Genomic DNA, 72,089 nt, shown 5'->3' on the forward strand with positions numbered 1-72,089 from the left:
TCCTATCTCAAGGAACTTAAGCGTGGTCTTAAAACCCACCTTTTTAGCAGAGCTTTTAATTGACTTGTTATTTCTTAATTTTTCTGTTTTATTTATTTTATTTTATTCAGTTACTTACTTATTTATTTATTGTTGTTGATTGTTTTTAATTCTGTAGCACTTTGAGATTTTATTAAATATAAAGTGCATTATAAATAAATATATGTATTATTATTATATGCGCGAGTCGGCGCAGACAACAAACATATCGGACCCATTTGAATTTTGCACAGAATGCTGTATTTCAAAGTGATATGGAGGAGATTGTGATGATAAACGATTAGAGGAAACTTGCTTTACCAAACAAAAAGGCTCTAGTCAAACTGACACGATGTATTAACAAAATGCTATTGGCTGTTTCAAAAAAGGGGAGGAGCTGCTAACAGCTGGAGCCATTTCAGGGGAAATCACATCAACACATTGAAATGCTGGAGTCTTTAGCATCCTTGTTACCATGCCCACTACCCACATCGGAAATGCTGGTTTGAATCCCGTTTGGAGCGGTTTGAGTAGAAATGGAGGGGTTACAAAGACGTCAAAATGAATGCATTCAACTCTCTTGTGCAAACGATTGATTCTTATCTCTCTCAAGAGAATCAAGCAAGAACAGAGCTTTCTAAAGCAAATGCATCGCCATAATTGCTTCTAACTCCCTCGAGAGCGGAACGCACTTCATCCAAATGCTAGATCCTATCCCTCAAGAGAGAATCAAAATCAAACAAGAACATTCTTTACAATGACCGCATCTAGTGTCTGGTGGCTCTGTTCCATACAGGACTTACAAAGTCCCTTTTTAAGTCAAGTCATTTCAGTTGGTGGCCATCTTTGAATCCATCTTTGGCCATCATCTTCTATCTTTTTAAAGGGATAGTTCACTTTAAAATGAAAATTCTGTCATCCTTTACTCACTCTCAAGTTGTTTCAAACCTGTATGAGTTTCTTTCTTCAGCTGAACACGAGGGAATATATTTTGAAGAATGTCAGTAACCAAACAGTTGACTGGAGCCATTGACTTCCATAGCAGGAAAAATAAATACTAATGAAGTCAATGGCTCCGGTTAACTGTTTGGTTACTGACATTCTTCAAAATATATTCCCTCGTGTTCAGCTGAAGAAAGAAATTCATACAGGTTTGAAACAACTTGAGGGTGAGTAAAGGATGACAGAATTGTCATTTTAAAGTGAACTATCCCTTTAAAAAGGGAAGCATCACATTCTCCAAAGCTATTCACCAAGCTTACGATTTAATGTTTGAAATCACCAATGAAAAATGACAACAAATGTCTCATTTTTTGTTTCTAAATGCGCAAATCATGACAAAAAAAATCTAAAGCCAGCTACAGTGACAAAATGACTTTACCAATCGGCGACTTGCTCTTCTTCTTCTTTTTTTACCAGGACTTATTCCACCATATTGGCCATTACATGTTCTCCCATTCATAGTAATATGAGTGCAGTGTGTTTGTATATCTAAAGTTGTTGCTACCTATACAGTATATTGGCTGATTCCTACGTCAGTTCTCATATTTTGCTCACTGGGGGAAGTCATCTTGGCAAATAAAACAACTTAGTAAACCGACAGATGATAACAAAATATAACATTTGGCCAGTGAGCAACACTGGGTTAGGCTTTTGTTTCAGCTGAAAGGACAGCTTTTTGTGCTCTACAAATGTATCAATGTAATCAGCATAAGATGTACCCTGTTGTTATATTTTCAAGGACTGAAACTGTCATTATTTAATCATCATTCCTGGTCAAGCACACTGTCAGATAATGAAATGTGCTTTTGCAAAAAAGTGTCAGCAAAGTGATAAATGCTTTTTTTTTGTCTGTGTTTGTGAGTTAGTTAAGTGTCATAAGTTAATTTACAGATGTGTGATCTATTTGGCACGCTCATGTTTATGGGACGGCTGTGGGTGTGGTGTGGGATGGATCCGTGAAGACTCTGATAAGGACCCAACAACTCTTTCCATATGCACATTTCTGGTTTGGACATACTGTGTGTAACTGCACACTGAAATTCCTCACAAATCCTCTGGTTGCTCCTATAGATGAATTATTCACCTGTCTGTCTTCACTCCATGGAAACCTATAAATGGACTCATTATTCTCAGTGAAAAGAAGGATCTTCATAGATATTCTCAGGAAGCAAAAGAAGAAAAAAACATCCCAATCCATACTTTTCCCCCTGGGAGGGGTTTGAGGTGAGTTTCCGAGACCCCTAAACTTAGGCAGAAAGGAGCATACAATGAACATGAATAGGACAGACATGGGTGTCTCTGAAAATGCTGGAGCAAAATTCTGCGTGGAGAGGATCATCCTGGATGAACTCAAACTAGATGAAGTAGCCAAACGGCAGACTGAAATCCATGGGCCCTCTATAAAGGAGAAGATCAGGGACTCTATAAGGTAAGGTATTCAAAGACACCATGTGTGTTATGCAAGGAAAATTATGCAGCAACCTTTATGACTAATATGTGACTAGCTACATTTGCACTATCCATAGGGTTTTCTTTTTTTTATTTTTTTTACTTTTTTTTAAAACATTTATTTCACTTTGGTACTATTTTTACATGGTGTCCATTTTCAAAACTCTTAGTACAAAACTGATTACATTTGTAACAGCTAGTCATTCTTTCAAAACCTGATGTAATGCTTTCATTCAGTTGCACATATTTTCAGCCCACATAATCAATGTGTCAAACACAAGATTCTTGTTATGTAAAATGAGAAAATATGAGAAATATGAGAACATTTCGTTTAATCCCCGAAACACAACAGCATGATGATCTTTCAATTGAGTAGTTTTACAGTTTCTCAATCGCTTTGGCACATTTTTCTTAAAGGGTTAGTTCACCCAAAAATGAAAATTCTGTCAATAATTACTTACCCTAATGTTGTTCGACACCCGTAAGACCGTTCATCTTTGGAACGCAAATGAAGATATTAGTGTTGAAATCTGATGGCTCAGAAAGGCCTTCATTGACACTATAAGACCCATAAAGGCACTAAAGACGTCGTTACAAAGCCCATCTCACTACAGTGGCTCTACAATCATTTTATGAAGCCACGAGAATAGTTTTTGTACGCAAAAAAACTAAATAACGACTTATATAGTGATGGCCCATTTCAAAACAATGATTATGCTATGAATCAGCGTATTGATTCATTATTCGGATTATTTCATTATTTCAGCGTTTTGGCAGTTTGACACGGGATCCGAATCATGAATCGATACACTGATACATAACGGTTCGAACTTTATTTTGAAATAGGCCCATAACTATATAAGTCGTTATTTCGATATTTTGCGCACAAAAAATATTCTCGTCATTTCATAAAATGATTGTAGAGCGCTGTAGTGAGATGGGCTTTGTAAAGACGTCTTTAGTGCCTTTATGGGTCTTGAGAGAGGAAATGACATTGGTGTCAATGAAGGCCTTTCCGAGCCGTCAGATTTCAACAAAAATATCTTCATTTGTGTCTGAAGATGAACAGAGGTCTTACGGGTGTCAAATGGCATGAGGGTGAGGAATTAATGACAGAAATTTCATTTTTGGGTGAACTAACCCTTTAAGATTCTCGAATCTCTATGTTCAATTGTCACAAGTGTTAAAATATCATTCAAAACATTTAATTCATGCTTCAAAACTTAGTTATTGTGTTTGTAAATGGGCCAATGCCACCAAAATAAAAAAAGTCCTGTGAGTACTGGTCAAAATGTTTAGATGTTTTTTTTTTCTCATTTGACACTAACTGCTTTCTATTCTATACGATCATGTCAGTTTTGTCTAGCTAAATGATCTTGATCACACTGAGCTTTCTACTGTAAATGCAGATTTATACAGTAGTACAGTAAATTGTTCGGGAAAAGTTTGTTTAGTTTTACACTGTCTTTCTCTAACACATACATCTCTCTCTCACACACACACACACACACACACACACACACACACACACACAGACACACACACACACACAGACACACACACACACACACACACACACACAGACACACACACACACAGACACACACACACACACACACACACACACACACACACACACACACACACACACACACACACACACACACACACACACACACACACACACAGACACACACGCTTTAAACATGCTGGTTATCATCAACGATAAATCACCTTATGTAAAAAGAATTCACTACATTTGGTAATCCAACGGACATTGCAAACAAGTTCTACCAGAATGACTCAGGAGCAAGAGCTCATTTGAATAAGATTTATTTAACAGTTAGTATGCAAATTAGTATCAAATAGAAGAAATGAGGTTCTTTGGTGTAGGCTCCGTCCAAAAACCGAATCCAGAGGGTAGCAGATACTAGCAGTATGCCTGAAGATGAAGACAGGGGCGGAGCCTACCCCCAAATAACTTGTAGAGAAATAGACACAGTTGGATTATTCCTTGGATGAAGTTCCTAAAATATTAGGCGAAGAAAATAGATGATATTATTGAAAATACAGACATTGACATAGGAGTTAAAATCATTAAACAAGGAAATCCTTTGGCCATTGCATAAAGGAATGCCACGTAGGCCATGAAAGACTGCCATGTTAGTCCGAGGTATGCAGTTTAAACTACCACGATAGGCCGAGGTACGAAAAAGGCCACATAGGTCATGAAAGTGGCCACGTTAGGCCATAAAGTGGAGAAGGCATGGGTGCGCAAGTTAACCTAGATAGACCAAATTGAAAAGCCGCATAAGCTGTGAAGTATCACTGCGACCAGGAGTTTGTATAGATAGTATACTTACCATAGGATATTTAAGCATAAGGAGTTTATGATGCTGTAAACACTTTCCTGATGCATGTTATGGAATAGTTATCTTAGTGAAAGAGGATGTGAGTAATGTGATTTAGGTCAAATTTAGTCATGTTATACTGGGATGCATTTAGGCCACAAGTGAGAACCCTTAAGCCCCGGGTATACTTCGGCCGTCCGCGTTCGTGTACCATCCACGACAGTCGACAGTCTGTGCGCCAGCAGTACAGAAAAGTCCACTAAGTGGCAATCCGCAAAGTATTGAGCCGTTGAAGAAGAGTGTGAAAAGACCGGTTTAAAAACAACACGCTTGAAAAAAATGAAAAAACACGACATTGGACGGCAAACTCAGTTTGCGTTTGTGCGTAGAGATTAGAAAGGACCCACATTTTCTGCCAGACTATAGCTGTGTCTCATTTCAGAAGGCTGCGTCCTCCGGATTTTGCATTTGAAGGATGCATACGTCATAAGGCCGTCTCATTTCAAAAAATTGAGTAGGACACTTCAAATGAGACCTTTGAATGCGTCCTTCTTTCACAGGATTTCGGAGTATGCATGAGGTGTAGCCTTCACGGCTGGAGATAACCCATAATTCTTTGCGTTGCCGTTAACAACCGTCATATATATATATTTTTTATATTATATGAGAGAACTGCACCACTGCCAGATATACATGCGAGCGTAGGTGTGGTGTTTAAAATGTAAGTTCAAGCTTGTTTTTATTTTTAAGCTCTATTACCTCAAACAGATGATTGTGCTTAACAGGATTACAACGCTTTAGTGCTTTATACACGTTTAGAACAGTACATTGCTGTCAAGACAAGAAACATTTCATAGTAATTTTCAAGTTATAAATAATTTTCATTCATATAAACTGGTGTGAGAGCGCAACGAGGCTGAACGTGTTTGCATAGCAACGTGATACTTCCTGCCTGTTTAATTCTGATTGAGGACACTTCGTATACTGCATCCTACACAGGACGTGTCCTATGTTGCAATGGTGGAATCGGATGCACTACAGTTCTTCTTTGATCATGCCCAGCGAATGTCCCATTGATGACAGGACTCGATGATGATGACTTGAAAAAAATCGACTGCGCATGTCAAGGGCTTTTATAGGCTAATTATGCAAATAAAACGATGAAAGGCCAATTATATGAAGGTTCATGATAGGCCAGGTCACATAATACAATAGTCAGTCATAGGCTACCTGAAGGCCACAATAGACCATGTATAATACTGTAAAGGGATACATTTGTGAAGACCGAAGCCAAATATATTGTAGAAAATAGTACCAAAGCAAATAAAAAAACGAATGGAATTGTTAATACATTGGATATTGTTGCATAGCCAATAATGTTAGATGAATAATGAAGATTTAGAGTACTATTATTCTTTCACTGTCTGCAAGGTGTTCTGTAGGACAGTGGAAGACTTGGATTCTAACGTGGATACCAGTTTTGTCCTGGATTCCCCGGTATTCCGTTCAGGAGAATGGACTTGGTGACCTGGTTTCAGGTGTCAGCGTGGGAATCATGCATCTGCCTCAGGGTCAGTTTACAAGTTCAAGTTACAAAGGAAAACTACACATTGGATAAATATTGTCAAAATGTTCCTTGAAGAATGAAAAAAGGACAAAACAACATTGCTGTGATATCCCCAGGAAAAAAGGGGGTGGAAATTTTGCTAAATCATTTTTTAATTAAAGGTGCACTATGTAGTATTTTTGCAGTAAAATATCCAAAAACCACCAGGCCAGTGTTATATATTTTGTTCAGTTGAGAACTTACAATATCCCAAATGTACCAACTATTTGTAAATTGTGAGAAAATTGCCATTTTAACTAAGGACCGGGACGTGTTAGCATAGCGTTTGAGGGAGTCGCCTGTCGATGACGTCATATCTGCACTACCCTCGCTTTTATTCTGCAGAAGTGCTTTTCTCAGTGTGAACATGTTACAGCAGCGCTGAGCGAACACACAGAGTAACGTCATAACATCATTTTAAACACACTTAAATGTATCTAATATGATAAACAGAGCTGCTTTACAATCATGACCGGAAAAGGCGGAAGTGCGAGCGCCCGGCGACTGTGTCCCGTCCCGTCATAATAAAAGTCCCGGTGTCCGCAATGCATTTGTTTGTATAACAATCGCTCCAGCGGCCGTGCTCAGCTTCACAACACTCGGCCCTGCTCTGCTTTACACTACAGTAACGTTAATAATCGCATCCATGAACATAATTTCTGCCTGAGTCCTATTTTCCACCGGTTGTGAGGTGGAGACCACTGCTGCGTCCCAATTCGCCTACTTATACTACGTCCTAAAATTATGTACTCTTTTTGTGCAGAGAAAGTTTATACTTTTGAGTGTGTAGCAGAAAAGTATGCAAGCTTCGGGACATACTACTTCGCCATCTTTAACGGACTCTGTAGCTTAGTTACGTGCATCCCGTCACCGTTTAACTGCCCTGTCAATCATCGTCAGATTCGTCACAGTTCAAATCCTCCACATTCAGTTTAATCTCCTGCCGTATCGGAGAGAAATGTAGACGCTCGTTGATCTGTCATGTGTGGGTCTTTAATGCAGAGACTCTCCTCATGTGTTTGCAGTTTAAATATAATGACGCATTTAAAAGTTAATGGCCAAACGTGTCATTACAAGAGTTCACAATGCTGCTGCAGGTGAAATATAATGTGGAATACACTGAATAAATATATTTTTGTCAGGTTAAATATTGATAGTTGGTCACTCAAACCCCTTTATCTAAACTTCTCTACTTAACCGCCGGACTCGCACATCCGTCATGTTTGTAGTTTTTGTTTGTAGTGTTTGTAGTTCTAATCGAATCCCCATACGACCTCGCAGTGGGTTGTGGGCAATATCAGCCGTTAGAGTGCCCATCGATACTTCGAATTCGGACCGGAAACAGTAAACCATCCGGGTACCTTTGGAATACTCTTTTCAACATACTATGATTTGGGACATACTAATTCTATTTTCAAATACTATTTAGGATGGATAGTATGCGAATTGGGACGCAGGGCACATGTCCCAAGATACTGCGCTCAAACTTGGCGTCATCAAACTACGCCTTTGTTTAGAACAGGCGCCCTCCAGTGGACGGAAAGTTGCATAGGGTACCTTTAAAGGGTACATAACACACACAGTTACTGCCAACCTCAGATTAATCTTGAGTAGAACAGTACTGCGTCCTTTATATCTCTGAAGAGTTTTTAGTTTTATCATATTTATAAAAGATAGATATGTTGTACCGATTCTTTCCAAAAACAGGCAAACTCATGGAGGTGTGTAGTGGGCGGATCTAAAGAGTCACAAACACACACGCAATATATCATGGCATTATCCCTCACTGTACATTCATGTTCTATGCATTACGGTATGCACTTACCAACAAAAAGAGTTTGATTGCCAACAAAACAAAAACATTTGATGTAGTTTCACTCACCGCCTGTGGTTTCGACTCGTGACCGGGAACACACACACACACTTGCAGATCTCTGCGGAAGCTGAACAAGGTTAATTGTCCCCTTACAACCAGAAACATACTTCTTTAGTGACGTTGTTGATGTTGTGGTCAAAAACCAAAATGACAGCGCTGCCGACGGCTCCCGTAACCCAAATGAAGCTCGCTGATGGACGTGCTCTTGCTCTCACTCTGGTCAGTGTGCGCTAGCGTTCATCCGGGAGAAGTGCTTATACAAGCAACTCCTCCCTTTATGACGTCTTACAGGGCCAGGGGCGGTTCTAGGGCGTGGCTGATCGTAATTGCATTTTTAAAAGACAAAAATAATTTCTTACATATAGAACTAAGTGGACCTTGATGATGATCGTGTCTTTAAGATAACGTTCCGACAGCGAAACTCTTGTGACACTCACCTGTAATCACCGATAGGCAAATGTACTATTGCGCGAGTTTTCATAGCGCACATTTCCAGCATTCGTAAAGAGTGGAGGAGACAAGGAGTGCAGCTTCGTTTCGGTGCTTGGATCAAGTGTTTGAGCACAAAAACACATCTTTTCAGGCGAGTTATTAAATCAGAAAAATCTTCCTTTAAAGATAACATTGTCAGGGAAGTTTGATCCATGTCCTAAACGGTTATGAAGCAGTTAGCTTCACATTAGCTGACTTGAATGCTGTTATCTCTTGAGTATAGGGAAATTCATTAAGTTATGTTTTTATCACATATTTAATGTGATGCAAACATTCCAACATAATTAAGCTTCCATGTCGATTTTATCTACAGTATAGGAAACATTCTAACCTTTGCTCAGTAATAGGCCTCCAATTTTTGTGTTTTAATGTTGAAATGTTTTCCAGTTGTTTTTACGTCAGGCAGTCAGTGAAATGTGAGGAAAATGAAGAGAAAGGACACATATGGCAGCCTTCTTCAGGAAGAGTAGCAAGAAGCAGCCAAATGACTAAGACACAGAAGAATATTAGGCAGGATGAAAAGAGAAAGAGAGAAAGAACAGATTGACCCAGAGAGTGAGGGAGAAGTATCTCCAGAGAGCACAAGTCAAAGAGAAATGTTAGGTATACCTCCACTCACACACTTGCTATGTTTACGTCCGCTGTGGGATATAAGAATTGGAAAAGGGAGACTTTCAGAGATGGTGGATTTGCTGGACATGCAAAGCCTCAGGTACACACAAATGCAATGATGGCTTGGAAGGAATTTGAAAGAAGAAAAAAGACTTAAATGACTCTTAAATAAAGATCACAAAAAAGCAAATATATATAAAACTAGCTGAAGTCTTGCTGTTAACTGCAACCCAGAACATATCCAAGAGGGGTCAGAGGGAGACAGCTGATGCAGACAACAAGGGAAACTTTTTCGAAATATTAAATGTTATTCCCAACCCTGACTCATTTGTTAAAAAGAAATTGGCGGGGAATCAAAACACAAAATACACAAGTCATCATGTTCAAAACTAAATTCTGGACACATTGGCAGAAATGGTGTGTGTCTCCATCATAAAGGTCAAGGAAAGTTAGGTGTTTTACCATTATGGCTGATGAAAGTTAAGATACCACACACACAAAAGAACAGATATCTTTGGAACTAAGATACTATTACCAAGGAGCAGTTAAAGTAAGCTTCTTACATTTTGAAGCTGCAGAGCGACTCGATGCTGCAGGACTGCCAGAAAAAATAATCCATATTCTTGAAAGATACGGCTTGGATTACAGGAGTAACCTGGTTGGGAAAGCCTATCATTGTGTCTCCGTAATAAGTTGCAAGCAATCTGGCGTTCATTTCCGTATTAAAGCTACACTGTGTGATATTTTCCACCATCTAGCGGTGAAAAGGTATATGACCATCCAGTGAATAATGGTTTCTGTTCCTCTCAATTCTGATTTCGTTTTAACTCCTACGGTGGCTGATTTAGTCCAAGATTAACATGGCATTCCCCCTCTTCACATTTGACACAGTGCCTTTGAGTGTTAAAACGTGAAAGGCGAAGCTTGAATTTATGGGTATGTTCCTCTTTGGCTAATGTACTTTCAAGATGGAGGGGCAACATGACGACCAGCATTCGAACCCTCACCCGTGCAGTATTGTTCAAAATAATAGCAGTACAATGTGACTAACCAGAATAATCAAGGTTTTTAGTATATTTTTTATTGCTACGTGGCAAACAAGTTACCAGTAGGTTCAGTAGATTGTCAGAAAACAAATGAGACCCAGAATTCATGATATGCACGCTCTTAAGGCTGTGCAATTGGGCAATTAGTTGAAAGGGGTGTGTTCAAAAAAATAGCAGTGTCTACCTTTGACTGTACAAACTCAAAACTATTTTGTACAAACATTTTTTTTTTTCTGGGATTTAGCAATCCTGTGAATCACTAAACTAATATTTAGTTGTATGACCACAGTTTTTTAAAACTGCTTGACATCTGTGTGGCATGGAGTCAACCAACTTGTGGCACCTCTCAGCTGTTATTCCACTCCATGATTCTTTAACAACATTCCACAATTCATTCACATTTCTTGGTTTTGCTTCAGAAACAGCATTTTTGATATCACCCCACAAGTTCTCAATTGGATTAAGGTCTGGAGATTGGGCTGGCCACTCCATAACATTCATTTTGTTGGTTTGGAACCAAGACTTTGCCCGTTTACTAGTGTGTTTAGGGTCATTGTCTTGTTGAAACAACCGTTTCAAGGGCATGTCCTCTTCAGCATAGGGCAACATGACCTCTTCAAGTATTTTAACATATGCAAACTGATCCATGATCCCTGGTATGCGATAAATAGGCCCAACACCATAGTAGGAGAAACATGCCCATATCTTGATGCTTGCACCTCCATGCTTCACTGTCTTCACTGTGTACCGTGGCTTGAATTCAGAGTTTGGGGGTCGTCTCACAAACTGCCTGTGGCCCTTGGACCTAAAAAGAACAATTTTACTCTCATCAGTCCACAAACTGTTCCTCCATTTCTCTTTAGGCCAGTTGATGTGTTCTTTGGCAAATTGTAACCTCTTCTGCACATGCCTTTTTTTTAACAGAGGGACTTTGCGGGGGATTCTTGAAAATAGATTAGCTTCACACAGACGTTTTCTAACTGTCACAGTACTTACAGGTAACTCCAGACTGTCTTTGATCATCCTGGAGGTGATCATTGGCTGAGCCTTTGCCATTCTGGTTATTCTTCTATCCATTTTGATGGTTGTCTTCCGTTTTCTTCCACGTCTCTCTGGTTTTGCTCTCCATTTTAAGGCATTGGAGATCATTTTAGCTGAACAGCCTATCAGTTTTTGCACCTCTTTATAGGTTTTCCCCTCTCTAATCAACTTTTTAATCAAAGTACGCTGTTCTTCTGAACAATGTCTTGAACGACCCATTTTCCTCAGCTTTCAAATGCATGTTCAACAAGTGTTGGCTTCATCCTTAAATAGGGGCCACCTGATTCACACCTGTTTCTTCACAAAATTGATGGCCTCAGTGATTGAATGCCACACTGCTATGTTTTTGAACACACCCCTTTTAACTAATTCAACTAATTGCCCAATTGCACAGCCTTAAGAGCGTGCATATCATGAATGCTGGGTCTCATTTGTTTTCTGAGAATCTACTGAACCTACTGGTAACTTGTTTGCCACGTAGCAATAAAAAAATATACTAAAAACCTTGATTATTCTGGTTAGTCACATTGTACTGCTATTATTTTGAACAATACTTTATGTATTTTCAATGGCATATTATAAACTTACGAGAATACTTTATTACTTGAAAGAAGTAAATATTAATGAGCACATATATTTTTGGAAGAACTAAGTGTTTTTAGCTAAGAATAAACTAAAAAAGTTACACAGTGTAGCTTTAAGGAGGTGGCCAAGCAGGCATTTTATGTACATTGCAATGCCCATTGCCTTAATTTAGTACTAGTTGATACAGTGAAAGCAGGACCCCAAGCTGAATGTTTCTTTACAGTTTTGCAGAGACTGAATTCTTTCATGTCAGGATCCTATGTTCATAACAAATGGCTTAACGTACAGAAAGAAATATATGATAGTGCACCCAGAGAGCTGCAAAAATAAAGTCACACAAGCCAAGGAGGTCTTGTCAACATATGGCTTGCAATACTATACTCAAACGATTACCTGCTGTGATTTGTGTGCTAATGGAAATATCTGAAGAAAACTGTGGAGACAGAATTGTTAGTCAAATTGACCTGAGATTCCTTGGTCTTTTAGTGACCTTCGATATTTATTGAAACTATGTGTCTTTTTAGTGAAACAAAATGTCTCTCTGATATTCTTTAGTCACCATTTCTTGATTTGAGTTCAGCCATGAATCTAACTGAAGCTCTTATGCATTGTTTTTTTATTATTATAGGAATGATTCCTACTTTGAAAGACTTTGTCTTAAACACAGCTGAACAATGCAACTTTGAAACAGAGCCAGCTCCTAAAAGAAAGACTGAACAGAGTTTAAAGCTCTATGTACAAAGTCCCAATTCGCTGGTCATTGTCAAAGTACTAAAGACACTTTTCACACCAGTGTATTCTACCCTGTACTTGACAATATGCTGAGTGGGTTAAACAGATGATTCTCAAAGCCAAACTGGGAAATTATAATGGGAATACAAGAAAATATTTTTTCCCCAAAGTTAGTTTATGTCATTGAAGTCAGTTATCATCACGATGATTTCATTTCAAGTGTTCGTTTTTAAAATAAGTTTACCCTGCGTCCCAATTCGCATACTATCCATCCTAAATAGTATACGAAAATAGAATTAGTATGTCCCAAATCGTAGTATGTTGAAAAGAGTATTCCAAAGATTCCCGGATGGTTTACTATTTCCGGTCCGAATTCACAGTATGGATCGATGGGCACTCTAACGGCTGATATTGCCCACAACCCATTGTGAGTTGGACGAGGATTCGATTAGAACTACAAACGCAGATAAAAAGCGTTAAAAAACTACAAACATGACGGATGTGCGAGTTCGACGGTTAGAGAAGTTTAGATAAAGGGGTTTGAGTGACCCTATCAATATTTAACCTGACAAAAATATATTTATTCAGTGTTGTCCACATTATATTTCACCTGCAGCAGCATTGTGAACTTTTGTAATGACACGTTTGGCCATTAACGTTTAAATGCATCATTATATTCAAACTGCAAACACATGAGGAGAGTCTCCTTTTAAAGCATTAAAGACCCACAAATGGCAGATCAACGAGCGGCTACATTTCTCTCCGATACGGTAGGAGATTAAACTGAATGTGAAGGATTTGAACTGTGACGAATCTGACGATGATTGACAGAGCAGATAAACGGTGACGAGATGCACGTAACTAAGCGACAGAGTCCGTTAAAGATGGCGAAGTAATATGTCCCGAAGCTTGCATACTTTTCTGCTACACACTCAAAAGTATATACTTTTTCTTCACAAAAAGAGTACATACTTTTAGGACGTAGTATAAGTAGGCGAATTGGGACGCAGCATTAGTTTTAGTTAGTTATTTGATGCTATAAAAACGGGGGGTGTGACGTCATGATTGAGATCGACGGCTTCTCTGAGTGAAGTTGTCACGGAGGCACTAACAGACTTTTTGGGGGATTTTTGGAAGCAGATTGGACCTTTAGCTTTAATTTCTACATTTCCATAACTGTTTATTTCACACCAACATAATTAATTGTTCTGCATCTGCGAGAGTGTGGGCGGGCTTTTGATATCGCGACTGTACTTCCTGCTCTACTTCCTGCTCTCTACTGCGCAACTCCGGTCCCGAAATCTCTACTACGCAGACTCGGTCCCTACGCAGACTCGGTCTCTACTATGCAGGCTTGGATGTCAGCGCCGTGCAGGCCGCCTGAAAGCTTCAGGAAACGGATAATGCCGAGTCGTCCATATTTATTTACGGTCTATGGGCGGGAGCAGAAGCAGCACTCACTGCCAGTCCAGAGAGAGACGGAGAGCTGGGGAAAGATTGCTGAGAGTTGTTGAGAGCGCAAGTTTATTTTGTTTGTATCAGAGCTCTGAAAAAACACAAGTGGACTTTGCAATGTTATTTCTCTCACAAAAGGGGAGGAAACCTTTCCTGATGATGTCATAACAGGACAATTCAAGATCAGCTGGTCTTACTGTCAGACAGGCAGAACTCTGTTTACACCGATCAAAATTTCTAGCCACCTGGGGACAATATTCAGACTAGGGGAACTCATATTAATGTTGAAAAGCCTCATAAAAAAAAATTTTGGAACCTTTAAATATATATATATATTTTAAGGTTGGATACATGCCCTGTTTTTTTTGCATAATGATGTTTACTGTGCCACCCCAGGGTAACTGCTGTCTCCTGCCAGGCCACCCAAAAAATTGGGCGCCTCCGTCATGGAGATATGAAACTATTTTAAGACTGTTGTGAAAATTTATGTTGACACAAACATAAGATGTCTATGCAAATATGAACATATGACTATAAAATAAATAACTGCTAGATTATGAACCATAAATGTCTTTGAAAAATAAACAAATGCGCACACACAATAACCAATCTAAAAAAAAAAATAGACAAATATATTTTGTTAAGTCAGGGCGATCATCTTTTTCATGACCGATCGTCGCTGTCACGTTCGAGTACTCGACCACTGTTGCCCATCCCTACTCTTTAACAGTGTAAATAGCCTAAGCCAGAATGAATGAAATGGCATTAGACCCACGTTCCCTCACGTTTCTTTGCAAAAACATTTCAGACTGTTAAATTGTGATGTCCACTGTAAGCTCGTCTGTGTTGATTGATGCTCAGGTATGGCATACGCTCTCTTGGCTTCTGTCCCACCTGTGTTTGGTCTCTACACCTCCTTCTATCCTGTGCTGGTGTACTTCATCTTTGGCACTTCTAAACATGTCTCAATAGGTAAGGGAATATAAAGAATGTAGCTAATGCAAAAATGTGAATTTGTATTTGATACAAAATATATTTTATACATAAAATATGTTTCCCAGCATTCTCATGCATAATTGTTATACAGGCTATATACACAGCCTACTACAGTAATCATTTCTGACAGTGTGATTAAAGGGTTACTTCACCGCTTTTTCATATTAAACTATGTTATTCCCTTAAAACGAGTTGATACACACCTCCCCCTCACTCTCTCATTTCTGTCAATAGGGAGATGTGAGGGAAGATGTTTCGGCCGGGACTTTTTACTGCGCCGAGCCGAAGTACTCTCAGAAGTGCTATTCCGCCATACATTATAGTTCTCCTTTTTAATCCGATTAGAAACGCACCACGTTTTATTTTGTCACCATACTTGATCGTTCTACTACCCGTGTAACTGTATTTAAATAGGGGAAACGTGGAGGTGTTTGGTCGCTTCTAACTTGATCTCTGTTTGGTACCATAGTGAATGAACTGGGCTTAGTGGGCTAAGCTAAATGCTATCAGATCGTCACTGCCCGTCAGAGAGATTAAGTGCACGCACTGAAACGAGAGAGGTATGTATCAACTCGTTTAAGTTAAGGGAATAACATAGTTTAATATGAAAAGGCAGTGAAGTATCCCTTTAAGTAAAAACACCCAATTTGCCTGCCTTCAATGCTTTGTAGGAACCTTTGCGGTGATTAGCATAATGATCGGAAGCGTCTCACAGCGATTGGCTCCTGAGGATCAGTTTCTCACCAATGGGACAAATGGATCCGTCGTTGTGGATACGGAGGCGCGAGACGTGCAGCGGGTGAAAGTGGCCGCTGCAACGACGTTACTGTGCGGCATCTTCCAAGTGAATCTTGCAAAATAACACATGAAAGAATCTGGAAACAATAAAGTTGTTTTGTTAATTTCGTATTTGTCTTTTCCTGTAGGTTTTATTAGGTCTGGTTCGGTTCGGGTTTGTAGTGACGTATCTCTCAGAGCCGCTAGTGCGCGGATACACGACAGGTGCGGCCACTCACGTCATCATCTCTCAACTCAAATACATGTTTGGAGTTTCCCCCAGACGATTCAGTGGACCCCTGCAGCTGCTTTATGTGAGTACTTCAGTTGGTTAAAAGGGGACCTATTGTGCCAAATTAACTTTTATATGGTGTTCACTAGATTTGTCGCTAGTTGCTTTTTTGAAAATAAGTCCCTAAAGGGGTCTAAAAAGTCATTAAATATAGGACAAAGTCACTAGGTTGGCAACACTGGTCTCAGAACAATCATTTACAGATTCTGTACAATATGCTGCTTAGGCCCCGCCCACGACTGGTGACGAACTCCGCCCTATTAGCATAGACCCAGCCCTCAGAGAGCTGTACACAGTGTTCCATGTTTAGCTCCTCAACAGAGCATTTAACAGCCGCATTCAAGTAAGAAATGTGTCCTTATTAAAGCTACTAAATTTATTCAATCAAGAGCAGTGAGTGTGTTATGCATTAAGCATTGTTACATTAATACATAGTAATGGGTGGAGTTATATGATGGTGGAAATGACGAGAGGGCTCTAGAAAATGTATGAGTGCAACGTGAGCATTAAAGGAGATGCAAGTTTTTCCGTTCCTGACTTGATGTGTCTGACTCTTCTTTAGTGTCCTCTGTCTTTATAAAAAGGAAGACACGAAAGAGTGTTTTTTTTTTTACAATAGTAGTAGGAACTGTATTTTACGCTGATATACACACAATTAGGGCTGTCCTCGACTAAGGATTTAGACAATCGAATCAGAATTGTCAAATCTCTCTATGGTCGACTGATAGTCGAATCATCTGTGTGTGTGAATGGGTTGGGAGGGGAACGACAGTCAGCAGAAGGGTAAAACTTTTTTTTTATTTTCCTTTACACACTGCACACAGCGGCGTAGCACCAAATTTTGGGCCCTGGGTACAAATCATCTTGCTGGGCCCCCGTACCAAATACCATAGTGATACCAATGGGTGGGGTATTGCATTTTTATCATAAAAAAACTTAAAGGTGCACTATGCAGCTTTCCTTCCACTGGAGGGCGCCTATTCAAAACAAATCGTAGTTTGATGACGCAAAGTGTGAGGGCAGCATCTTGGGAGATGTGGTCTTGTCATCACAGCTGGTGGAAAATAGGACTCGGGCAGAAATCACGTTCATGCATGGGGTTATTAACGTTACTGTAGTCTAAAGCAGAGCAGGACCGAGTGTTATGGACCTGAGCACAGCTGCTGGAGCGATTGTTAAACAAATACCTGCCTCGCGAATACCGGGACTTTTATTATGACGGGACGGGACACAGTCGCCGGGCGCCTGCACTGATCCGCTCTTCCGGTTATGATTTTGAGGTAATGTAGCTCTGTTTATCATATTAGATACATTTAAGTGTGTTTAAAACGATGTTATGACTTTACTCTGTGCGTTCACTTGTTCACACTGCTAAGAGTAAAGCGCTCCTGCCAAATAAAAGCCGAAACCGAGGGTAACGCAGATATGACGCAATTGACAGGCGACTCTCTCAAACGCAATTCTGAAACGTCCCTGTCCTTAGTTAAAATAGCAATTTTCTCACAATTTACAAATAGTTGGAAACTTCTGGGATATTGTAGGTACTCAACTGAACAAAATATATAACACCAGCCTAGTGGTTTTTGGATATTTTACTGCAAAAATACTACAGAGTGCACCTTTAAAACCTAAACAAAATAAGCCATACTCTGATTAATGTATATGCATGTATAGAAAACTGACTTCTAAGGGGCCCCCCCTGCCTCGGGCCCTGGGTACCCTTTATCCCCCCAGTCCGACGCCCCTGACTGCACACAGCAACTACTTTTAACAAAGCGACCAAAACTGCCTGCCAACTGACAGACGAACTGACAGTGGCTTTCTTATTTAGGTTTAAATAGCCTAAAAGGTAATGTGGTAGATAAACATTAATAAACCGTTCTCATAACATGTTAAAGCCGCGATTGAAATACAGAACATCACACAAATATATAAAAGAACATTTTGATAAATAAACCTAAAAAAATACCTGCCTAGAGAGGAAAAGAACACTTTGAGTGCGTTTTTCATGCAGGTTCTGAAGCCAATTTTGCCTAAAAAGGCGGGTGAATACGTAAGCTCAGCCCTGCGCGCCTCAGGATCTCACTCACACGGCCACCTGACGCGCACATTATATACACGCGAGCTCAATTTTGAATTGACTGACAGATGAGCTGCACGAAAGCGCTCTGTGGTGCAACAGGATTTTAAACAACTTCCTGTGTGGCCGCGGACAGGCCCTGAATGCTGCCGGCGGTGTGTGTACACTCATTGAACGTGTTCTAATTTTAAAGGCGCGGTGCGAAGCTCAGCGCCCTTAAAGGGGTCGCACACCGATGCTCAGCTCAGCGCCGCGACACGTCTTTAAAATATTGAGCACCCCCATATTGCCAAAATGGTATTATCCTTGTTTCATAACACCCGCGAAGATTCGACCGTGAGATCGGTGGTCGAATCAGGCTCTGCATATCGATGCATTGAATCTTCGACTATTCGGGGTCACCCCTACACACAATACATACTAGCCTTGTTAAAAGTACCGACCGCAATACAAAATCGTCATTGAAATTTTCAAAATGTGACACTCTGAGCGCAGTTGAGCGGAATCGTAAACACCTCTGTGTAACAAAGTTCGATATAAGGAGGAAGGAAGAGGACAAGGGGTCGGCTGGACGGTTGATGCTTGCTCTTTATTTTCTCAATAAACTTGTCAGCACACACACATTCAAGTGTGGAATCTCATAACACGATCTCTCGATCACTTCCGGGTCGGCACTTCCGGGTTCCGGTACTCAGTCTCTGTACATGGGGGTTCGCATCAACCGTCCGGGTTCTCTCTCTCCTCGATCTCCGGTTCCACTGCTGTTTTATCCCCTCTCCGCGCTCATTACTAGAACAAGAGACAGGTGTTATTAATCTGCTTCCAACCCACTCACGTACCGCTTGTCCCGCGGCTCTCTCTCCCGCTGCAGACCTCGCTGAACCACGCCCCCCTTGCCACATACCCCCACCGCCCGACTCAGGCCGGGGAGCCGTCCGGCCTGCAGCCCCCCCCCCCCCCCCCCATTTCTGGAGAGGAAGTCGGCCACAGCCATCTGAGCACCCGGCCTGTGGACCACCTGGAACTTAAAAGGCTGAAGAGCTAGATACCAACGGGTGATCCGCGCGTTGGTATCCTTCATGCGGTGGAGCCACTGGAGAGGAGCGTGGTCCGAACAGAGGGTGAACTCCCGCCCCAGAAGGTAGTAGCGGAGGGTGAGAACGGCCCACCTGATGGCAAGGCACTCTTTTTCGATGGTGCTGTACTTAGCCTCTCTCTTCGAGAGCTTACGGCTAATGTACAGCACCGGCCGCTCTCCCCCCTCCACCTCCTGGGCCAGGACTGCGCCCAGCCCCCTGTCCGACGCGTCAGTCTGCAACAGAAAAGGGAGAGAAAAGTCAGGGGAGTGTAAAAGCGGCCCGCCACATAGAGCAGCCTTAACTCGGGTGAAGGCCTGCTGGCACGGCTCCGTCCATTGGACCGTATCTGGTAGCCCCTTTTTAGTAAGGTCAGTCAGGGGGCTGGTGAGGTCCGAATAATTTGGTATAAACCGTCTATAATATCCCGCCAGCCCCAAGAACTGCCTTACCTCCTTTTTGGTCTTGGGCCTCGGGCAGGTCGCAATTGCGGCGGTCTTATCAATTTGGGGACGCACCTGTCCATGACCCAAGTGGAAGCCCAGATACCTTACCTCCACCCGCCCAATTGCACACTTCTTCGGGTTGGCCGTGAGCCCCGCTCCCCTCAACGACCTCAAGACCGCCCGGACATGTTGCATATGCCGCTGCCAATCGTGACTGTAAATCACGATGTCGTCCAGGTAGGCAGCAGCATATGCGGCATGGGGACGCAAAATCCTGTCCATGAGGCGCTGAAAGGTAGCGGGTGCCCCGAACAAACCGAAGGGAAGCGTGACGAATTGGTGCAATCCGAACGGCGTGGTGAAGGCTGTTTTTTCTTTGGACAATGGAGACAAGGGGATCTGCCAATAGCCCTTCGTTAAGTCCAATGTCGAATAAAATCGAGCCGTGCCCAGCCGATCAAGCAACTCGTCAACCCGCGGCATTGGATACGCGTCGAATTTCGACACTGCGTTCACCTTGCGGTAGTCCACACAGAACCTGACCGAGCCGTCGGTTTTAGGGACCAAAACGATCGGGCTCGCCCAGTCACTGTTGGACTCCTCTATTACTCCCATATCGAGCATTGCCCCTAATTCTTCCTGAACTACTTTTTTTTTGTGTTCAGGTAAACGATACGGCCGGCTGCGAACTACCACGCCCGGCTCGGTCTCGATATGGTGCTGAATTAAGTCGGTACGGCCCGGTAGGGGCGAGAACACGTCGGCGAATTCCGCCTGTAGTTTTGAGAGATCAGTGAGTTGGGACGGTGAGAGGTGATCTCCCCCAGGGGCCAGTGCGACCGATTGTGCTTTGATGCTCGCCTCTGGCCCGAGATCATCCTCTCCCCCGATCACCGTCGCCAACAACACTGATTCGACCTCATTCCATTTCTTCAGGAGATTGAGGTGATATATTTGCCGTGCTCCGTTCCTATCGGACCGTATCACTTCATAATCGAGGTCTCCAACCTGTCGAGCGACCTCAAACGGCCCCTGCCATTTCGACATTAATTTAGAGCTCGATGTCGGGAGTAATACAAGCACTTTCTCTCCCGGTGTGAATTTGCGTAGTCTCGTACCCCTGTTATACGACCGGCTTTGGCGGTCCTGGGCTTGCAACAAATTCTCCCTAGATAGCCGCCCCAAGGTGTGGAGTTTTGTTCGCAAGTCCAGCACATATTGAATTTCGTTTTTGGCCAAAGAAGGCCCCTCCTCCCAAGTTTCTCGTAGGACGTCCAGCACCCCACGGGGCTGTCGTCCGTAGAGAAGCTCGAAGGGGGAAAACCCCGTGGAGGCTTGCGGGACCTCTCGCACAGCGAATAAGAGGGGTTCTAACCACCGATCCCAATTTTTGGCGTCTTCCTGTACGAATTTACGGATCATGGATTTAAGAGTGCGATTAAATCGCTCGACCAAGCCGTCTGTTTGTGGGTGATAGACGCTTGTCCGAATCGATTTGATGCCCAATAACCCGTATAATTCGCTTAACGTGCGTGACATAAACGCCGTGCCTTGATCAGTGAGGATTTCCTTCGGAATCCCCACTCGGGAGATTAAACGAAACAGTGCGTCCGCAACACTCTTCGCCGAGATGTTGCGGAGAGCCACTGCTTCCGGATATCGTGTTGCGTAGTCCACGATAACTAGCGCAAAACGATGTCCGCGTGCGGATCGCTCTAATGGCCCGATGAGGTCCATCGCAATTCTCTCGAAGGGGACCTGCATTAATGGAAGGGGGCGCAATGGCGCTTTTGGGGAGGCCAGGGGATTCACCAACTGACATTCAGGACAAGACGCGCACCACCTGCGCACATTGTCATGAATGCCTGGCCAAAAAAATCGGGTCATTAAACGATTCAGCGTGGCCGCCTGTCCCAGGTGGCCCGCCATTGGGTTAGAGTGAGCCGCCTGGAAAAGCATTTCCCGGCGGCTCTTTGGTACTAACAACTGGGTTGTATCCACTTTTGTCTGAGCGTCTTGGGTCACTCGATACAACCTATCCTTAATTATGGCAAAATAAGGATACGTGACGGGCAAGGCGGGTTGAAGGGACTGACCGTCAATCGTGCGGACCTGGTGGAAAGCATGTTTGAGGGTATCGTCTTGAGACTGCTCCAGAGGGAAGTCATCGCGGTCCGAGAGAATCAGTCTCTCGACCCCGCTCGGTTCCTCTGAAGCAGTTCCCGAGGGTCCCGTATCAGTCTCACCAACCTGCACTCGCACCGCCCCGTTCCTAGCCTTGTTCCCCCAAGCGGCATCCGCGCATATCGACCCCAATAACGCCGGAAAGGCGGGCCAATTTGTCCCCAGAATTAGCGGATGCCGGAGGTGGGGACTAACCGCCACCTCAACACTATGATTTTCTCCCCTAAACTGTATCGTGACTGGGACAACCGGATATTCCACCACATCCCCGTGCACACACCGCACCTTAACCATGCGGCTTGTATCCAATGCCCCAGGCTGCATCAGGCTTTGATGGATCGAGGTTTGGTTACAGCCTGAATCCACCAAGGCCTGATATGTACCCCCCTTGATACTCACAGGAACTTGGTACTCTCCTGCTTGATCAGGGGTGGCCCGCTGAACGTCCGGGACCCGGATCATTGTCCCGATGTCCATCATTGGACATCGGTCCACAAAATGGTCCGGGTCGCCGCACCGCCAGCAGGCCAGCCCAGGCCTGCCCGCCGCCCCTGCGGCGGGGAGTGGGTTGGAATATGAGCGCGGAGGGGGGGTGGAACCGGAACCGTTATCTCCGCCCGACCCCAGCAGCCCCGCCCCCCTGGGCGGGGCCCTCGAACTCCCGTACTGCCCTGGGCCCATTCCACCCCGACCTCTGGGGGGAATGCGAGGGGGCCCTGGAGGGCGGGACCTAGGGAGAGGGACAGGGTGAGAAGGAGAGACAGAGGGGGGAGAGAGAGAGGGAGAGGTTAGTCGGGGTTCGCCGACCCCTGGGCACGCCACCAGATGGTCCTCCGCCAGGTTGATGGCCGTCGTCAGCGACGTGGGCCGGTGGCACTGGACCCACTCGGCGGTCTTCTTGGGTAGCCGAGCGATGAACTGCTCCAGTACCACCAGATCGACGATGTGGTCCACGTCGCTTCCACCGGCCAATAGCCATTTGCGGCAGGCGTCCCGGAGCTGGTGGGCCATCGCGAAGGGCCGGCCGGTCTCCACCCACTCCAGCGAGCGGAAACGCTGACGGTGCTGTTCGGGGGTCCGACCGACCCGCTGGATGATGGCCCTCTTCAGATCTTCGTAATCCAGGAGGTTCGCCACCGGCAGTTGTTGGGCGGCCGCCTGGGCTTCTCCGGTGAGCAGTGGAATAAGGCGCACCGGCCACTGTGTCCGGGGCCACCCGCAGGCCTCCGCCGCTTTTTGAAACAGGTCAATGAAGGCCTCGGGATCGTCCTGTGGCCCCATCTTGTGTAGGGGCACGTGGACCGGTGCGCTGGCGAGCCCGGCGGCTTCGGTGCGAACCTCCCGGTCTATCCAGCTCCGGAACCTCTCGCGGTCCTCTTGCTGGCCGCGGACGATGGCCTCGAATCGGCGCTCCTGGTCCGCCCGCAGCTCCAGCATGGACTGATGTTGTTCCTGGTGGAGGGCCGCGAGAGAGGTGATAATGTCCGCAAACGGCGTGGCGGAGGGCGTTGGAGTAGTCATGGCGGCGGCGCGGTCCTACTTCCTTCCCGCATTTCGGCACCACTGTAACAAAGTTCGATATAAGGAGGAAGGAAGAGGACAAGGGGTCGGCTGGACGGTTGATGCTTGCTCTTTATTTTCTCAATAAACTTGTCAGCACACACACATTCAAGTGTGGAATCTCATAACACGATCTCTCGATCACTTCCGGGTCGGCACTTCCGGGTTCCGGTACTCAGTCTCTGTACATGGGGGTTCGCATCAACCGTCCGGGTTCTCTCTCTCCTCGATCTCCGGTTCCACTGCTGTTTTATCCCCTCTCCGCGCTCATTACTAGAACAAGAGACAGGTGTTATTAATCTGCTTCCAACCCACTCACGTACCGCTTGTCCCGCGGCTCTCTCTCCCGCTGCAGACCTCACTGAACCACGCCCCCCTTGCCACACTCTGACTGGCCATTGTGCTCACACATGTCTTTGATTGGCTACTACGATCAGCTTGACAAACATGTTGTAAAAATACATGAATGGCGCTTTTCACAGAGCACTTACACAGATACACGCAGAGAGTTTGAATGCAGGCGTCTATAATCAGAGCTCGAAACGTCACATTTTTACATTTCAGTACCGATTTGGTATCGCAGTCGGTACTTTTGACCACACTATTATACATACCAAGCCTGCAGTCTCCCTCTCATTTACTGAAGCTTTCGCGCCTCGATCACCCCCCGGTTACCGGTCCCAGTATAGCCGCCCCTCTGAGTTTTCTAATGGACACGAGGCAAAATAAATAATACAATTCCCCTTAAAAAATGTTTCCCCAAAGTTAGTTTGTCACTGAAGGCAGTTATCATCACGATGATTTCATTTCAGGTGTTCGTTTTAAAAATAAGTTTACTTTGAGTTAGTTATTTGATGCTTTAAAAACGGGGTGTGTGACGTCATGATTGACAGCTGAGACTGACGGCTTCTCTGAGTGAAGCTGTCACTGAGGCACTAACAGACTTTTTTTGAAATTTTTGGGAGCAGATTAGAGCTTTAGCTTTAATTTCTACATTTCCATAACTGTTTATTTCACACCAACATAATTAATTGTTCTGCATCTGCGAGAGTGTGGGCGGGCTTTTGATATCGCGACTGTACTTCCTGCTCTACTTCCTGCGCTCTACTGCGCAACTCCGGTCCCGAAATCGCTACTGCGCAGACTCGGTCCCAAGATGTCCGCGCCGTGCAAGGCTGCCTGAAAGCTTCAAATCTGCCAAGCGGAAACGGATGATGTCGAGTCGTCCATATTTTTTTACGGTCTATGGTACATACATGCATGTTTTATGTGAACTTGTGTGTTTGAGACATATAGTGTATATTTGACAGTTCAAGTGCATTAGCACGTGAAAGAGAACTTAGGCTATTTGTGTACTATGTGAGTAACATATGCCATTTTTCCACTGAATGGTACGGCTCTGTTCATTACGGTACGGTTTTGTACACATCGCTTTTCCTACGGCTCGCTTAAAGGGGTACTTCAGTGCTGGAAAGATGAATCTGTATTTAAACTGGGTCATTAATGTAGTAGAAATGTGAAATTATTTTTGAATTTGGTGCTCTTTAGACTGAGAAAAGACAGAAAATGTATTTTTGTCTCATGGGGATGAAAGACTACAATTCCCAGAACGCTTAGCTGCGCTCTGAGGCTATTCCCAAAACCGCCGCTACTGTATGACTGTGAACCAGTAAGAGAAAAGACACTACAATTAAATAGTGAACGTGTCTGTTCAATATAATGAGTGAGTCACAGCACTAACTGCAGGAGTCAGATTACATTTAACATCATGAATGAGTTGATGAGCTCTTGTGATGAGAGCTGAGGTAATCGCGTCCGCGCTCGCGGCATACATTCACAGCCCGTGTTCAGTCTGGCGCATTTTCAGTTCATGCCTTTGGAAGCTTAACTTTCATAGAAATTAATTTTAACAATCATTCAAATATACTCCAGGGTTTCTACTGATACAAATCCATATGTTAATCGCTTAAGTAACCGCCATGGTTACCGCCAGACCTTTAAACAGTGTAGGGTGTAGTGGTTCAAACAAAAGAAATTGGAAGTGGTTTGACCAAATGGACGATACCTACTGGTCAGCACGGTATTGCCGTTATCTGATTATATATATATATATATATATATATATATATATATATATATATATATATATATATATATATATATATATATATATATATATATATATATATATATAGAGAGAGAGAGAGAGAGAGAGAGAGAGAGAGAGAGAGAGAGAGAGAGAGAGAGATATAGAGAGATATATAGAGTTAAATAGATATATAGTTATAGATATATAGATTTATATAGATCAGTGGTCGTAATGAATGCAACTTATGCAACGCAGAGTTGTGTGTTTGTGACATCAAAATATATGTGTGGAATCTAAATCATTTTTGCGAAACTCCTGCATATATTTGTGGATCTCATTCTATTGATTTGTGAAAATATTATTTTTTTGTGAATCGCTTTACATTTATTTGTGGATAACAATATTTTTGTTTGGAATAAAGCTACAACATTACCCCCTTTCGCTGCCATCCTGTGGCTGCAACACGAAACTACATGGAGCAGAAAACAGATGCCATATGTCACGCATTTTGCTTGAGTCACACGCTTTCACGCTCTCACTCTGGCCAAAAAAAATCTCATGCCAAATTTGTAAAGTTTTAATACGAAATTCAAACAATAAATAGCGGTTTGGCGCGCTTAATGTGGCATAACAGTTAAAGCCGGAGCCATTGAATAATAATGGTGGGGACTTGCGTTCATCTCTCTGCGGCGCGCGCGCGGTCACGTGGCACATGGCGCTCAGGCCAGCACTGTGACATTGAATAGACAACAGCTTCACTATACGGGTAAACAGTACAGTAATGAACATTTTGGGGAGATCTTTTGGTAGTAAAAACTATTTGTGCAATAATTATTGTCCATTAATGAGCACTTAAAATATTTTCCTTTTTCTTTTCTAATATATTTATTATTTATATTACTATTAGTGTAGTGATTAAGGTTAAAATAGAGGATTCCAATGCAAAGAGGCAAATTTAGAGTCATTTTGTGGCTGGAAATATAATAATTTTCATTTGTAATCGCATGGTTTACCAACTTTGTGCTTGTATGGCTCTTTAATAAATAAATATACATGCATCTAGACTAGATTTCCTTAAATGAGAAATTTTAAAACATTAATACCTTGCATCCTAATATTTTTATTTATTATACTTCTATAAGCACACACAAGTATAAGAATATTAAAGAATGCGAGCAAATATAATTTAACCAAAGAAAAGGTTTACATTTCTTTAAAGGCAAACTTATTTTCCCTTATATGTTCAGTAGGCTATATATATATATAAATTGATACTGATCGAAATCGATACATTTAACAAAGTTGCATTTTGCATTCATCAGAAATCATTCATCAAGTGTATTTTGTCTGGTAATTATGACATTTAACCAATATTTAAGATGTGTGAAACTATTTGACTGAAATGGTATTAGAAATAATCTCAGAAATAAATTATGTAAAAAAAGTTGTTTTTACTAAAACTTGACTAAGATACCTTGAGTTGTCTTTTGACTAAAACTAGACTAAAATGATAAGACTAACTAAAAAAGATGTGAATGACTAAATAGGACTAAAACTAACAAGGACATTTAGCACAAGACTAAGACTAAATTAAAAATAGGTGACAAAATGAACACTATGCAGTAAAATAAATAAAAAATTGTGTGCACTTTCACTTCAGAAAGTTTTGCACTTGTTTGCAGATTTTTTAAACGTTTACTGACATTTTCACATTTCACTTTTTTATTTGTTATAAACATTTTTTTGGCAATACATTTCTCATGTATACATTTATTGCACTACATTTCCACATTGTTTAAAAGTGTGATGTTTACATTTTAACCTTTGCAACTTTGTATTTGTTTTTCTTTAATAAGAAAGGCACTGGACAAACGTGAACATTTAATATTTAATTGGCATGTACTGTACCAACGAATAAATGTGAATTATAAATAAAGCCTGTTTAAAAAAAAAAAGGAAAGTGAGACATTATACTTTGAAATATTTTGTTTATTAATAATCGACTTGCCAGGACAGACAACATGAATAGTTAACTATTCAAGTAACACAACAGACCCTCACGCACATCCCTGCCCTCCTCCTCTACAGCCTGTGTCAGTGCCGCCACAGGCTCTTCTGCTGAAGGGGAATCCCATGCACTCTCATAGGCCTCTCCATGACTCTCACAAAGGTTATGTAGAGCACAGCATGTCAGGACCATAGACTTCACAAGGTCGACCGCACAGTCATTCCTTTTCATAAGGCAATGCCATCTTCCTTTTAATCTACCAAAGGCATTTTCCACCACCACGTGCGCTCTGGAGATTTTCACGTTGTACACCTGCTGTTCTGCTGTCAGCCGTCCAGTGTCAGCGAATGGTTTTAAGAGCCAGTGCTGCAAGGGATAGGCAGAATCTCCTAGGATGTAGTAGCCAACATTCACCCCACCAATGTTTCTGGTGTCAGCAGGTATGTGGTTTCCATGACTTGCCAACTCCCACAGTGTGGACAGTCTTAAAACCTGAGCATCATGCAGGCTTCCAGGCAGTCCTGTGAAAACATTCCAGAAAAGTCCCTTTCCATCCACAACACCTTGAAGGATGATGGAGTGCCAGCCTTTACAGTTGAAATAGTCACAGTGATGGTCCTGTGGTGCTATGATGGGTATGTGTGCTCCATCAATAGCACCTATACACTGGGGGAGTCCCCACCTGTTCTCAATGTAGGCAGCCATTTCTTGAAACTTCGTCTGATCTGGAAAACAAATTTGTTCTGGTACCAACAAAGTCTCTGCTGCAGCACAGAAGTCCTGAACACATCGACACACAGTTGCTATGCTCGCTCCAAAAAGATGTCCGACACTTCTGTACTCGGAGCCGGTTGCGAGCTTCCACAGTGCGATGGCTACTCTCTTCTTTAGAGGCACACAAACACGGAAGTTTGTGTCCTGTCTTTCCATCGCTGGACGCACTTTGTTGCACAAGTAGGCAAACGTTTCTTCTGACATTCTAAAGTTCTCCAGCCACTGAGTGTTTGTAAAACCGGGAACAATCACATCCCACCACTCAGAAGATCGGTTAAATGTCCAAACAGATGGTCTGTGGCGGCGACTTTGCAAAATATGAAGGATCTGAAATGGACACAGAAAATACATTTTAAAACATCATTTTGCCAGCCAAGTTCATTATCTGGTTTTGTGACAGTGATATAGCGATTGAAACCTCATTGCTCATGTAAGGCGACAGGAAAATGACAGGCATGAGCAAAACAACAGTATTTATCTGAAATAGAAATCTACACAAAGATGCCTTATGCCAAAAAACACTAAAGACATTTATAATGTTACAAAATCTTTTTATTTCAGATCAATGTTATTCTTTTGAACTTTCCGTGAATCAAAAATGTATCCCTCTGGGTTAAATCTATGATTCATCAAATAATCATAAAGACAACTGTTTTCAACATTATGTAATGATGATAAATTCAGCTTTGATCAAAGGAATAAACTACACTTTACTATACATTCACATAGAAAACATTTATTTTAAATTGTAAAAATATTTCACAATATTACTCTTTTGAATCAAATAAATCCAGCCTTGGTGAGCAGAAGAGACATTATAAAAAAATTAAAAAAAACTTGTAATACTTTTGAACGGTACTGTAGGTCTAGTGGTTATGTAAACATAATGTATAGTCAGATTACTACTTTTAAATTAAACATGATTTTGTGAATAAGCTACAAACAATACATTCGACCATTAAGTCTCCTCATTCTCTAGTTTAGTCTATTCATTCTCTATAGTTCCCTCTGTCACATTCCTCATTGATATTCAGGGGAGGAGTCGTTGACGCCTCAGCTGTGAATATTCATGGTGATCCACGCCTTCCCCCCGAAACAGCCATTTCTGACAATAAGTGTCTTACAAAAGCTAAATGGCTCCATTATATTTTATGACTGAGTGATCAGAATGTGTTTCACACTGTTTTGAAGAAAAACCTCTAGGCAACAGCTGTGAAAAGCATTGTAAGCAAATGTTTAAAGTGTGTTAGATGGCCTTATTTCAGGGATTTAACATTTTAGTTTAAAAAAAAAAAAGATGCATAAACTTTTCTCAAAACTACAAACTTGTATGTACATATTGCTCACATATTACTGCTCCCTCTTTGTGCTGAATACAGTGTAATAGCCATTCATATGCTTTAAAGCAACTGAAAAAACACAAATGTCAGAGCATAGCAAACCTTTTCCAGGACCACAAATTAGGCTTGGGGTCCAGAGGGTTAATTAAACATATATTTTTCATTTTGATCAATGTATATGGACACATTAATTATAAACTGAATCAAGATCTACTTTTTGAGGTCTCTTCTGTTCAATGTTACAAAAATGATCTATGAAGACATGAATAGCTCTGTTGCTCTTGCTTTTGGTGCTGCACACAGATTTCCGATTAATCAAAGATTTAAAGGTTAGTACGAAAGAAAATTTTGAAGAGAAGTTGAAGAAAGCCAATGGAATCTTGAATTGCTGGTTGCAATGAGATCTCTCTATTTTTAAGATAATTTTGCTATCCAAAGTTGAATATCTACTAGATTGATCTATCCTGCTTTTGCTTTGGCTTCCTCCTCAGCTATTATAAAAACGAGTAATCAAAAAATGACTTTATTTGGAGCCACAAAACCAATTATATTCGAAAATCTGACATTATCAAGTCATATGAACAAGGTGGTTTGAATGTGACCGAATTAGAGAGTATGCACACTAAAAACTTAAGTGGCTTGTGATTGTTGTATTCTGATTTTGTGTGTAATATCAATACAAGATTAGCTTACCCGCTTACGCCGTCGAGCAAGCCTGTCGTCATCTGCGCTTTGTTGAATGAGTTCCCATACTCTCTTGTTTTTTTTAGCAGTATTTTGTTTTGCTGCCATAAGCCTCCTTTGAAACAAACTTTTTCGTTGTGCGGTGAAAACCATCCACATGCCGAGAATCAAGAACACCATTCCTTCAATGCGCTCCATTGCTCCTGTTTCGCGCGTTTGTTTTTGTGTAGTGTTTACGATAATGTCGCGCAGTATAGGCGGGCGCAACTAACGTTACAACCTAACGTTAATCCCACCCACTTGAAGCGGTAACGTTACAACCGCAGTGGAAAAGAAAACGAGCTGAGTAACTTACCACCGTGGAAAAAAAGCAAACCGAGCCGAGCTGTGACAAGCAGTAGAAAAGCACCATTATAGGTTCGATTTTTACTTATACTTACCCACCGCTTCAAAGTAAATTGTATGTGTTATATAAATGTAGTCCGGAAGTACTGCATCCGCCATGTTGTCATGCTTTGTCTCATTTCTGAAGGCTGCATGTCACAAGGCTGCAGATGTGGTGTTTGCTTTTTTAAAAAAATGTATTATTACCTATTACCTGAAACAGATAGCTGTTGTAAACAGGATTACAAGTGTTAATGCTTTTTAAACGTACATCGCTGTCAAGACAAGAAAGCTTTCATATGAATTTTCAAGTTATGAATGTTTCTTTCATATTTGATTACGTTGCTAGGCAACTTAGGGGCGCGGACTCAACTCTGCGCACCTGAAAGTGACACGTGCGCAACAACCGTACTAAATTAAACCACAACACAACGAATTTGCCACAACACAACGGAAACAAGGCACATCACAACGAAATCACCACAACACAACGAAATCACCCCAGCACGACGGAATCTCCACAACACGAAATCACCACAACACAACGGAAATGCTCGTGATACTCACGCTTTCAGGCTCTCACGCTCTCACTCCGCCCAACACAATCTCACGCCAAATTGCCAAACCTGCTTTTGATATTAAACAAAGCTATAAGCTTTAATTTTTTTAAATGTGTTTTGATGAAATTCAAACAATAAATAGCGTTTTGGCGCTAATGTGGCATAATGTTAAAGCCAGAGGCGTTGAAAAGCGGAGTTGCATGCTCTCGTCTCCCTGCGGTGCGCGCTGGTCACGTGGCCCATGAGCGCTCAATACTTTTAGCGCTGTGCCAATGAATTTAAATGGCTTAAGCGGATACACAACAGTTTCACCATATAGATGTTTGCTGCAAGTTTTGGTAAACAGTACAGCATAGTGTTAGTGTTTATTGATTATTAAGTCAGCCATATTTACAGGATCGTTTTATTATGGAGAGTTATAGAGATTCAACATTGTTAACATTAATGTTATTCTTGTATTTAGCCCTCAGGTATTCCTTACTAATAGGTCACACTCATACTCATTAAATTATATTTATTGAATATTTTGAGGAGATCTTTTGGTACTAAATACTATTTGTGCAACAATTATTGTCAATAAATGACCACTTAAAATATTTTTCTTCTAATATTTGTATTTCTTCTAAAATTTATATTACAATTAGTGTAGTAATTAATATTAAAATAGAGAATTCCAATTCAAAGAGGCAAATTAGAGTCATTTTGTGGCTAAAAAATATTAATGTTTATTTGTAATGCCATTAGGTGCCTTATGGCTCTTTAATAAATATACATGTATCTAATCTAGTTGCTCAAAAATATATTGCAGTCTTTGCATTCTAATAAATATTTAGATATGATGATCAAACACTAGATTTCTTTAAATGTGAAATTTCAAAACTTAAATAACTTGCATCCTAATCTTTTTAATGAATAATGATACTTATATAAGCAGTCACAAGTGAATATTAAGGAATGGCACATATAATTTGACCCAAGAAATGTTTAAGCTAGTGCCAAAACAAACATATTATTATGTACAGTATATATACTAGATATAAACTGATACTGAATCAAGATCAAAAGTATCACCCCCCCCCCCCCCCCCCGGCCCTCAAAAAATCTCACTCCAACCTAAACTTAAAAGTTGGCAACCCTGTGTTAACATTAAGTGACATGGCATCTGACGCACAGGAGCCAATGGCACATGTCGCGACACACGCAGTGGCACTTCCGGTTCTCATTGGCATATGTCAGTGGATAGTGACATGTGTCGCGACACCCGCGGTGGCACTTCCGGTTCTCATTGGCATGTGTCACTGACACTGTCACGAAACGCTGACACTGGCAGTGACACTGAGTCGCGGAACATCTCGCTGTATGTGACACTCACTGGCAGATGAGCTGAACAACTATAGCCTACTCACGTAATTGTGGCACAAAAGCCAAAATAAATATCCTATTTTCGTGACTTTTTTCCCCTCTTAAATAAATGTTAATCTTACTTGTTAAATTTAGTAATATGTGTTAGTTTGTGACAAGCAGTATCTGAGTGGCATGTGCCACCTAATGATTTATGCAATGCCAATATTGGTGCCAATGTTGTTGATCACGCAAACTGCACGTTCTAGAAAACACGTACAAACCATCATAAGTCATTACAAGCATCCGTTACTGTAGTAAAGCTTTAATTTTGCATCATGCTGCACGCTCTCCTCTAGGTGTCAGTATAGCCAGCGCAAAGATACACCATAACTTAAGACAGTTGAGGAACATCAACTGGTGGTGCATTTGACATTTTGTCTGCAAGTTTGATGGTAGCAAAAACAGTATCTGATAGTATCAGAGTATGATATGTTAAGGCAAATTTGTAAATACTTTATCAAATTTATTTTTTGCATACTTAGGCCTACTCAGTCATGGCTTTAATATTTCACAACTAATTTTATGGAATTATGTAATGAGAAATAAACACAACTTTAAAAATGTGAACGCATTCCTTCTGGAGTTCCCTAAACGTTACACCATGGCAGACAGCAGCATGTGTAGGCAACTGGACGTGACACAACCCTATGGACACAATACACAGCAACATGTTCCGTGACAGTGTCAGTGACACATGCCACTATCCACTGACACATGCCACACTCTAGTGACACATGCCATTATCCAGAAGGAATGCGTTCACATTTTTAAAGTTGTGTTTATTTCTCATTACATAATTCCATAAAATTAGTTGTGAAATATTAAAGCCATGACTGAGTAGGCCTAAGTATGCAAAAAATAAATTTGATAAAGTATTTACAAATTTGCCTTAACATATCATACTCTGATACTATCAGATACTGTTTTTGCTACCATCAAACTTGCAGACAAAATGTCAAATACACCACCCGTTGATGTTCCTCAACTGTCTTAAGTTATGGTGTATCTTTGCGCTGGCTATACTGACACCTAGAGGAGAGCGTGCAGCATGATGCAAAATTAAAGCTTTACTACAGTAACGGATGCTTGTAATGACTTATGATGGTTTGTACGTGTTTTCTAGAACGTGCAGTTTGCGTGATCAACAACATTGGCACCAATATTGGCATTGCATAAATCATTCAGTGGCACATGCCACTCAGATACTGCTTGTCACAAACTAACACATATTACTAAATTTAACAAGTAAGATTAACATTTATTTAAGAGGGGAAAAAAGTCACGAAAATAGGATATTTATTTTGGCTTTTGTGCCACAATTACGTGAGTAGGCTATAGTTGTTCAGCTCATCTGCCAGTGAGTGTCACATACAGCGAGATGTTCCGCGACTCAGTGTCACTGCCAGTGTCAGCGTTTCGTGACAGTGTCAGTGACACATGCCAATGAGAACCGGAAGTGCCACCGCGGGTGTCGCGACACATGTCACTATCCACTGACATATGCCAATGAGAACCGGAAGTGCCACTGCGTGTGTCGCGACATGTGCCATTGGCTCCTGTGCGTCAGATGCCATGTCACTTAATGTTAATACTGCTACTGCACGAGTGGGCTCTCGGAGTGTTGCCCTTGCTCTATAGATTGCTGATAGATTGGCCAGTCTTACAAATATATAAACACTATGATCAGTGTAAGTGTAACCATTGTATATCGACATGAAATATCAATTCAAACTCACCTGCATGCATTATAGCTGCATATTTAAAAACAGACATGTTGTGAAGTCTGTTGTTGTAGTAACGTTAGCCGCAGAACGAACGCACAGAGTAACTTTAGTGCAATTATATTATTTTATTAGCCTGCACCGCCCTGGTCTCCAGCGCCTCACTCAGTGATTGTCCGTCTTTGTAAATGTCAACACGTGTGTAAGGCTTGTTCTGTAATAGTTTCATGAGTTTCATTATTAAAATTCCTGTTTCCAGTTTATCTTCGTGAGATTCCACAGCACATATCCTGACACTGTCACTCCAGCCACTAATTTATATGCAGTCAGATAAACTATTTTAGACCTCAGTTACACAATGATACACAAGTAAAATAATTAATGTCGCCCCAAACAAATTAAATTTCAGACACATTTTAAAAATACACATTTAATTTATAAATGAATTTCTCTCTCTTTAGACTCTGGTGGAGCTGGGCAGTTTATTACCGCGGACTCACATTCCCACTCTGGTGATCAGTCTGGTGGCTCTCACAGCTCTGGTCATTGTGAAAGAGTTCAACTCCTGCTACAGACACAAATTACTCCTCCCTTTTCCCATAGAGCTCATGGTGGTGAGTAGACAGTGTTCCAGGATTTTTTGGATGACAGACTAAAAACCTGCAACCTAGCGGCATACAAAACAGATCAGTGAACAACTTTGGGTGTATATTTCCAGATTATTGCAGGGACTCTTGTTTCTCATTATACTGATCTGAGAGCTGTTAATGGTGTCGATGTGGTGGGAGACATTCCCAGTGGGTAAGTGTGTGCTCTACATTTCATACATAGATTTAGATTTTGCGTGGATATTAAAAGATAAACTGTTTCTTTTGAAACACCAATCCTCTTGCAAAAGTTTTCTTGGCGACTCACTTCTCGTTCTTGATCTCTGTTGACTGCCTTTCGTTAAACCCCATCAAAACAAGTCTAAGGCAAGGCACTAATCCCAAGCCTTGTGAAATTCCATGACTTACACCCTCACGTGTAAGATTTACGGGACCTTTGACTTCCTTAAAAGTATCAAATATGGTTCACAAGGCTTTTGAGGAATGTTTATGTTTTCATCTCTCATTCATTATTGTATTGAATTGCATTATGTTTTGTCTCCTATATAAAAACTTCAGAGCTTTGATCATAAAACTAATCGTTTAAAGGTAGGATAGGTAGGAATTGGTTAAAAAAACTTTTTTTCCAAATTTGTTTAAACTTTTTTTATATATCAATACATAATTAAAATGTAAGTACTCTGAAAAAGAAAGTATAAAATGTGAGTGTCTGTAGACCTCTCAGGACTGTTTTAAAGACAGCTCATTATTTCCATTCACTCCACCTTCTCCCTTCAGGGCTCTTTCCAAAGCCACGCCCCCAAAACACACAAACGCGCCTCACCGGCCGCTCAGCTGGAAGACGCATTATTAACCTGAGACGAGCAGTGTGCATGTAGTCACATCATGTCAGAATCACATGTAATAAAACATCGAACTTTATCAGTATGAATATAAACAAATAAGATGTCTTTTAGTACTCACTATCAAGCTAGAATACCGATACTGGTAAAGTTTAAAATATATTTTTGTTTGATTTGGTAACGAGCTAGTTATATTTATAAGGCAAAGAAAACGGGTAGCATCATGTTTTTCCAATAACATCAGTTATACTGTGATGAAGATGAATTTCGTGTAAGATTCATAACATATACTGTGTTTTGCATATAAGAGTTTTCATGATGAAAGCATTGTTGATCAGTAGCTAAAGCTAACTTAGCTCTAAAAAAAAGTTCCCGGATGCGGTGTACTAGCTTTACACATGCATTTTGTTATCTAAAGTTAAATTTTGCTCAATTTAACACAACAGCGATCAACTTGAGCTGAACATATTGAGTATTTATCATCTCTACTAATGGCTAAGTGTATAACATTGTAACTTTATGCTAAGTAATGTTATTAGCTGTATTAGGCAGCTTCGTGTGCTCTTGATACATGCTTCATGAAAACATAAACTGAAAAAAATTATAATCAAAATGAAAGATTACCTGTGCAGCAGAAATACAGCCAGCAATGAGTCGTTTTTCAGGTCCCTCAGTTCTCACCATCGTTGAAAAGCCACGCAGATATTTACTCGCGTTTGATTTCTGTTTATCCAAAGACTTTCTGTGCATTGCCTTTTCTCGTACTGTCTTCCTTTTTTGCATTGTTTGCCTTCGCTGACTGTAAAACCCTGCACTGTGAATTTTGAATGCTCTTTCTCTGCCATTATTTTGCCTATAGGTTTCTTGCCTCTTGAACTGCTCAAATCAAACGAGCGCGCGCATGTGGGCGGATCCTGTAGCGAAAGCGGTGGTAGCTATGGTAGCGAGAGAGAGTGACAGTCGCCCAAGCCAATTATTTGTTTCGTCCCGAACGAAAATAATGATTCTCATTAATTGATTAGTTGGGTCTGCTCTCTGTACGCAAATCTTCCACCAGTCCCTCCAAATTACAGCACTGAATAATGCATTTTTATGGACAAAATGTGCAACTAGATATAGTGTAGTAGAAACAGAGTGAGATGATGCAGGAAAGGTACAGGATTCAAGGTCCCAAAACATGAGTTTTTATTTTAAGCTTCAAGCGAATGCATTAGCGTTTACTACACAAGGGCACGTGTGCACATGTGCATCTTACAGGAGAGAGAGAGAGAGAGAGAGAGAGAGAGAGAGAGAGAGAGAGAGAGAGAGAGAGAGAGAGAGAGAGAGAGAGAGAGAGAGAGAGACCATTAAAGAGTAGGTCACCCCCCAAAAAATGTTTTGTCATTAATGACTCACCCTATGTCGTTCCACACCCATAAGTGTTCAATCCTCAAATAAAGATGCAAACGGTTATGAATCAGTGAATCGATCAATGATTCGGATCGCCAGTGTCATGTGATTTCAGCAGTTTGGCTCGCAATCCGAATCATGAATCAATCGCTGATTACCAACCGTTTGAATCTTTATTTGAGGATTGAACACAAACGCGGAAGAGAAGACAATGCTGAATAAAGTCGTAGTTTTTGTTATTTTTGGACCAAAATGTATTTCCGATGCTTCAAGAGATTCTAACTAACTAACTGATGTCTCATGTGGACTACTCTGATGATGTTTTTATTCCCTTTCTGGACATGGACAGTATAGTGTGTATACACTTAGATACGCTCTCCAACTAAATATAAAATATCTTTAACTGTGTCTGAAGATGAATGGAGGTCTTATGGGTGTGGAGTCATTAATGACATCAATTTCATTTTTAAGTGATCTTCCCTTTAATATTCAGCACAAAAAACATTAATTTATCTGAAATATCTACTGTTGGATGCTAAGTTTATGTTTAAATGTCAACATGTTATGACAATATAGTAAATGTAAAGGGATAACAATGTTTTTTTTTTTTGTTGTGTGTTTTTGTTTTTCTTTAATATCATTTTAATGTAGGGATTTACGTATGCTTAGTAACTTTTTTATTTTATTTACTTATTTATTTTTACAAATAATGCAGGCAACAGCACAGATACACCCTTATGCAAATGAACCATGGTTATATTAGATAATAAAACCATGCTTTTTGCAAATTGATTATCATTTGTATAACAACACACATACAATATAGTTAAACTATGGATTTGAATCAAAACAATGGTTAATTTGTGGTTAACATTGAATAAACTATATAGCCCTGTTATTTATATATTTATTAACATTATTTTTGTTTGTTTTGTTCATTGTAAAACCATGGTTAATTTTAGTAATGGTGATATATTCACTATGTGAGTGTTCATAGCACTCAGCTGACACGTTTTTTTGAAGGACAGCATTGGACAGGATGTAGAAACGTGTTTTGTCAAAAAAACAGTTGCAGCCCTACTGACTATATAGGGTTAAGCATATAAAGGACACACACAAAGGTTGGTGGGGAGAAATGACCTTTGCCTTATGCATTACCTAAAAGCCAAACTCATGTTAGTGATCTGTAACCTCTGACCTCTCCACAGGCTGGTGCCACCCAGAGTCCCAGAAGTGAGTCTCTTCTCCTCAGTGGCAGGAGATGCGTTTGCAGTGGCTGTGGTGGGATACGCCATCAGCATTTCTCTGGGCAAGACTTTTGCTCTCAAATATGGATATAAAGTAGACAGCAATCAGGTACAACATATGTCACAAAACTGACATGAGCCGACCAACCCATGTCGCACGCATGCCCTCAGTATACTCCTCATTCTCTGAAAATGTATGAGCGATGTGCAGAGGTGAGTGTCTCTCATTGTCCCTCTGCAGGAGTTGGTGGCGTTGGGGTTCAGTAATGTCGTCGGTGGCTTCTTCCAGTGCTACTCCGTCACTTCCTCACTATCTCGCAGTCTTGTCCAGGAGAGCACAGGGGGGAAAACACAGGTCATATTCCACAAAAGAAGACATTAACACTTTAAATCGAATTTAAAGTATTAAACTGATCAAACATGACAGTAAATACATTTAAAATGGTACAAAAGATTTTTATTTTAAATAAATGCTGTTCTTTTCAGCTTTTTATTAATCAAAGATTTTTGAAAGAATTTAAATCAAAGTAAATATTCATTAAATAATTTAAATCAACGATTAATCTGAAACAATATATCATGGTTTCCACAAAAATATGAAGCAGCACAACTGTTTTCAACATTGATAATAATCAGAAATGTTTCTTGAGCATCAAATCATCATAACAGAATGGTTTCTGATGGCTCATGTGTAACTGAAGACTGGAGTAATGATCACAGGAATAAATTACAGTACAAAATATATTACAATAGAAAACAGCCCTTTTAATTTGTAATGATATTTCTGTTTTTACTGTATCTTTTTTTTTTTTTTTACTGTATCTTGATCAAATAAACGAATTCTTGATGAGCATAAGTGACTTCTTTAAAAAAACATAACAAAATCATACAACCCAGTATCTGAACATATAGTATATACAGTATTTAAAACATAATATGCTGTCTGTTATACACACAAATATGCTTTTGTGTCATATAGGTGGCTGGAGTGATATCTGCTGTTATTGTGCTAATTACAGTTTTGAAGCTCGGTTCACTTTTTGAAGAGCTGCCGACAGTAAGTCATGCACTCAAATAAACACTAGACAAAATTTACAGCTACAATCAATATCGAGAGGAGCATATTTGTGATACAGAATGACATTATGTAATTAAAGTAATTGTAGTTGATAAAACTCTCTCCAAACATTGGCATTCATTGGTGGTTCTTGTGTCCAGTGTAAATATGTTACCTAAAATTTAAATTATTACAGATAGTTTTTGGTAATTGAAACAAAGCTGACATAGTATAAATATTAGATTTATACATTAAAAAACGTAACAATTAGAAATGCCAATGTTTATTTACGTGAATTATTTCAACGGAAAGTATGGGAAGTACTAAGATTACTAAAACTAGAATAAAAAATGATTATTAAAGGTATTGTCAGTCTACATCATTTTCAATTTTTTTTAACTTGTACTATTTATTTATTTAAAGGCTTTGTCAGAATTTAGGTTTGTAATGGTGTGGTTTTTACTAAAATAAATGCCAATTAAAAATACTAATTATTTATTTATTATTTTATTGATATATTTAACTACATTTTTACATAATTGTAAATATGCCCATTGATTTGCGTAGGCTACTTTTTTTCTGATTAGTACACTGAAAATATATTCCTTCAATTTTGAAGCGGCACTCCTGCACGTCCTGATTTTGTGTTTCTTTGTCAACATATTTTGTTGTTCCTGTAACATCATTTCTGTCCAAAAACAGTCCCAATGCTATCCATACCCCTAAACCGAACCGTACCCATAAGTTATCCCTATAAGCAGAGGGAAATGATGGTGAATAACATGATGTAGACGCACCTAACCCTTTTGTAAGCCTAAACTTGTCCCTCAAATCTGATTGGTTGATTGGAATGTTGATCCAGGAACATGTTGCTTGGTGAAATCAGGTTCTGCTGGCAATCCTAATCCTCAGTAGTTGTTGTTTGTGTGTCTGTCATCAGGCTGTGCTTTCCACCATCGTGTTTGTGAATCTGAAGGGAATGTTCATGCAGTGTCAGGATATTCCTTCTCTATGGAAGAGCAACAGAGTAGATCTGGTGAGATCTGAGCATTAAAGTGTACATAACACACACAGCTAATCTCATGTTAATCTTGATTACCTATAGAGTAGTACTGCATACTTCATATCTCTGAAGAGTCTTTAGTTTTATCATATAATTTATAAAAGGCAGATACACTGTACCAATTATTTCCGAAAACAGCCAAACTCAAGCAAGCCTGAAGTGGGCGGAGCTAAAGAGTCATGAGCAGTGGGCGGAACTAAAGAGTCATGAGCACACACACAAAATACATCATGGCATGATCCCTGAATAACTTTCAATTTACAAAACATTCGTGTTGTTGACATTATATGCACGTATGCACCGGTTGCCAACAAAACACACATTTGATTGCAGTTTCACTCACCGCCTGCGGTTTTGACTCATGACCGGGAACAAACACACACACTTGCAGAACTCTGTTGCTGCTCCGGAAAAACAAAACTGCATTCACTGTTTCCTTAACGCTGGATTATTTGGGAATCTGAACGAGGTTATCTTTTCCTCACAACCAAAAACACTTGTTTAGTGACATTGTTGATTTCGTGGTCTAAAAACTAAATGACAGCGCTGCCGACGCTTCTGGAACTGAACGAAGCTCTTTGATGGACATACACTTGCTCTCGCTCACAGTGATGTGCACACGCGCTCATCTGGGAGAAGTGTCTATATGAGGAATTCTGCACTTTATGACGCCATACAGGGCCATACTCAAAAATAAAACTTTCCGAAACTTGTTTGAATCCTGAAGAAGTGTATTTGGCACAGAAATAAAAAATGTCATACCTCCAACTCGTGTTTTGAATATTTAGCATGAAAATCCTAATCTTTAACTGTGTAAATAAGTCAGAATGTATGAAATAGCAATATAAATAGCTATTACCCTGTGTTTTGAAACCCTGATCTGGAGCAGGTTTTACTGCTTTTATGCTTTTTACCCCTTATTGCGGTACAAAATGTGTACAGGGTGAAGTGATGCAGTGTTCGATTGTTACGCCTAGATGTTTGGCAACAGACATCTGTGCCTTTTATTCACAGGCTTTGGACAGTCACAGAAACAGGGCAAGTTGTATAAATGTTAGACTATGTTTCACTGTTTAAGGGGAAAATGTCAAATGGTGACAGAAAACGAGACATTTGTAGTGAAGAAGAGACCGTTTATATTCAAAAAGTTAATTCAGTACAAACTTGATAGTAGGCTACTGCAATATATAATAAAAGGATGTTCAATGCAAGAGCCTTTATTTAAAGAGGTCGCGTGCGGTGTTCGTCCAGTCAGTGACACTGACTTCACAAAAATGCAAATAAGAACGTTGGCGGTTTAAGAGTGAACAGTGTGAAACGTCAGCTTATGAATTAATTTTTAACCCTGGGTAAATTATGAGCAGTGTAAAATGTGAAGCAAGATAACCCAGAAATCTGTTCCCCCAGGGTTTAGAATGACCCAGGGTTAACTAGATCAAGTGTGGAAATGCTTTCTCTGTCTGTTGCTCTAGCTGGTGTGGCTGGTGACGTTTCTCTGTACTGTTCTGCTGAATCTGGATCTGGGTCTGGCAGCTTCCATCATATTCACACTGCTCACAGTGATCTTCAGGACACAGCGGTGAGCATGTGAAAGTGTATGTGTGTGTCTATAAAGATAAAGGCTAGTTATTTCATAAGCATATCCTGATTTTCTTTTCTGTCTAGTCCCAGGTACTCTTTACTTGGCAGGGTGCTTGACACAGAACTGTACTTGGAAACAGAGTCATATAAGGAGGTAAGACTTGTATGTGTACAGTATGTCTGTTTATGGAGCTTATATAATCTATATTTGTGTTTCTGATCAGGCTAAACCAATCCAAGGTATCACTATCTTCCGTTCCTCTGCAATGCTCCACTATGCAAATGCTGAACTCTATCAAGAGGCCCTGCTGGAGAAGGTACCCCACACAACATAGGAATTACACAAGCCTAAAGACATGAACAGCTTTCAGCTTGTATTTCTTTCTTTCTAGAGTGGAATCAATGTTCAAGAGCTGCTTAAGCTTAAAAAGAGAAATGAGGAGGAGAAGGCAAAAAAGAGACAAGGGAGGGAACAAGATAAACAGGTGAGAGAGGAAAGCTGTAATGAAGAATTCTGGAAACTGTTGTGAGAACATGAGTGTTTCAGTCCGAAAACCACAGCTTACAGACAGGCACAGACACAGAATCATCATTATAATACTAACCCTACCTCGTAATATACTTTACTAACACTTTTAATTTTAGTTTCCTTGTTACATGTACTTACCATAGTAATAACAGTAAATTATGCATAATTACATGCAATTAACCTTGTCTGGCTATCATCAGACCAAGTTCAATTTAAGATTGAACACTGGTCTGGGGAGTCTGCTCTGTATTTTCTGCTGCACAAGAGGCGTGATAAACGAGCATTATTCAAATGACTCTGTAGGCTATTGGATAGTCCTTCAACCAATCAGATCACAAGAGGCGTGATCAACGGGCAACAACCCATCGCTTCTCTATCCGTCATCATGTTAAACCCGCCAATAGCACACCCGGTGGATAAGTCAGTCTGTGATTGGTTCCCGCAAAAGTGTAACAGAAGCAGTAGAAATGAATGTACGGGTTTCCAGACTGAGTTGACGGGCAAAATCAAATCGCCGGCAGATCAGGCTGGGTTTACCCAGTCTACAATTAAACCTCAACCAAACCCTAATCCTAACCCTATAGTAAGTAGGTTAATTAATATCACTCAGTACTTAAATATATAATTAAACTGTAACAATGACACCGTTAAATAAAGTATAGCCGAAACTTTCTGTGTATGTTTGAAATAAATACAATCATTAATAGGAAATTATGCAGGAAGTGATGTGGGACTAATGATTAGTACTACACTTCAGTTACTACTATTAACTGATATGGAAACAAAATTAACTAATCAGCAATTTAGTAATAAGAAAAGAAGTTTCTTATTAGGTAATCAATAATTACTGAAGGAGATTGGCCTCATTAATAACTATCAACTAAGAATTGCCAATTAATTCACATCATTATCGTGTGTCTGATATGTAATCAATCATCTTTTTTACTCTAATTATGATGCAATTTATGACTTTATTTACTACCTAGTCACCCTGCAAGAATCTGTACCATTTTTTTCAACTTTAAGAAATTTTTTCACTTTTAACATAATGGTCCGGATCACTAGTAGTTCCTGCAGAGTGAAAGTGTTCGTCCGTTGTTTCCGTTTACTGAAACCAGACTTTTTTGAAAACTCCGGCCAGTGTGAAGATTTTTTAGAAACTCTGGTTACAGCATTGTCATGTAGATGGTGAAACCAGAGATTTCGGAAGTCGAAGTGTGTGCCGTTTTCTCCTTTGTTTGACGTCAGATTTTGCACCTTATCTATTTTGATTACACGAGTCTATGCGGTGGACGTAGGCTATAACGTTAGCTTTTAACAACTCTGCTAACAGTGCTTATCACTAGGGGTGTAAGAAAATATCGATATACGTGAGTATCACAATATTTTGTTTGGCGATACTGTATCGATTCTCAAAAACACTGTATCGATATTTATATATTTATTTATTTAAGATTCGTGGCTTTCTGTTGAGATTAAACCACAGACTGTATACAACCCAACCACTAGAGTTATATTATATTTAATATTTATAATATTTTGTTTGGCACTGTTATCTCAGAATGTATCTGACGTGGAGCCAGAGAAGCGCAAGGTGAAGTTGTGTGTGTGTGTGTGTATTAGCCTTCAGCTACAAAGAAGCCACTAAGGAAATTGATAAATGACATTTTGTTTACAAAATAGGCCAAGTTAAAATCCAGTACTCGGTAAACATTGAATCGGAGAGCTCGCGTAACATCCCGACGTCATCCGCGTTGCTGAGAAACGTTTCGATAGAATATAGCACATTTTCCTCTTAGTAACAAAATAAACAGATTCCAAAACTGACAGCGGTGGCAGCAGAACAAAAACCTCTGATGATAGCGATGTGGATATGGATACACTAGCTCTGCAGTTCAGTAGCCTACTTAAAATGAGACTTTATAAAATAGACTGCGTTAAAGAAAACAGCTTTACAGAATTAAATATAAAATAAACTGGCATTCAGTCATGGAGTGAATGAACTATGTAATTTCTGTTGCTAAATAGTTTAGAAATGAAAAAGAATCCCACAGTAACTTTACTATTTCGCTTTACTTAGATTGCACAAAATAGTGATATAAATGATACTGTATTAATTAAATAAAACAGTTACTTGTCATGTTTTATGCATATGGTTGTGTTCTTTATTCTTTTAAATTAATCTTTCTAAAAAAATAATAAATTTTCTTTCTTACAATATCGCAATATATCGTATTGTAATACGTATCGTATCGCCAGATTCTTGGCAAAACACAGCCCTACTTATCACATGTATAGCATGCGCAGTTATCTCATTTTATTGCAGAACAAAGGTGCGAGAATGCAATAATACAAAATAGTAAGGCTAGTGTGTGAAGCTATTACAGTCCACTTGGGCCCTGCCCATGTGTATATACAGTTACCTGTCACTGAGTCCAAAGTAAAGGAACTTGTAGAAGGGTTTCACAGAGCCCATGATATCCCTCGGTGCATTGGTGCCGTGGATGGTACCCATGTGGAAATCAGGCAGCCAATCATAGTGTGGTTTTGCGTTTTCGTGTGGACAGTTTTTTTTTTAAAGGTGTCATGAACTGCCTTTTTTTCTTTTTTTATACTGTTGTCTGAGGTCAACTAATGATGTTCGTGTGGTTTTTACATTCAAAAACATCATAACTAATTACTTAAGTAGTAGGCTATTTTCTACACTGGTTTTGAGGCTCTCTCCTGAATGCTGGTTTTGAAGGGCGTGCCACACTGGAGACTTGGAAGTAAACACCCACGGCTAGGATTGGATAAGATTTGCATATTTAATGAGCCTCAGCTCCGCTGTTAGCCTGACAAGCCAGACCCTCATCAAGATGTTTAGTCTGGAAAAATTGGCAGGGCTCAATCCGAGGGGCGGGATAAACGGTTGTCTTTCAAACTCCCTCTGCACACGGTAGGATAGCGCTACAACCAACCAGAGCAACGAAGGTGAAACAGAGCTCGCTGACTGATTAAACTTTCGCCCGGTCGGCAAAACTCAGAACACATCTTCCCTTCTTAAAAATTATTTCAGTGCCATTCTTTTCTCAAAGTTAACTTAACTTGAACTTAACTTAAGTCTTCCAGAGTCGCGGCCAAAGACGATTTGAAAGACCGTTGTTAGCCAGTTTCTGTGTTTATTAGAAGCATGCAAGCGCAACTCGTTGAGTGACGTGATCAGGAGCAGTAAAATAATCGTAATAATGCCACACAATTGAGGATTTTTTCTTCTCTTCTGAAATCCTGGGTAAAGTCCCGATTATCTTGATGGTTTTACAGATTATTTTAGATTTTCTCTTGTATTTAAATTAAACCTTTTTTTTTTTTGACTTTTTAAACCTTTTAATTCGCAACTGGCGTTTTATTTTGTTTTATCCTCTGCGCTTCCGCTTTCGTCCATTTTTACCTAAGCTTACACTTAAAGCTACACTGTGTAACTTTTTTAGTTTATTTTTAGCTAAAAACACTTCAAAAATATATGTGCTCATTAATGTATATTTACTTCTTTCAAGTAATAAAGTATTCTCGTAAGTTTATAATATGCCATTGAAAATACATACGGGTGAGGGGTTCTAATGCTGGTTGCCATTTTGGCCCTCCATCTTGAAAGTACATTAGCCAAAGAGGGACATACCCATAAATTCAAGCTTCGCGTTTTAAAGGTCCTGTTCTTCGCGTGGTTTCGAAGCTTTGATTATGTTTACAGTGTGCAATATAACATGAGTTAAACAGTATTTTTCACACCATTTACTTATCTGTATAGCGCTGTTTCCTCTGTCCTAAAAACGGCCTAATCATTTTCTTGTTCTATGAAGTCCCTCCTTCAGAAACACGTAACGAGTTCTGATTAGGCCAGCGCTTCCCGTGTTGTGATTGGACAGCAGCTTAGCGCACTTTGCCCAGAAATGTCCCACCTCTTATCATAACAGGGAGATGCAAGCGCTGAATGTGCGCTCTTCTCCACGTGGGAGAGCAACGAGACCACGTCCTCTATTTTGCGTGTTCTTGTGGGCGGAGGGTTAGTCAACAAACCGTTCTAGTGACGCCATGCCTCTAGGAAGTGCAGGGGTGTAGTCCAAACCGGCCATTCGCTGTAGGCTTTGAAAGGGAACTTCTGTTAAATAAAATATCTTGCTTGGCATTGAACTTTGAGCTTTTTAATTTTACAGGTATTATTTATGCTCTAACAGCAACATTACACACTAACTAAAGTTTGAAAGATGGGATCGCGAACGGGACCTTTGACACTTGATGGCACCGTGTCGAATGTGAAGCGGGGGACTGCCCTGTTAATCTTGGACTAAATCGGCCACCGTAGGAGTTACAGAAACTAATATTCACTGGATGGTCATATACCTTTTCACCGCTAGATGGGGGAAAATATCACACAGTGTAGCTTTAAACCTACGTCCCCACCTCTTTACAGAAACCTTTTTGTAGTTTTAGTTCTTTAAGATATTATTTTGTAAAGTTTATGGTTTATTAAAAGGTTATGTTTCTTGTTCATAGACTGGAGTTCTGAGAGATTTGGCGAACAGAATGCTGGCCTCCATGAAGAATGTGAGTGAATCTGTGCACTGCCAAAGAATAGACCATGAACACGTCATCAATGACAATGGCATAGCAACAGTAAGCCACGGTATCATGAACTTCGGCTTCCAGCCAGAGCAGGACTCTGAGGAGGAGGAGCAGGACAAGACAGACACACACTCCTCCAGCTGTGACAATGTGCAGGAACACACACACTCCATCATCTTGGACTTCACTCCTGTCAGCTTCATCGACACGGTCACCCTGAAAACACTCAAAAACGTCAGTCAAAAAAAGTCATATTTATTTATAGGCCTATATATACTTACAATACTGATTGTTTCAAAGCAGCGTCACATTCATAAACACGAAAATAGCAGTGTTAATGTTGTAAAATTCAATTTCAGCTGTAAAGCAGCCCTACAGAAGATAATAGAAAGAGAGATCAAAAGAAATGAATGGAAGCTTGTTTCCACCACGGAATAAAAAATAAAAAAGGTAAATGTGAGTTTATCTCACAATTCTGACTTTTTTTTTTCTAAGAAAGAATTGTGAGGGAAGAAAGTAAGAATTGTAACATAAACTCACAAATCTTTTTGCAAATCTATTTTTATGTTTATATCTAACACTTTCATGCATAAATTATGACAACCTCATGTGTTTTTTGTTGTTGTTTTTATTTTCTTTTTTTCTTTTAAGAGATGTTTAGATGTCTGCTTGAGTGAAAACTCAACTTTTGGTTTTAACTTAAGAGATGCTGAATTAAATGTACAGTAATAACACAGAAATACTATGTGTTTTAACAAACAAATTAATGAAATGATGACTAAGAAAAACTTCATACTTATTTGTGAATGTCTTTGATATCAGAACATGAGGATAATTCCATCAAAGATCTGGTGAAGGGACAGCTATGTGGAAAACCTTTTTTTCCCCAGGTATTTTTTTAGATCTCATCTGATATAAGCAGTGCTGGGATTACAAGTAACTTGCATTATGTAATCACATTAGTTTTTTGATGTAACTACAAACTACATTCTAATAACAAATACATTTATTTACACCAATAAAGTGATTGCAAATGAAGTATTTTAAAGAGCAACGGCCACAGTAATAGTATGAATTAGTAAGAATAGTATATGATGTATGAGGTCCAGTTCAGTGGACAGATTATTAATCAGCATCTATCTAAAATCAATATTTGGAAAAATTGACAATGATGTGACTCCTTAAATGTTACTTGATGTTACAAGTTTTTTTCTAGTCTTCTAGGATATAAGAAATATTCCAGAGCAATTTGGCATTTCTGACATCTTTGTTTAGAGAAAAGAAAGCTCCATATACAATGGCAGTATATATAGATGATGCACTAGTGTCCACGGTAGAGGTTGATGTGCAACTGTGCCATCAAAACCCATGCATTCGCAAGAAATGGCTTCTTGAATAGCCGTCCACTGTAGTGATCTCTGTGTGAAAGTGCTAAAGTAAAAACTGTGAGATATAATCTAAAAAGTCACAATTACTTTTTTATTCCGTGGCAGAAACAAGTTTCCACAGTAGTCAATGACATCACAGAGAAAAAATTTATTTTATTTTTTATTTTATTTTTACATTCTTCTAGATATTTCAAGACTTTGCTGAAGTAGATGTAACTGTTTACATCGCTGGATGCCAAGGTGGGTAATCTGATACATCCTTAATTAAAATGCAAACATTTACACGCTAAATCAGCAGAGGCGGACAGTAGTGAAGTATTTTTACTTTCCAAGTAATTTTGTTTTTCAAGTTTATGTAGTTTATCAGTGTCCTTATTTGGAAAACTTTTACTTCACAACATTACATAACATATAATTGTAATTTTTACTGCACTGCGTTTCGTATTCGTATCATTTAATACTTAATTACATTAAAAATGTAGTGCTGTATACTTTTACTCAAGTAAAAGTAATTCAAATATGATTTGAGTACAAGTAAGAAAGTACTATATGTTTAATGTAATTAAGAGTTAAAGGTAAAAAAACAAAAACAAAATATTTATGAAATGTAGTGCATTAAAAAGTATGGCATTATATATTATGCTTTGGAATGTAGTGAAGTAAAAGTTTTCCAAAGAAAAACACTGATAAAGTATATACTTAAAAATGTACTTGAGTAGAAAGCAAAAATACTCCACTACTGTCTGCCTCTGTAAATCAGAAATCAAAATACACAACATTATTAAGATATGCATAAAATATTCAACTGTCAACAATTGCATCTTATTTTGCACTAAAATTTGCCGCTGCAGTGTGTGTAGTGCAACAGTTGGAGCGAGGAGGATTTTTCTCAGAGTCCGTCACAAAAGGTCGACTTTTCCCAGCCATCCATGACGCTGTACTGCACTGCCTGTGTCAGAGAGATCAGTCCAGCTCTGAGTTTGCACTGGTGAGACTGTGATCACATTTCCTCAATCATCTCATTAATCTGTCTGCTGTCACATTCAAGTGAACTGTAGCTCTGTCACAGGAAAGGCCCTGCGTTACAAGGTTCTGACCAGCAGATGTCAGTGTTTCCTCCCTCTTTGACTGATGTGCATATGAGAAGACCCCGTGCTACCATGATGACCGGATTCAGAATGACATGAGTTAAATTAACTGTTAATGGATATTGACATGTCAAAATGTCTAGTCATTTTAAAATGTGTGTGCAGGGCTGCCATCTCCCATGCGTTTAGTGTGAGACTCACGCAACTGACACTATTCTTACGCCACACAAAATATCACAGAGCAGAGAGGACACTGACAACGTGTCTTAAAACAACTTGATATGAAACAAGTTCTCAGCTTTAGTCATTTTTAGTACAAAATTCAAACAAATACCTTTTGGTACTCTTTAATGGGGTGTGACAGATTGCTGTATTCCCTCAGTTTGAGTGGCAGTTGAATCAATCATTTCTTCCTCTTTACTACTAGTTATAGCACTAAATGAACATCGGAGAGGGTATGCTGAAGGATAAATTACAACTGAAGTGTATAATGTCTCATTTAATCTCTCAATCAGAGTTTCAACCATAGACTGTAAAAAAATATTGACGTAGTGTCTGTGACATCACCCATAGGATTCCGATAGGCCCCAATTTGTACCAGGGTGTAAACATGTGTTTTTTTTTGTTTTTTTTTTAAGTTTGGAATTTTAACATGAGGCTCAAAGAGAGTCTGCTCCCTTCTGGAGCCTGTTGCAGTTTACATTACTTCCGCTTGGTTTCAACCACTGAAAGATGTCAATAAAACAGCTTGTATATGCAGCGTTACATTTACCCCAGGAAAGACATTCAATAACCATAGGTTATTAGTTAGCTAGAAAACAAATTACCCTAGAGAAGAGCATTTTGCTAAATATATGCACTATAGGTATATTATCCACTTGCTCCTATCTAGCACCTCCGCTCTGCCTGTCCCGTCTGTTGATCCACAGCCAGGGACCTTCCAACATCTCTGCTGCTTCTCCATCATCACACAGCTCGAGGTTGAGGACATCATCAGAAAAATGAAACCATCCACCTGTGCACTGGATCCTTTTCCTACAGCCTTGGTAAAATCTAACCTCAGTGTCTTAAGTCCATTCATTACCAAGATTATTAATAATTCCCTCCAGGCTGGCCATGTTCCTTCATCTCTTAAAACTGCTATCATCAGACCACTTCTGAAAAAACCTACTTTAGACCCAGATGTTAATGACAACTACAGGCCCATCTCCAACCTCCCATACCTCTCTAAAGTGCTGGAAAAAGTTGTTGCTGCACAGCTTCAGGTCCATTTGGAGCATAACCATCTTTATGAGAAATTTCAGTCTGGTTTCCGCTCAGGACACAGCACAGAAACAGCTTTGGTCAGGGTCACAAACGATCTTTTGATGGCGGCAGATGCTGGTTCCCCATCCCTTCTCATCCTCCTGGACTTAACTGCAGCTTTCGATACAGTTGACCATAACATCCTCCTTCACCGTTTACATTCCACCATTGGTCTCTCTGACTCGGTCCACAACTGGTTTTCTTCTTATCTCACTGGGAGAACTGAATATGTCGCGTTAGGAGAAGCTACATCCCTGTCACACAATGTCACCTGCGGTGTCCCTCAAGGCTCTGTGCTCGGACCCACCCTGTTCATCCTCAACATGCTCCCCCTTGGCCGTCTCATCAACCGGCATGGGATTTCTTTTCACTGCTATGCTGATGACACTCAACTTTACTTTAGGACAAGTTCATCTCCCTCTGCTGACCTCACACCATCCACTTTGATCACTTGCCTGGATGAGATAAAGGCGTGGATGAAGCAAAACTTTCTGCAGCTAAACAGCTCCAAAACTGAAGCTATCCTAGTCGGCACTCCACTTCAGGTCCAGAAGTCCGTTATCACCAGCATTGCTTTCTCTGATCAGGTCATTCCTCTTTCCACTTCAGTCACGAATCTGGGGGTCAGAATGGAATCACAGCTTACTTTTGAAGCGCACATCAAACACCTGTGTAAGACCTCCTTCTTCCACCTCAGAAACATTGCCAAACTTCGTCCCATTCTATCGCTGGCTGATGCGGAGAAGCTTGTCCATGCCTTTATCTCCTCCAGGCTGGACTACTGCAATGCGCTCCTTATTGGCATCCCTAGCAAAAATCTCCAGAGGCTGCAGTGTATTCAGAACAGCGCTGCTAGGATTCTCATGAGGGTGCGCAAATACGACCACATCACCCCCATTCTAAAATCACTCCACTGGCTTCCTGTGTCGTTCAGGATCGAGTACAAGATCTCTCTCCTTACCCACCAGTGCATCCATGGTGATGCTCCCTCCTATCTTAAGGAACTCCTCACCACACAAACAGCCACTCGTAACCTCCGCTCTGTTTCGCTGTATCGCCTCAAAACTCCCACAGCCAATCTCCGTACTATGGGGGATCGGGCATTCTGCTCTTCAGCCCCCAGTCTGTGGAATGCTCTCCCTGACCACCTGCGGACTCCACAGACTATAGATACTTTTAAGCGTGGTCTTAAAACCCACCTTTTCAGCAGAGCTTTTAATTGACTTTTAATTGACTTGCTACTTGTTTAATTTATTTTATTTTATTTTTCGGTTTTATTTATTTATTGTTGTTGATTGTTTTGTTTTTGTTTTTAAATTCTGTAGCACTTTGAGATTTTGTTTAATATAAAGTGCATTATAAATAAAATTTATTATTATTATTTTATTATTTTATTACATATCGTCACCTTCTTAAAATAATTGCCTAAGTCATTTTTTGACAAAAATGATTTTTTTGCTTAAGTCATCTCCTCATGATGCTGGCCACCTCTGGTAAAATCCTCCACATCCTCAGTTGAATAGATCATACAATTCTACCCCTGTAGTATAATGGCCTATGTCAAGTGTGTGACTTAGGCCGTTTTATTTTGCCTAAGTCAAAAGATAATTTGACTTAGGCAATTTTACAAGCTTTTCAAGATGGCAGGTGCATCAAGAAGACCAAAAAGCTACTCAACCTCTGAAGTTATTTCCATGATTCAGGGCTCACCCCCTATTGCTAAGTGATGAGGTTTACTATAATATAGGCTAGACTATAAATATAGCATAGTTTTTTGTCTTTTTAGTCAGCATTTTAGTCAAGAAAAATAGCTAAGTCAATAAAGCTAGCATTAGGCTTTCAGTTAACACTTTAAAAACAATATTTCATCTTTTTGTCAATTTTTTTCCACATTACATGATCAAATTAAGAAAGATTTGAATAGGCTACCAAACACAGAGAAATTATATAATCTGTTTGGTTGTAAAATGTATTACCTGAATGAAATGAAATCGAATGTATCGTCCTGTGGAATAATTAATTCACAGACAGCATACGAAGATGTTCAACTAATAAAGATCTTCATCGCTGGCAAACAAAATAATTAATTTGCAGATTTGCTTTCCCTTGACTGTACTGTAGGTCCACCGCCACTTCACCCGATGCTTGAAGTTCTTAAAGGGATAGTTCACCTAAAAAAGAAAATGTGATGTTTATCTGCTGACCCCCAGGGCATCAACATGTAGGTGTCTTTGTTTCTTCAGTAGAACACGAATGAAGATTTTTAACTCAACCTTTGCTGTGTGCCAGTCATATAATGCATGTGAATGGGTAACAATTCAAAAAGAGAGAAAAAAACATGCTTAGACAACATGCACAAAGAGCCCTGTGGCTAATGCCGACACATTGATATCTTAAGACACAAAACGATCACGATTTTGTGTGAGAAATCGAGCTGTATTTTTTTTATTTTTTTTACCTCAAATACAACGCCATATCCAAGGTCAATATCCACACTCTGGCTCGTATATCACATATCCAGAGCGTGTATATTGACCATTTTTTACCATTTTAATTTTTTTTTACATTTAACGCTATATCCAACAGCCTGGAACGCGCTTCACTTCCGGTAAGGTCAATATACAGGCTCTGGATATGTGATATACGAGCCAGAGCGTGGATATTGGCAGCGCGTGTTATTGACCTTACTGAAAGTGAAGCGTGTTCCAGGCTGTTGGATATAGTGTTGTATTTGAGGTAAAAAATGATATAAATACGGCTCAATTTCTCACACAAACTGATCGTTTTGTGTCTTAAGATATCAATGTGTCGTCATGAGCCACAGGGCTCTTTGTGCATGTTGTCTAAGCATGTTTTTTGTTTTGCTCTCATAGAATTGTTACCCATTCACATGCATTATATGACCTACACACAGCAACGGTTGGGTTAAAAATCTTAATTTGTGTTCTACTGAAGAAACAAAGACACCTACATGTTGGATGCACTGGGGGTAAGCAGATAAACATCACATTTTCTTTTTTGGGTGAACTATCCCTTTAAATCTTCCTGTTACAAGACAGAGTGTGAAACCGCTTCAGATTCAGTACGCGCAGGAAACCAAACAAATCATTCAAACTGATTTGCGAGCTGAAATCGCACAGACACCGCACACAGTATGCCCGCCTTTAGACAGTTCTGCAAACTTATTTGAATTTGAACAGAATCGACTCAAAAGAGTGATTCATTTGTGAATTGAGCATTGCTCATGCCCAAACAGATAAATACAGCAAGCTTGAAATAAACTGTGCATTTAACAACTAATTGTGTTAAAATAAAGTAACGAGAAGAATGCTGCCCAACGTAAAAGTACAGTTTTTTCATTAGAAGTGTACTTAAAGTAAATGTACCCACATTTAAATCTACTCTTAAAGGAATAGTTCACCTCAAAATGAAACTTGTGTCATTTATTCACCCTCAAGCTTTGAACACAAAGAATGATATTTTGAAGAATGTTAGTAACCAGACAGTTGATGGGTCCGGTCTGGTTTTTCAAAAAAGGAAATATGAGGTACTAATAACACAGAAGTACCTTGTTGCAGGGCACACACAAATGCGCATGCCTACTCAGAATGATGTTTAGTTTGCTTGTTAGTGTTTTATTGTTGACAGAGTTGAACATTTAAAATTGCCTAAGTCACAAAGGCATGTTCAAAAATCTGCCTAAGTCATTTATTCCTGTTACGTTAAATAATTGACATGCATTGTCATTAGTATGTCAATAGTCATCTTCTGACATAAACTTTTTGAGTGACATTATCAATAAATATCATATATTCAAATATTGGTTCAGTTTTTTGTGTTTTCTGAGAAACCTGGAAAAATGACTTAGGCAATTATTTTAGGAAGGTGACGATATTCAATATATTCTTACTCGTACCATTAAAAATTATAACTTTGGTATTATTAAAAAAATAACCATTTAATTGTATATTAATTGTATTCAAATCTGTTGTTAATTGTAACCTTTATTAATGTAACAGTTGACAAAGTTTCCTGTATAGTTTAACTTTACAGCATTAGTTGAGATAAACCGAATTGAATTGAGATCGGAATCGAATTGTGGAATTTGTGTCAATAACTATCCCTAGTTAAAACATCAGTCATTGTACCACATTGTAACATGTTGTCAGTAAACTGAATTGAAAACACGTACGTACATTTAAAATGCACCATGACCCTTATGTACGTTTAAGTGTATGTCACAGTTTTCTGTTTAAATTGTAGATATTAGAAACATATTTCCTAATTTTTTCATATTGTATGATTACATTTTGTTCTGACGTTTGTTGACAGTTTTGTAAGCTCACAGTATTATGCGTATATATACAAACAGATACTTTTATCATTGAATGCACAAATAAATGCAGAGACGTTTGTATTTCCTCACCGAATCATTATTTACACTATGCACAGTGTTTACCACCACATAAACACAAGAAAACAAACCGACACAACAGTATCTGTTGTTACATCAAAAACAGTGAATCAACAGGTTTTCATCCATCATCAGCACATGCTGCTGCTCGCGCAAGCTGTTTAAAGGGTTAGTTCAACGAAAAATGAAAATTTTATGTTTATCTGCTTACCCCCAGTGCATCCAACACGTAGGTGTGTTTGTTTCCTTAGTAGAACACAAATTAAGATTTTTAACTCTAACCGTTGCCATATAATACATGTCAATGTTTTTTTTTTTATATGAGAGCCACTATGAGAGTCAAAATCATATAAACACAAAACATACAAAACCCAGCACGATCATAGAAATGTATATATAGATGCATTCGACCGATCCGTGCATGCACTAATGAGGCATCTATATATATATAAGTACTGACGGATGGGAACACTAGATAATATTTGTCTGAGGTAAAAAAAAAAAAAATACTGTTTGGTTTATCGCATAAACCGATTGTTTAGTGTTTTAAGACCACAATGTAGCATCACGAGCCGCAGGGTTTAATATGGATTCGTAGATGTTTTTTAGGGTGTTTTCACACTTGGGTCCTCTTAAAAAGAACCGAACTCAGACTCCTTTAAGTGGACCAAGAAGTGAACCAAGTAAAAAAGGACCCAGTTCTCTTTACGTTCACACTGTCCCTGTCCCTGAAAGAGGACTCAGATCATTTTTGGTCCCCTTTAGTAGGAATGTGGTCTCAGAACGCTTTGTGTTCAGACTGTTGCTTTTAGGATCTAGTCCAGTTCAGTGTTTGATGGCTGACCCTATGGCGTTCAACATTTGATCCCATTCACTTACATTGTTTGTTCCTCAGTAACCATGATATTTGTTTGTAAAGATTGTTATAACTTTATTACATTGCTATCTATCTATCTATCTATCTATCTATCTATCTATCTATCTATCTATCTATCTATCTATCTATCTATCTATCTATCTATCTATCTATCTATCTATCTATCTATCTATCTATCTATCTATCTATCTATCTATCTATCTAAACAAACAAACAAACAAACAAACAAACAAAATAAAATAATAAAAGAAAGATGCAAATGAAATAAACTGTATTTATGTATATTTATGTAATTCGTACAAGATTAAGTTAAATTAAGAGTTGCTCATCATTTGGTGAATGTTATCTTAAACGATCCTGATATTTATCTGGTATACTACATGCACACAGGTGTACGTGTTCAGACTTGGAGTCGACGACCATAAAATAGTTGATGTAAGTATATTTACCTCAATCATACAAGATTAGCTAGATGCAAAAGTGTTGTTTTATCTATACCGTTACAATACTGTTATATCTAAATTCATTTTGTTTAAGCATTGAAAATGCTTTACTGGCTCTTCTGTGGGTCTGTTGTTTTGAAAAGTTGTAAAGCAGCTGATACCAAAATGCACATCTTGGGCCCTTTACTGAAGCCAATGACTGAAAAGAAAAATCAGGCTCACTGGAAAATCCATATATTAAAAAAAAAGCAATCCTTTTCTAAGGTAAGATGAATGTGATGTGTGTGTTTTTTTTTTTTGAAGCACTTCAAAAAGGGTACTAATAAGCAAAAGAGAGACTGTTCAAGACATATTTCAAACATATTCTTGCATACTCTGTCAAACTCTGTCTCAAACGTTACTGTAATGTCTCTCACACTCCATCAATGATTTTCATGCATCAAACTTTCTCATTCACTACTATACTATATCTCAAACACTATCAAAGCTTTAACTCAAACTCATTCACAAACATACTACACTGCAAAAAATGCTTTTCGTACTCAGTATTTTTGTCTTGTTTCTAGTCTAAATATTTCAATTTTTTTTTTTAAAGTATTTACTAGACAAGCAAAAGTAATTGTCTTGATTTGGGGGGGAAATAACTCAAAATTAAGAGTTTTATCTTAAAATAAGCAAAATAATCTGCCAATGGGGTAAAAAAAATAATCTTGTTTTCTGTTTGAATTAAGATTATTTTTCTTACCCCATTGGCAGATTTTGTTTATTGTAAGCAAAAACTCTCTTAATTTTGAGTTATTTTTTTCCCAAAACAAGACAACAATTTTTACTTGACTAATAAAATGTTTCTTTATGTAATCATTTTAAAATATTTTGACTAGAAACAAGACAAAAAAACAAAAAAAGTAAGAAGAGCGTTTTTTGCAGTGTATCAACACACACACACACACACACACACACACACACACACACACACACACACACACACACACACACACACACACACACACACACACACACACACACACACACACACACACACACACACACACACACACACACACACACACACACACACACACACACACACACACACACACACACACACACACACACACACACACACACACACACACACAATCAAACCTCAATATAATCCATTTCTTTTTTTATCCAGCATTCAAGATGTTTGTGTTTATCTTCTTCCCCTGAACAGAAAAAAGGTAGCGTGTAAACATTTATAAACATCTTGAATGTTAAATTTAAAAAAAAAAAAATGTCCGCCTCTCAATTGTTAACAGTCTGTGAAGTTGGACATTATGGGTATTTAATCTTTGTCAAATAACTTCTCATTTTTACCACTATCATTGCCCTACTTGCAGTAAAACTATTCTTGGAAGAAATGCAATGGAGGCTCACTTGCGGAAGTGAGTACCTGCACCTAACAGGTGGCTCCATGAAAAGTAGGTTTTATTAGAGGGGTTACAGCCATTATTGTTCAGGAAATTCTTAATTATCCTCTTTTGCATTTGTTTCTTTTCTTAGGTGCGTATCATGACGAATCTTAAGATTACAGTTAGTGGTACTTGGAGAACTCTGGTGATCTTCTTGGCTTAATTCAGCTTTCTCGTATACTGTGCATGGAGTACTACTGCAGTGCAGACCGTATTGAGGACGATTTTGTAGTCACAATAAATATAGCCTACACAATAAATATAAATAGTCACAATATTGTAGTCAAAAAAAAAAAAAAATTAAACACATTGCCTGTTTCTTTTCTTTTTTTTCATTCTACTGTGCGCGTATATATATATATATATATATATATATATATATATATATATATATATATTATTTTTTACAATGCTAAGTATAATCATTTACAAAATTCGCCTGGTGTCTTTGGAAGTATATTAACATTGTGTTAATGTGACAGTAGCGTTATCAATGTGACTGACTTGTTAAGCTATGACTTTATTCATTATAAAGTTGCTTTGGACATCTTCAAAGGTGATTTTCTCAATTTTTTGGATTGTTTTTGCACCCTCTGATCTCTCTATACACCATGAACTTGATCCGCTATATATATATATATATATATATATATATATATATATATATATATATATATATATATATATATATATATATATATATATATATATATATATAAACTTTTTTTTAATGTTTTAAAAGTTTCTTATGATCATGAAGGCTGTACATATTTAAGATATATTACGATAGACTTATTTTGAATTGCAATACTTTCTATTTACTCTGCCTTGAGTAGCATACAAATTTAAAATCAAATAAACTAAATTATTACTGATCACAAACTTTTGAGTGGAAGTGTAAACGTCTGCAGCCAGACCCTATGACGTTTATTGCTGTTGTGACGTCATGGTGAATGAGCAGTTCTACTATCCACTGTGACGTCACGCGCCGAACTCTTTTATAATCCATGCGCACTCTAGTCGCGAGTGTCTCTGCTCTTTCTCTCCACTACACACTTTTCTCGAGGGAAACAACCGACTGAGCGCCGTGGAAACTATCGAAGAGAGCACAGAAAGTGATCCCGTGGGCGAGTACAACCGGCTACACTAAATGCAGCAGCTCAGATATTCGCTGGATGACCGGTGGGCGTCTGTGTTCAGATTCTCGCGGGACTGTTGGATTGAGGTCAGCTCCTCTCTGAGGTGTGGTGAGTGGAAAACGACGAGTTGAAATCAACAAATGGCTTTTAATAATTATAGCATCTTTTAGCAAATTGCTGACATGTCCTAGCCTAGTTTTTAGGCTTTGCTAGATGGATAGATATATGTTAATGGATGGGCCTGTTTGGCAGCTTCACTCATCACAGAGCTGGAAGAAGCACCTCGGTGGCAGGTGACAGCACAATGTGTTCAGCTTTTCGCGGGATGTCTGTGTTGGGTGATGTGTGTGTGTTTGTGTGGTTCATAAAGACCCGCGTTGTCAGTGGGGTAACGGATGAGGTTGACAGATTGTCGACTCGCGTTCTGGAGCTGATCGCTTCGGAAGGAGAGCAACCCCTCTTGGAGCGTGTGGTGAGTGGAAAATAACAACCACAACAAAACTAAACAATACTGATGCTTTGCGTTTGCTAAATGATTGACAAAAGTCATAACAAATAATTGAAAATATAGTAGGCTAATATTAAACGAATAAAATAATGAATCTAAAACAACAAACAATAACAGATATTAATAATAAGAAATTAGTTCAGATCTATCAACTAATTATATAGAAAAATAAGTAATAATAACAAATAACAATAGGCTTACATAAATATATTAATACCAATATAAAATAACAAAAATAAAATACAATAATAATTTGATATGTATAATAATATAGTAATAACAAATAATAGGCTATATTAATTAGGGCTTTCAAGTGATTAAAATTTGTAGTCTAATTCATTACACAATGTGGTGATTCATTAATCACACATCAAATTTGGCTTAGAAATTACCCCCAAAACATAATTTAAAGTCATTATTGTGTAAAAAAATCAATAATAATAATAATAATAACAAAAAATAAAGTAGCTTCATAAATAAATATTTTTGGGTGAGCTATACCTTTAAAGTATTTTTTTTATATATGGAAATATGAAATTATTTTGAAAAAAATTATACTCTAAATAAGAAACTAAAACTGCCAGTAGGTGGCGGTAAATGTCTGATTGAGTAAGTCATTGTGTCATTTATTCATTCCTTGGATTTGTTCACATGACTGATTCATTCAGGAATTAAGTAGGGCTGCCACTAACGACTATTTTTTGTAACGATTAATCTATCGACTAATTTATTGATTAATCTTTTGACTAATTCATCACAATAATTTTCAACAATTTTACTTAAAAGCATAATTTAACTAGCAACTTTGGCATTCAGTATTGTACTATAAAAAATATAAATGTAAACAAGCCCTTGACAAAATGTAAAACTAAAATGTACACATTTGTAAACTATCATAAAAACAACAACAAAAAGAGAATTCCAGCAAATATTTTTTATATAGAAGTGTTGTCACAATAACAAAATTATGTAAAAGCAACACGGACTTGGGTGAGAAAGAAAATAACCTGCACATGTGTTTTATCAGATGACGGTTTATTGAGTTCAATAAAACACGTGAGGGATGAAAGCGTTGAAGATTTACCTTGGATAGCGAGAGTGAGCCTGCAGTTTAACGCCATTTGGGCGTAGTACCGGCGGGAATACTCGCGCTCATGCGATTTTGACTAATATCTTCAATTTTATGGACATTCTAAGGCGTCTATAGGCGTCATCACACAGTTAGTTGTTGCCATGCATCATATTCTTCATCAATCATCATCTGTATGAAGATGATCTAAGTAGGGCTAGGGCGGGGAAAGTGCGTTAAATGCGTAAACATTTTTAACGTGTTATTTTTTTGCGTAACTAATTAATCGAATTAACGTGTTAAATCGACAGCCCTAATATTAAAGGAACTGTATGTAAGAAATGTATTTCAAATAATCATAAAATGGCCCTGATATGTCAATAGACATTAATAAATCATGTTCATTTCAAATACTTATATCACTGATAACAGTTGTCAGGCCAGGATATTGTTATTTAAAAGTTGTTGTTGCAGCCCTCAACTGATGTAGATTTTTTGGCCTGAAGCTCCGCCCTCCACCTAATCGACCAATCACGAAGTGAGTAGTGTTTCTGCATCCGGGTTCCCAGATCTGCTCTAGTTACCACAGCTGCAGATCTGCAAACGTTCCTGCTGATCCTGCAGCCAATCTGGCAACCTCGAGTCAGGGGGAGGGGGATACACCTGCAGTACCAGTTTTGGCCACAATCTTACATACACTTCCTTTAATAAAGAATATATGAATAAAAAATAACAACTAAAATGATAATTAAAAACATTCATCACAGAGCTGGATGAAGCACCTCGGTGGCAGGTGACAGGGCCTCTGTGTTCAGCTTCTCGCGGGATGTCTGTGTTGGATGGTGTTGGGTGATGTGTTTGTCCCTCCAGACCATATGTATGGGAATGACCTGCGGCGTCAGGTGGGGTGACACTCGCACTCACTCTTCGCCCAGGTGAAGCGCTCTTACCACAGCGAGACGCTGCTTTATTTCTCTCACAGCAGTGAAGATCAATAGTGAAGCTTCCACGGTGGGTGGCGGATGGGGTTCAGCGCAGCTTCTCGCGGGATTGCCGACTCGTGTTCGGGAGCTGTTGTGCTGAGTGCCAGTGTGAACCGGTTGTCTGTGGGGGGTTTGGTGCTGGTCCTCTTGGGGTTTCGACCTCATAGAGGATCAGCATCAGGGGCTTCTCAGACCGCTTGGTGGAGCTGGGAGGAGGCCGACATCTGCCCGTGCTGTGATGAGTGACAAACGAGAAACAATAAGATCATTGATAATAATAAAAATAATAATAATAATAATAATAATAATAATAATAATATATGCAGATAAAAAGAAGTGATCCAGAGACTACCAGTAAGGAGTAAAGAAAGTGATTTGATGCCTGATTCGGTTAATTAGGACTAGGGTGGTATACCGGTACTGGAAAAATACTGGTATATATTTTATTTCAAATGGTACGATATCATGATTTTTCACATTTCGGTATATGCTGCTTTTCCGAAGTTCACCGCTAGATGTCAGTGCCCAAACTGTCGTGAAACCGTCAAATGTGACAACATAGACGAATAAAATGGACAAAGCAATTGAATCTTACTCAAGATGCCCAAAACGAATTAATAAAGAGAGGAGTAGAAGTGAAATTTGTAATTACTTTGCTTCTAAAACAGATGACGAACCATCAAACCTAGCCAAGAAGCGTCTTTCACTTTTCTGACTTTAAAGTAGATGCTTAAAGTGTTTTAGCCTATATCTATGGATTTTATAGGCAAGACAAGTCAAGAGTTTATTTGAGAGGCTAAATTGATTAAACGTGGTTAACTTACATGTCGGCCACTTTTCACTTAAAGGGATCCCATGGTGTTGAGACTTGTATGGCTTAATATAACATAAATGATGTCTCTTACTGAATTATGTAGTGGAAAACCCATGAAAGATCTACATTATTTAAAAAATAGATTTTATATTTGGACCATGGGCCGCGCCATTTTGTTTGCGTTCTAGGTTGATGATGTAGAGTGGTTGCACTCCTCAATCAGCTGGCATTACCCGTAGCTATTTTTACCACAACGCAACTCGAAAATTGTTTCAGAGTTAAACAAAACCAATGAATTGCTTTGTAATTGTACTTAAAACACACTCAAACATACATGTGCACACAAACTCACCTACACAAGTCACAAACAGATCGGCGGGCGGGCACACACACCTGACAGACTGCGCTGTCTCAATCGAGATGTTGGGCTGCTCAGTCTCCACGACAGGGGCTGAATCTGAAATCAACCCCCTATACCCTGAAATAGGGCATTATTTGAAGGGACGGCCATTTGTAGTGGACATGTTCGAGTGCAGTCATGTACACTCGTTATTGCGGTGCAACGTGAGACTGAATGACTGCACTCGAACATGTCCAATAGTGTCGGACAACACTACAAATGGCCGTCCCTTCAAATAATGCCCTATTTCAGGGTATAGGGGGTCGATTTCGGATTCAGCCCCTGTCGTGGAGACTGAGCAGCCCAACATCTCGATTGAGACAGCGCAGTCTCTCAAGTGTGTGTGCCCGCCCGCCGATCTGTTTGTGACTTGAGTAGGTGAGTTTGTGTGCACATGTATGTTTGAGTGTGTTTCAAGTACAATTACAAAGCAATTCATTGGTTTTGTTTAACTCTGAAACAATTTTCGAGTTGCGTTGTGGTAAAAATAGCTACGGGTAATGCCAGCTGATTGAGTAGTGCAACCACTCTACGTCATCAACCTAGAACGCAAACAAAATGGCGCCGCCCATGGTCCAAATATAAAATCGATTTTTTAAATAATGTAGATCTTTCATGGGTTTTCTACTACATATTTCAGTAAGAGACATTGTTAATGTTATATTAAGCCATACAAGTCTCAACACCATGGGATCCCTTTAAAAAAAATTTAAACTTACATTTAACAAACAAAAAAAATGCTCTAAACATTTTTCTAAATTAACTTAATAAAGAAACAAAATGAAATATAACAAATTTGGCATTAAAAACAAAACTGAACTTTTTTAAGGGCTGCAACAATGTCATAAAACACGTCTGTTTCACATTCCTGTGCCGGCTATAGGTGCTTGCTCAGATTTGAGTTTATATGCAATTTTTCGCTGTATACAAAAGTTTTCTTCCCTCGCAGTGTACAGCGAATTCATAATTCAAAAAAAAAAAAAAAAAAGTATAATTGTTTTCCCTCTCTCACTGCCATCTGTCCTGCACGCACGAGGGTAGTCCCAACCCAGGGGTTGTGCAGGAACTGCGTGCGGTGTTGGACATAGACGAAAATCACCGCACGCTCCCTGGGTCAGGCGATGTCCACACTAGTGGTCCAGGAACAGGGGGCTAACCTGGCAGATATGCGTAAGAAAAAGCCTGTCTGTCGGGCTGAGCTCCTTGGCGTCGCCATCGAGAACTTTGCCCAGCAGTTCTTGGTGGCCCAGAAACAGACGGAGGCGTTGCACCAAGGCGCCGACGACCAGCTGCTGCTTTCTCTTGGTCGTCAGTCGCATTGCCTCTGCCGGCTTGTCGCCAAGGGCATCCCCTCCTGCGTCCGCCTCCACCCTGCTAGAGCTGAGCAGCAGCCTCCACTGGAGGAGCAGGGTGCCGGACGCGAGGGAGGCGCCCAACCCTTTCAGGGTCCCGCTAACCGGCAGGCAAGCACAAGGGGACGCGGACAGGAGCTGCTCGGGGGGAGGTGATGTTCGCACCCCCCCCCCCCCCCCCCACCTTGCTGCTTCTCTCCTCCCCTCGCCAGGGGGCAGTAGTGTGGGCATCGAGACCGCCTCCGGGCCTTCTCACCCACACTCTGCCCCAACCGGGAATACTCAGACAACACTCCGGGCCGCCCATGGGCCTCCCAAGTCGGGTCTGAGCATCATACCTCTCTGCCTCCGGGCAGCAGGCAGCCGAGTGGGCTTCGAGGATGCCTCCGGGCCTTCTCACCCACTCCCTGCCCGCGCCAGGACTACTCTCGCGACACTTCGGGCCGCCTCCAGGCCTCCCGAGTCGAGCCAGAGCACTCCTTTGCGCTGCCCCACCCTGGGCATGTCTGTGGTGCCGTTGGTCCCGCTGGTACAGTCCCCGGGAGCTTGGCTAGTGCTCCCTCGACCGTCCCGTGGGCTCATCCGTACCATCAGACTTGGCTATGCGATTCAGTTCGCCCGCCGGCCACCCAAGTACAAAGGTGTCCTCTTCACCTCGGTGTGAAGCAGCGACGCCCAGGTCTTGCGGTCAGAGATCGAGGTCCTACTGACGAAGGACACGATTGAGCCGGTTCCTCCAGCCGAGATAAAGACAGGGGTCTACAGCCGCTACTTCATCGTGCCCAAGAAAGGGGTGGGCTACGACCAATCTTGGACCTGCGTGTCCTGAATCGGGCCCTGCACAAATTCCCGTTCCGGATGTTGACGCAAAAACGCATTTTTCAATGCATCCGTCCCCAGGATTGGTTCGCAGCGAACGACCTGAAGGATGCGTACTTTCATGTCTCTATCCTCTCTCGACACAGACCGTCCCTACGCTTTGCGTTTGAGGGGAAGGCATACCAATACAAGGTCCTGCCCTCCGGGCTGTCCCTGTCGCATCGCGTCTTCACGAAGGTTGCGGAGGCAACCATTGTTCCACTCCGAGAACGCGGCATTCATATCCTCAACTATCTTGACGACTGGTTCTTTCTCGCCCAGTCTCGGGAGCAGTTGTGTGAACACAGGGACATGGTGCTCAGTCACCTCAGCCTGTTGGGCCTTCGGGTCAACCGAGAGAAAAGCAAGCTCTGTCCTACTCAGAGAATCTCTTACCTTGTTATGGAGCTGAATTTGGTCAGCCAGACTGCGCGCCTCACAGAGAAGCGAGTCTGGTCAGTGTTGAATTGCTTGAATTCATTCAAGAGCAGGACAGCGGTCCCACTGAAACTTTTCAGAGGCTTCTGGGGCATATGGCATCTGTAGCCGTGGTGACGCCGCTCGGATTGCTTCATATGAGACCGCTCCAACACTGGCATCATGGCCGAGTCCCGAGGTGGGTGTGGCAGAGCGGCCAGTACCGGGTCCCAGTGACTCCGTACGGCCGCCAAACTTTCAGTCCTTGGTCAGACACGACGTTTCATGTCCCAGGTGCGCTCAACCAGACAGCCGAAGAGCTCTCTCGGCAGCCAGCACCGTCGGGAGAGTGGCGACCCCCAGGCGGTCCAGCTGATATGGGACCAGTTCGGGGCCGCATGGTAGACCTGTTGCCTTTCCGGACTCGACCCATTGCCAGTGGTACAATTCCCTGACCGGGGCTACCCTTGGCACAGATGCACTGGCGCACAGCTGGCCCCAGGCCCAAGCAAGTATGCATTTCCCCCAGTGAGCCTTCTTGCACAGACTCTGTGCAAAGTCAGGGAGGACGAGGAGCAGGTCTTGCTAGTTGCGCCTTACTGGCCCAACCGGACCTGGTTCCCAGAACTAGCTCTCCTTGCGACAGCCCCTCCTTGGCCGATTCCCTCGAGGAAGGACCACTTTCTCAGGGACGGGGCACTCTATGGCATCCGCGTCCAGACCTCTGGAATCTTCATGCCTGGTCCCTGGACGGGACGCGGAGGTTCTAGATGGTAGTGTTGTAGTACTTGAGATCGGTCTTAGTCTCGAGACCACTTTTTAAAGGTCTTGGTCTCGTCTCGGTATCGACCGCATTTTTACTCGGTCTCGTCTCGGTCTCGGGCGAAGATGACTCGGGATTTTGTCTCAAGACCGGTCAAGACCACAGCTCAAGGCACATAAAGAGCAGAGAACTCCACCCTGCGCACACTCTCTCTGTCTTCAAAATAAGCACATAAGCTCTCTCTCATACTTCACATATTAATCGAAATCAAAAGTTCAGAAAACCGAATCCATGTTGAACATTGCACGTTCGGACTTCGTACAACTGTTTTGAAGTACCGCTCGGTGTGAATTGCGCTCAAAAAACGTTTGACCAGCTAAACAGCTGACATAAATCATACATTAAATAAACAGGAAACAATTTCTATCCTTCCTTTACAAACCTTCCGCGATGTTCTAACAGCCGTGATTCACACACAACGGGTCTGCTAATGTCCGATTCACGACCAAATGACTCATTTGAACCGAATCATTTTAACGACGGTAATAAGAACTGATCTGTTCAACAATGAACTGAACGAATCAGTTTAATCATTTACTCAGAACACCTCAGAAATGAGAACACAAGTGCGCTTACCCAATTTAGCAAGAGTGGAGAGTAAGAATTATTAGTTTTAACTATCTACAGTATTTCAGCTTATGTATGTTGAATGTGTAGTAAAATAAATAGTCTAAAATCATTTAGTTTAGACTGGAGTGAGGTGAAAACAGAACAAAGTTGTTTTTTAGCTAGCTGATCATTTTATTAAATTGTATATGGCAGAAAATGTGGCTATTTGTTAACTGTTAATGCTATTTCTAATATTGATATGATTAAATACCAAAACAATTCAACCTGTTGGAACAAAAAAAAACATCAAGATAAGAGATCATACATAATATTATTATCTTATGTGAGATATAAGATAATAAAAAAATATTGTTTCGTTGCATTTAAAAAAAAATGTGTGTGTGTGTGTGTGTGTGTGTGTGTGTGTGTGTAGGTCTATCAGCCACCACCAAAGACCATTTTTGACTCAGGAAAAACCTTGCACATTTGAGATATTTGTTAAATCAAACTGTAGTTAATCAAAAAATGCAAGTACAGGGTTTATTTTCCTTGTTGTTGCACAATAAAGCTGCACATTTTAACATTTTCAAATTGTAAATGAAAAATATGTACATATATAAAATAATTTGCTTAAGCAGCATACTAATGCATATCTGTATGATACATATTCCACCTCCTGTTATTCACATTCATTTAAGACATAATGGACTGTCTGAGATTAATACCTCAACGAGATTAGCATTTTTAGGGAATTTTGAGTTTTAAAATGGGAGTGAGCGCTTTTCACAAAGCAAAACACAAAACTCTGTCAGTGTAAGTTTGGTGTTTGTGTCCACCATAGACTGTAAACAATATGGACATGTCGTCTTCAGTGCCTCCCTTTGACGAAAAGTTAAGTGTTATTTGCTTATAGAAGAAAAAGATTAATTCCCACAAAGCTGCAATGCCTTTTGATTATTTGATCAAAACTTCTCTCATGGTACACTTACACACCCACACATACGAGAGAAGTGCCAATCATATGCATATTACACATTTTATCATAAGTGTGGGGACTTGCACTGGTTTTGTTCTTGACTCGGTCTCGGCCTGTCTTGGTCTTGGTCTTGACTCGGTCTCGGCCCTTCAAAGTCTTGGTCTTGTCTTGGTCTCGGCCCTTCAAAGTCTTGGTCTTGTCTTGGTCTCGGTTTAGGTGGTCTTGACTACAACACTACTAGATGGACCACCACAAGCTGTCGTAGATACCATTTCTTCAGCTAGAGCCCCCTCTACGAGGCGCCTCTATGCTCTGAAGTGGAACCTGTTCGTTGAGTGGTGTTCTTCCCGCCGGGAAGACCCCTGAAGGTGTTCGATTGGTGTCGTGCTTTCCTTCCTGCAAGACGGGTTGGAGCGAAGGCTGTCTCCCTCCATCCTCAAAGTGTACGTCGCCGCAATTGACAAAATTTTGTTAATAAGGACGGTGCTCCTGACTGCATTGGCCTCTATCAAGAGGGTAGGGGACCTGTATGCACTTTCGGTCAACGAATCGTGCCTAGAATTCGTGCCTGGTAACTCACGTTATCCTGAGACCCCGGCCCGGATACGTGCCCAAGGTTCCTACCACTCCCTTCCGGGATCAGGTTGTGAACCTGCAAGCGCTGACTTCAGAGGAGGCAGACCCAGCCCTGGCTTTGTTGTGTCCGGTCCGCGCTCTTCGCGCTTACATTTACCGGACCCAAAGCTTTCGGACCTCAGAGCAACTCTTCGTCTGTTACGGAGGCCAGCAGAAGGGAAAGGCTGTCTCCAAGCAGAGGTTAGCCCACTGGATAGTGGATGCTATAGTCTTGGCTTACCAGTTCCAAGACGTGCCTTGCCCGTTCGGGTTGCAAGCACACTCCACAAGGAGTGTAGCATCCTCCTGGACGCTGGCTCAAGGCACCTCGCCGACAGACATTGTAGAGCTGCGGACTGGGCGACACCTAACACGTTTGCTAGATTCTATAGCCTCAGTGTAGAGCCGGTATCTTCCAGCATTCTCGCCCCAAGTGGCCAGTAGCGCTAAGTGTCCGTTCTAAGTGTCGGCTTGCAACGCCACTCCCTGCACCCGTATGCTTGTGGAACGTGGCTGTAGGCTGGGTATGTAGCCCTCACGGCAACCCCATATGTGTATTGTCCACTGTACCAGCTACCCTAACGGCTAGCCCAGTGACTTTCCCTTGACATAGCCTGCTCTGTCATCTCTGTGCGTTTTCTTTCCCCCCTTTAACTAGGTTGGAACCACCCCAGAGACTGCTATATGTTGCACTACCCTGCCAGGTTAGTCCTTATGTGTATTCCACCACCAGGCCTTCTCTGAAGGACGTGGCTCTGCAGCGTACCTTCTCCCGAGACGGGCATGCTTTCCCAGCGTTCAGTTGTCACACTGAGTGGGTCTCGCTGAAACAGCAGTGACTGACCTCCCTGCTTGGAGCCCTGACTTCCGTACCATACTCCAGTGCGCTCAAGCAGGACGCTGGAAGGGCCAGCATCATGGCGTTTTCAATAGGGATCCCAATTCGTCGGTCTAAGTCCGATGTACGTCGAATGTGACCGGCTGAAAGGGAACGTCTCTAACCCTCATTCCCTGAAGAAGAAAAAAACGGAGACGTACGTCCCGTCGCCAGGTGCTGTGCTTCCGCTAGGAGCCCAGTCACTAAGTCGGCTCCTCAGCAGAAAAAAGCATTGATTGCGGGGCGGAATGTGGAATGTGCGGATCACATGCCAATCTCCGATTGGCTCGTTTTTAGACACGCGAAGTGGATAGTGCTCTGAGGTCAGATCCCACTTCGTCGGTCTAAGTCCGACGTATGTCTCCGTTCCCTTCTTCAGGGAACGAGGGTTACATACGTAACTGAGACGTTTTATTAATTATATCTTAAAAAAAAAAAACAACAACTAAAAACTCACTTGGCCAGCATGTTCCTGCCCTGGCTTGGCCAGCATGTTCCTACCACAATCTTACATACACTTCCTTTAATAAAGAATATATGAATAAAAAATAAAAAAATAACAACTAAAATGATTATTAAAAACATTCATCACAGAGCTGGATGAAGCACCTCGGTGGCAGGTGACAGGGCCTCTGTGTTCAGCTTCTCGCGGGATGTCTGTGTTGGATGGTGTTGGGTGATGTGTTTGTCCCTCCACACCATATGTATGGGGATGACCCGCGGCGTCAGGTGGGGTGCTCACTCTTCGCCCAGGTGAAGCGCTCTTACCACAGCGAGACGCTGCTTTATTTCTCTCACAGCAGTGAAGATCAATAGTGAAGCTTCCACGGTGGGTGGCGGATGGGGTTCAGCGCAGCTTCTCGCGGGATTGCCGACTCGTGTTCGGGAGCTGTTGTGCTGAGTGCCAGTGTGAACCGGTTGTCTGTGGGGGGTTTGGTGCTGGTCCTCTTGGGGTTTCGACCTCATAGAGGATCAGCATCAGGGGCTTCTCAGACCGCTTGGTGGAGCTGGGAGGAGGCCGACATCTGCCCGTGCTGTGATGAGTGACAAACGAGAAACAATAAGATCACTAATAATAATACAAATAATAATAATAATGAAAATAATGATAATATATGCAGATAAAAAGAAGCGATCCAGAGACTACCAGTAGGAGTAAAGAAAATGATTTGCGGCCTGATTCGGTTAATTAGGACTAGGGATGTGTGGTATATCGGTACTGGAAAAATACCGGTATATATTTTATTTCAAATGGTACCATTTCATGATTTTTCACATTTCGGTATATGCTGCTGTTCCGAAGTTCACCGCTAGATGTCAGTGCGCGCTACCCAGACTGTCGCGAAACCGGCAAATGTGACAACATAGACGAATAAAATGGATAAAGCAATTGAATCTTACTCAAGATGCCCAAAACGAATTAATAAAGAGAGGAGTAGAAGTGAAATTTGTAATTACTTTGCTTATAAAACTGATGACGAACCATCAAACCTAGCCAAGAAGCATCTTTCACTTTTCTGACTTTAAAGGAGATGCTTAAAGTGTTTTAGCCTATATCTATGGATTTTATAGGCAAGACAAGTCAAGAATTTATGAGAGGCTAAATTGATTAAACGTGGTTAACTTACTGTCAGCCACTTGTCACTTAAAAAAAATTTAAACTTACATTTAACGAACAAAAAAAATGCTCTAAACATTTTTCTAAGTTAATTTAATAAAGAAACAAAACGAAATATAACAAATTTGACATTAAAAACAAAACTGAACTATTTTAAGGGCTGCAACAATGTCATAAAAACACGTCTGTTTCACATTCCTGTGCCGGCTATAGGTGCTTGCTCAGATTTGAGTTTATATGCAATTTTTCGCTGTGTACAAAAGTTTTCTTCCCACGCAGTGTACAGCGGACGCTGATGTTTTTGTCGCCTTTAACCGAGTCAAACTCAAAGTAGGCTAGTTTCGGTACTTCCAAGCATTAAACGCTGCATGGTCTGCTCTCTCCCGTGCTCCACGTTGTCTCTTGTTCAACACCACACATGTACGGTGCTGAGACCGTGTCAATTGGTGTCTCCTCTGAATTTGCCTCACCGGCAAAAACCCGCAATAACTCCTATCTTTCATGTATTCATACTCTTGTGTAATCGACGCACCATCCTAAATAAACACGTCTCTTGCGTGATAC

General features: G+C 40.5%; 3 protein-coding genes across 4 annotated transcripts; 1 reads left to right on the forward strand and 2 right to left on the reverse strand.

The window, feature by feature from the left end:
• Positions 1 to 1,983: 1,983 nt before the first annotated feature.
• Positions 1,984 to 50,330, forward strand: slc26a6l2 (solute carrier family 26 member 6, like 2). Its single transcript, XM_067446774.1, has 18 exons — positions 1,984 to 2,449; positions 6,252 to 6,391; positions 15,127 to 15,237; positions 15,933 to 16,105; positions 16,188 to 16,352; positions 35,102 to 35,254; positions 35,359 to 35,441; positions 38,688 to 38,835; positions 38,968 to 39,081; positions 39,706 to 39,783; positions 40,724 to 40,819; positions 42,319 to 42,425; positions 42,512 to 42,581; positions 42,652 to 42,744; positions 42,820 to 42,912; positions 47,490 to 47,792; positions 49,132 to 49,186; positions 49,798 to 50,330. Exons 1-18 carry the CDS (start codon positions 2,289 to 2,291, stop codon positions 49,944 to 49,946), a joined length of 2,292 nt encoding a protein of 763 aa, XP_067302875.1. The 5' UTR covers positions 1,984 to 2,288; the 3' UTR covers positions 49,947 to 50,330.
• On the reverse strand, positions 18,981 to 23,397 carry LOC137079119 (zinc finger protein with KRAB and SCAN domains 7-like). The gene is made up of 2 exons (XM_067447082.1): positions 22,516 to 23,397; positions 18,981 to 19,199 (listed from the first exon to the last, which is right to left on the reverse strand). The coding sequence occupies exons 1-2, from the start codon at positions 23,395 to 23,397 to the stop codon at positions 19,197 to 19,199; spliced, it is 885 nt and encodes a 294-aa protein (XP_067303183.1). The 3' UTR covers positions 18,981 to 19,196.
• LOC137078932 (uncharacterized) lies at positions 27,777 to 34,763 on the reverse strand. Of its 2 annotated transcripts, none has more exons than XM_067446777.1 (2): positions 34,656 to 34,763; positions 27,777 to 28,874 (listed from the first exon to the last, which is right to left on the reverse strand). In XM_067446777.1, the coding sequence occupies exons 1-2, from the start codon at positions 34,659 to 34,661 to the stop codon at positions 27,795 to 27,797; spliced, it is 1,086 nt and encodes a 361-aa protein (XP_067302878.1). In that variant the 5' UTR covers positions 34,662 to 34,763; the 3' UTR covers positions 27,777 to 27,794. The 2 variants fall into 2 exon arrangements, with proteins under 2 accessions (XP_067302878.1, XP_067302877.1); XM_067446776.1 differs by lacking the exon at positions 34,656 to 34,763 and adding an exon at positions 30,581 to 30,923.
• Positions 50,331 to 72,089: the final 21,759 nt, after the last annotated feature.

The sequence above is a fragment of the Pseudorasbora parva genome, chromosome 6 (genome assembly GCF_024679245.1).
Source record: "Pseudorasbora parva isolate DD20220531a chromosome 6, ASM2467924v1, whole genome shotgun sequence".
NCBI classification, from domain to species: Eukaryota; Metazoa; Chordata; class Actinopteri; order Cypriniformes; family Gobionidae; genus Pseudorasbora; species Pseudorasbora parva.

What these genes read in the sequence shown, in the direction of transcription:
- slc26a6l2 (XM_067446774.1), top strand. Translation starts at nt 2,289, where the DNA reads ATGAACATGAATAGGACAGACATGGGTGTCTCTGAAAATGCTGGAGCA. An exon ending in TTTTTGAAGAGCTGCCGACA is followed by an intron (nt 39,784 to 40,723) that starts GTAAGTCATGCA and finishes GTCTGTCATCAG; the next exon opens with GCTGTGCTTTCCACCATCGT. An exon ending in AGAGCAACAGAGTAGATCTG is followed by an intron (nt 40,820 to 42,318) that starts GTGAGATCTGAG and finishes CTGTTGCTCTAG; the next exon opens with CTGGTGTGGCTGGTGACGTT.
- LOC137079119 (XM_067447082.1), bottom strand. Translation starts at nt 23,397, where the DNA reads ATGGGGCCACAGGACGATCCCGAGGCCTTCATTGACCTGTTTCAAAAA.
- LOC137078932 (XM_067446776.1), bottom strand. Translation starts at nt 30,769, where the DNA reads ATGGAGCGCATTGAAGGAATGGTGTTCTTGATTCTCGGCATGTGGATG. An exon ending in TTGCTCGACGGCGTAAGCGG is followed by an intron (nt 28,875 to 30,580) that starts GTAAGCTAATCT and finishes TGTCCATTTCAG; the next exon opens with ATCCTTCATATTTTGCAAAG.